The sequence below is a fragment of the Dipodomys spectabilis genome, unplaced genomic scaffold (assembly GCF_019054845.1).
Source record: "Dipodomys spectabilis isolate Male_0828 unplaced genomic scaffold, ASM1905484v1 ptg000032l, whole genome shotgun sequence".
NCBI lineage: Eukaryota > Metazoa > Chordata > Mammalia > Rodentia > Heteromyidae > Dipodomys > Dipodomys spectabilis.
The window spans coordinates 612147-684235 of record NW_024870709.1 but is presented as its reverse complement, the minus strand read 5'-3'; the positions used below and the strand labels follow the sequence as shown (position 1 = coordinate 684235).

General features: G+C 37.5%; 5 protein-coding genes across 6 annotated transcripts; 3 read left to right on the top strand and 2 right to left on the bottom strand.

Moving 5' to 3' along the window:
• Positions 1-23686: 23686 nt before the first annotated feature.
• On the top strand, positions 23687-24193 carry LOC122105482 (keratin-associated protein 13-1-like). The gene has a single exon (XM_042676734.1). The coding sequence runs from the start codon at positions 23687-23689 to the stop codon at positions 24191-24193; it is 507 nt and encodes a 168-aa protein (XP_042532668.1).
• An 11804-nt stretch (positions 24194-35997) lies between these two features.
• LOC122105639 (keratin-associated protein 13-1-like) lies at positions 35998-36856 on the bottom strand. 2 transcript variants are annotated; one of them, XM_042676962.1, is made up of 2 exons: positions 36399-36856; positions 35998-36332 (listed from the first exon to the last, which is right to left on the bottom strand). In XM_042676962.1, the coding sequence occupies exons 1-2, from the start codon at positions 36854-36856 to the stop codon at positions 36191-36193; spliced, it is 600 nt and encodes a 199-aa protein (XP_042532896.1). In that variant the 3' UTR covers positions 35998-36190. The 2 variants fall into 2 exon arrangements, with proteins under 2 accessions (XP_042532896.1, XP_042532897.1); XM_042676963.1 differs by having other exon boundaries at positions 35998-36579; positions 36670-36856.
• A 6532-nt stretch (positions 36857-43388) lies between these two features.
• On the top strand, positions 43389-44081 carry LOC122105481 (keratin-associated protein 13-1-like). Its single transcript, XM_042676733.1, has one exon. The coding sequence runs from the start codon at positions 43389-43391 to the stop codon at positions 44079-44081; it is 693 nt and encodes a 230-aa protein (XP_042532667.1).
• Positions 44082-50104: 6023 nt separating this feature from the next.
• Positions 50105-50602, bottom strand: LOC122105702 (keratin-associated protein 14-like). The gene has a single exon (XM_042677032.1). It carries the CDS (start codon positions 50600-50602, stop codon positions 50105-50107), a length of 498 nt encoding a protein of 165 aa, XP_042532966.1.
• A 3227-nt stretch (positions 50603-53829) lies between these two features.
• Positions 53830-54300, top strand: LOC122105479 (keratin-associated protein 15-1-like). Its single transcript, XM_042676732.1, has one exon. It carries the CDS (start codon positions 53830-53832, stop codon positions 54298-54300), a length of 471 nt encoding a protein of 156 aa, XP_042532666.1.
• Positions 54301-72089: the final 17789 nt, after the last annotated feature.

Here is a 72089-nt window from a genome sequence, read left to right as displayed (position 1 = left end):
GTTAAAATGCAGATATATTTTGTGAAAATTATCATAATTAAAACCCAGTAAAGCTAGAAGCTGGGACTAGGTCTGCCTCTCTACAAATATTTTATTCTCTACCCTTATCTTTTTGTTGTTGTTGTTTGAGTCCTGGGTCACAGCTATGTAGCATTGCACTGGGCTACCATTTCTAAATTTTAAAACAAACAAATAGGGCTGGGAAGGTGGCTCAGTGGTAGAGCGCTTGCCTTGCATGCATGAGGCCCTGGGTTCGATTCCTCAGTACCACATAAGCAAAAAGAAAAAAGCCAGAAGTGGCGCTGTGGCTCAAGGGGTAGAGCGCTAGCCTTGAGCTGAAGAGCTGAGGGACAGTGCCCAGGCCCAGAGTTCAGGCCCCACGACCGGACCCCCCAAAAAAATAAAAAAAATTTAAAAAAATAAAACAAACAAATAAAGCTAACTGAAACTGAGAACCAAATGCATGCTGCTGAAGTTTTCCTATTACATTCCTTAACATTAAACACTTTTCAGAAAATAGGATTGAAATGAAGGGGATAAGCATATTCTAAGCATAGTACTACACCAATTGATGAATGGTGAGTGGTAGAAAATATTGTAAGCTATTTTGGAATTCTGGCCCTGACTATATTCTGGCCCTGTCAATGATTTGAAAATGAAAAACAAAAAAGAAAAAGAAAAAGTTGCTGAGTAGAATTCCATCTCCTGATTTCAGTGGAAGTAGGCTGTGCAAATCATTCTCCCTGGGTTGACAATCAATTAAGAGACCTTTTTACATCATTCTCCCAGAGGATGGACTCAATCTGTTTTGATTGTTTTCCCTGTCCTCCTCAGTACAGTAATAGCCTATAGAAAAATCACCCTAAAATGGTTGAAGTGGATTTCTTTTCAAATCTGCTTTATAAGCTAGAGAATATGAACAACGCACAAAACCTTTTCACCTTGCAATATCCATTAGGACCCAGAAAGTGAAGTCCTTAGATCAATTTTATAATCAAGATATTAACCTCTGTGTTCATTTGCCCTGCAGGAAAAGGAAGTTGTTAAAAGCACAGAATCAAACACTTGTCATTTCTTTTTATGATTATGAGTATGATAACAACTTCCCTTCAATTACATGGTTAGAGTTATTTTTCTGATAAAGCACCAAAGAGCAAGTGTACATCATGAGACAATCTTAGATGTTGTTCCTTTGCAGGGATTTCCAGAAATGAGGGCAACAACTCATTTTTTTGAATATGGATTTTAACTGTAATGGTTTTTGGCTAAAAATGACAACACTGTCTGGCTCAAAGGAACTTGAGAAAATTGACTTTAAGTCTCCACCACAGGGTCTGTGGGACAGAGGAGAAAAAAGCTTTTAAAGGGAAAGAAAACAAACCAGATTAACTCATTTGGTCAATATTAATCACATGAAAATTTGTATCTAATCTGTATCATAAAAGCCAGTGCTCCAACATTCTGTGTGGCTTTTTATCAACTGAGGCCCGTATCTCCTTTCTTTCTGTGGCTGGAACTTTCCAATGTCTTGACAGTAGGAACAAGTTCAGGTATTTTTTTTTGAAACACATACTATCATTCTGAGAGTTAAATCTAATAACATCATAAATCCTTTGTGTCTGTTGATGCACAGAATTAATGACTAAGGAAATCTTGCACTTATTCTGATACTATCAGGTCACCAGACATTCTACAAACTGTTATTCTAAATAATCATTTAGTAATTAATGGGCGTCTAAAGCAAAGGAGAGGGAAATCTGTGCAAAAGGCATTGGAAGAGAAAGCAAAGGTAATACCTAAACATGCACCCTCTGGTATGTTAAGTAATTGGGGCACCAGCTGGAGACCCAGCCACTCCCAATCTCATGACTGTTCTGATGGAAAGCATCTCTTCTGCCAGGCCGTTCTTAGCTGGTATGCCTTTGAAAAGTGAGGTCAGCATTGGCACTCAATGTACAGATCTATTTCTGGACCTATTAGATTGGGCAATTATACTTTTGATTATATCTGTCTGTCAAGAATTTCATAGTTTAATGAAAAATCACAATATTCTTTCCTCATATAATATTTCTCCAAGCAATTGGTGCCCATAACTTCTACAGTTACAGCATCCAGAAGCTCTCTTTTAAAACCACCCTTTACATGAGGATAATAGGGGGATATTCTCTCTCTCACTACGTGTGATCTAAGTCTGCAAAGTCAAATGCCTCATATCATTTGCTGTATTGTGTGCACAAGGACTGAAATAAGTATGAATGAGTTAAATGAACTTGACGTTAAGTTCCTCTTTTCACTTGTAACATTTTCTTTGCCAACCATTGTTCCCTGAGCCTTCCATTCTATCCCTCATCATCACCCAACCTAGTCATTGACCTAAATTTGCTGCTATACAAATTCAATTGAGGAGGAAGGGGAGGAGAGGGAAGGGGGTAAGGGAGGGGGAAGAAAAGAGAGAGAGATCTTGTAAAAAAAGAGAAGGTAACAAATAAAGGACAGTCATTGGGCATTAGTGGCTCATGCCTGTAATCCTAAGTACTCAGAAGGCTGAGATCTGAGGATCATGGTTCAAAGCCAACCCGGGCAGGAAAGTCAGTGAGACTCTTATCTCCAATAAACCACGAGAAAACCAGAAGTGGTGCTGTGGCTCAAGTGGTAGAGCACTAGCCTTGAGCTGAAGAGCTGAGAGACAGCACCCAGGCCCAGAGTTCAATGTCAGCCACATTTGTCCATAAGCCACTTAACGATCTGCAAAGCATAAATATTCTAATCACTCTAGTATTTGTATTTCTTCTACTTTTTGCCTGTTGGTTTTAGTGTTTGACCTTTCACTTCAAAACTTCCACTAAAATAGTGGTTATTCTCTTAAATTGTATAGTACCATTATAAAGGGGGCCATTAACAGATTAAAAACTCCAGTTGAACTTTGGTAATCTTTTGTACAGCAACAAAGACCTAGGAAGAAAATTTATGTTCACAGAAAAGACATATTTCTTTAAAACCTAGATTATCCAAAATATGCATAATGCCATGTGCACTATTAAAAAACTAATCACAGAAGACAATTCTGGTGATAAGTAGGGTAATCTTTTATTACACTCTTAGAACAAGATCCTTTGTCATTGGACACTTTGCCTTTTTTTGGGGGGGGTGGGGGTTGAACTCTGGACCTGGGCAGTGTTCCTGAGCTCCTCAGCTCAAGGTGAGCAGTCTACCACTTGAGCCACAGCGCCACTTCTGGTTTTTTGGTGATTTATTGAAGATAAGAGTCTCAGGGACTTTCCTGCCCAGGCTGGCTTTGAACCATGATCCTCAGATCTCAGCTTTCTGAGTAGCTAGGATTACAGGCTTGAGCCACCAGTGACTGGCCACATTGTCTTTTTATCTTGGGCTTGTTTTGTTGTTTTGTTATTTTGTTTTTGTTTTAGCTTTGTTCTTATTTTTGTTTTTGTTTTTTGGCCTGCCCTGAGGCTCAAAGTCTGGGCCTGGGCATTGTCCTTGCGCTTGTTTTTGTTCAAAGCACAGCTCCACTTCTGGATTTTTTTGTGTGTATGAGGTTAATTGGAGATAAAAGTCTCATGGACTTTCCTGCCCAGGATGACTTCAAAATTCAATCCTCAAATCTCAGCCTCCTAAGTAGCTAGGATTACAGGTATGACCCTGGTTCCTATCTGTTCTGTTTTCTGAATATTTTATTGGGCTTTTCACTACTCTAGGGTGCAATTCTTCCTTGATTTTTATCAGAAGCTTTTAGTTTCTAGTGCTTTCTCACTGTTACAATGGTAACATCTCCAAAACTGATTTCCCAGAAGGTTATGTGGTTTGTATTTTGCCACTCTGGATTTTCAGAAGAATTAGTAGTCCATCCTCACTGCAATAATTCAGACTCCACAGATTTTTTTGTCTTCCTAATAAAACTTTTTAACTGCCTATTCTCAGCAAAGGCAATGAGTAACACTGTCCCTGATGACACATCGTTATTAATTATAGCTTTTTGGTTGTGAGTGACAGAAATCATATTTTATTTTAATTATTAAAATTACTTTAAACCAAAGGAAGAGTTTATTGGCCCATATAATGAAGGCATATGAAATATATATTAAGTAAAGGTAATTTAAGGGATTCTGGGAGCCAGAGACCACTACATCAGCATGAGCTTTGTTTTGGTTTTCTTCTATTCATCTTCTGAATCTGAGCAGGATTCTGTGCACACAGAATCTGGGGCCAGATCTCCATGGGGCAGTTATTGTTTAAGTATAACAAACATATCCTCTTTTCTCAAATCCAATTAGAAAAATTTTAAAGAAAAGATGTTAAGGAAGTTAAATAAATAAACACTCCTGGCACATGACTGGAGTGAATGATCTTTGACAATTATTCTCCCACTCATGAAGAAGCATTATTACCAAGTCTGGGATGGAAACCTCTTAACTAAAATTTCATGCTACGTTTAGCTTCTGAAACGAGTTCTTCTCATCAAAATGAACACATAGAATGCACCACTCAGATCTGACTGGCATCCTGTAATGATTTCTTTTAATCTTGCTATTTTGGCTAAGTAATGGATCCTAAGGATCTTTGTAAAATTCAGAATGTTCAAAGCAGTCCACTCTTACTTCTTATTCAATGCAAAAGCCACTAATTTGTAAAAGACTCAAGAACTTGATGAAAACAGACAAGTCTTGATTCTGCAAATTGATAGTGTATAAACAAAGCCACCCACTACATCTTGGTTCCATAGACAGACAGACAGACAGACAGACAGACAGACAGACAGACAGACAGACAGACAGACAGATAGATAGATAGATAGATAGATAGATAGATAGATAGATAGATAGATAGATTACATTCAAACAGGTACATCTCTATTGAACTTTATGGGCATGTTTTCCTAGTCTTTACTCCCTTCACAATACAGTCTAAAAACTATTTCATAATATTAGGTATTGTGAGTAATATAGAGATGATTTACAAATACAAAAGGATGTGTATAAGTTATATGCACAATATGATAGCATTTTTAAGAGATGCAATCATCCAAGATTTTGGTATCCATGGAAGTTTCTGTCACTCATTCGTTTCAGGTCCTCAGAGACAACAACTGCATATATTTCTTTCTCTCTCCCCCTCTCCCTCCTCCCTTTCTTTCATTTCCCCTCTTCCTCCATGTTTTACTTATGTATTTATTTATTATTTTTGCTGGCAGTAGAGGTTGAACTCAGGACTTCACCACTCACTTGGCTTGCTTACGCAGCTAGCTAGTGCCCTGTCTCCTGAACCACACCTACTGCTTGCTTTTTTTGTTTTGTTTTGTTTTTTACTGTTTTGGCGATCGATCCTCATAGATCCATTTTTGTGATAACTGACTTTAAACCATGCTCCTCTACACAGCCTCCAGAGTAGCTAGAATCACAGACATATTCCACCAGTGCCCAGAATACATATATTTCTTTATAACAAACCAAAATATGGCCCCTCAAAACTCCCTTACTCAGGTTTAATTTCTGATCGCTCTCTCCTCTTTCTTTTTATCCCTCAGTACTGACACTCCATGCTAATATATTAATTCAGCTATTTTATATGATTTTTTTTACAAATACTTCATCACTGAATTGACATCTTTTGGAGACATTGAGTGTTGTTCTGAACGTGGAAACCTCAAAATCAAATATGATGGCAGCATGAGATTTTATCATTGGAAACATGAGGGTGTGCTCTGCTTGCTCAGTCGAGGGAGGCCATGTGCAATTTCCTAAAGAAATAGATTTTCTTTCTTTCTTTTTTGCCAGTCCTGGGGCTTGAACTCAGGGCCTGGGCACTGACCCTGAGCTTCCTTTGTTCAAGGCTAGTGCTCTACCTCTTGAGCCATAGTGCCACTTCTGGCTTTTTCTGTTTATGTGGTACTGCGGAATCAAACCCAGGGCTTCATGCATGCCAGGCAAACACTCTACCACCTTTCCAGCCAGGAAATCGATTTTTCTATGAAAGGTACTCTAAGAACCTGGAGTCCCCAAGGCCAATCACAGCTCAAACTCTGACAACCAACAAAGAACACTGAGAGCATATTGCATGCAAGAGTGAACAAATTTATTGTGTCGAGCCTTGCTCAACTTCACACTTTGTAAGGAGAATCCACATACATATGAAGGAATTGCGGTTTTCACAAGGACAGATATTTGGCTCCATTATTCACTATTGTGACCATGTGAAAGGGTTGGTCTGTCAGCCAGCGCTGCGTTCCAGAGAAATGGAGCAGAGAAGGGTGAACTAACATTGCAGAGGCATCGGACATCAGCAGCTCTGAGCCAAGAACCATGGAGAGATTTCCCTGAAAGGTAGGTAGGTAGTACGGGCCTTCAGCAAGCCGATCTCCGGGAACCAGATCCACAGAGTGGTCTGCAACAAGCAGCGTGACATCTCGTAGAAGCCAGGGATGTGGGGCAGCTGAATCCAGATTTACAGCCAACGGAAGGAAAGCCACGGACTCTGCAACCCAGGGATCTGCAGCCACCATATTCATAGCTCGAGGAGTAGCTGCTTCTTGACCTGGAGCCCAAGGAGCAGGAACGTTTGGATCCACAGCTCAGGATCTGACAGCTCCTGGACCCAGCATAAGTGGAGAGGCAGGGACTGCAGAGCGTGGAGGCCTTCAGGCAGTGGGCAGGCCTAGGACCTGGGCTGGACACCAAGTGGGATGTCCGACATGTACTTGGCTGGAAGGAGGACCCTTTGCAGCCACTTCGGAGCGAGCATCCTGGCGGGGAGGCCCTGGGAGAGCAGAAGCGAGTGCTGTGGACCAGGTTCCTGGAGAAAGAATTGCTGCAGGAGATGCCCGGGTAGCGCACACAGCCCCCAAGGGACCGGGAGGAGAGGTTTCTACAACATCTGTAGGACATCTTGAGAGCAAGAGAGATCAGCTGAGCCGAACAGAGAAGATGCTCTGACTTTCCATGTCCAGCTCTGGACTGCACGTTATATATATAGTCCTACACTGGGTGTGGCCGAGTTCCAGGTGCGCCATTCTCCTCCCTCACTTTTTATAGGAGAACGTTTCTCCAGACCACTGTTCAATTATGATTTACCTTTCGTTCATATACTTAATTGCACTTTAAGGACTTTTAGCAGGAAGGCGTTCATAGTACCCTACACACACACCGAGAATTTCCTGACCTTGCGTGTTATATTCACGGCTCTGAATAACTCCTCTTTGTTATCCACATATAAATGGAGTACTTTCCCTACCAGCACAGAATTGCTTCAACTCTTTCTCTCCTCCTAATAAGCTGCCAAAAGCTTTAGTGGTTACTACTCAGAGTATGCATTTTTCATCCTAAACACATCATAAGGCATTTTTTCAAATGCTAACTACCTTCAGTACTGTCAGCAATCTTTCATTTAAACATTTTTTTCTCACTATCTTGATCTCAAGATTAGAATGAGGAAATATATCTTGTCCTGTGGTGTTGCTATCAATGAACATCATTATAAATGAGTTCCCTTAGGCTATTTTATTAGAGAACAGTCAATATCATCTCAGTGTTGGTTATCCAGGTTCTTGTCTCTGACTTGGGCCTAAACAACATGCGCTGCTTCAAATATGTAAAGAGGTGATAAATGCTATTCCCTTTTAGGAAAGCTTTCATAGAATTTTTAAATATATTTTTCCTGATGCTTCAGTTTTAAGCTTATGCTTAAAACACAGACACAGATACATGCACACAAATGTGTATATACATACACACACACACACATATATATATATATACTTTCTTGATTTTAATTTTATTTTTTGATAGAAGGATAGATTCTTAACTGAACTTATTAGTGTGTGTATTCAAATAAGAGTGCAGTGTAAATGTTTTCTGAAAACAGCTGACTTGAATATTAGAGCAATGTTGGCATTTAGTCAACCCACACATAGAAGAAAACATTTGGGTCAAAGAAATCCAATGACCTCCCTCTTGTATTTCATCAGGATCGAAGATGAAGGCTGTAGTCAGTGTTTCCCTACACAGAGTCAAACATCAAATTCTCCGCCAAGTTAAATGCAAATTCAACATTTAATTTGTTCTAGAAAAGAACCTATTGAGCGTATTTAAACTAAGATATAAAGTCTAATAAGCCTTTATTTACTTCTCCTAATAATATTTACATTGAATCAGGGACAACAGGGGAATTCCATCCATCACTGCTCTGTATACATTTCAAGCAGAGGGTGGTTCCTAGCTCACAACAGAGAAGAGGACCTGGATAATTCATACTGAGATTAATGCAGGACAAATGTTTCTTATCTGCTTTGCACCCATTCTTCCTCAATGGGATCTGACATTTGATTTGATTTATCTGAGAGAAATGACATTCAAAATTGTCACTGGAGAAAAAAAAAAGAGCCCCTTAAAAACTACCTGAGAACTCACTCGCTTTCTTCCCAAGCCTGCATGGTGCTTCCAAGCTCTTAGTTTCTTTGTTTTATGATTATCTCTCCCATGCAGGATCCAAATTGTGGCATGCATCACTTGAAGTGCCCTTGTGCAATACTTAAACCATCACTCTGATTCACAGAGGCAGAGTAAGCGATGCTTCAGGAATGAACACCTATTAAACTTCCGAAAGAAGTGTGTGCCATCCCCAGTATGCCCACCCGCCTTCTCATGCCAGCCCTGAACTCATTTAGCATGGGAAATATTTCTCTCTTCCTATTAAAAGTTGATACTGAAAAATAAATAAATAAAAAAGCAGACTTACTGATAGCTGAAAGTTCTATTTTGTCAGGCAGATATATGAGGAAATAAACATTAAAATTACTTGCATATAAGTCAATTCAATTAACATTCCTCCACCCATTCCTAATTATGTTAATAGTTTTCATTAAAGTTATTTGTGTACTTGGCATAGATGCTAATGAACAACTCATAAAAGCTAATATCTTTGTCCCTCTGAATGCAAGGAAAAGCAAAACCGAAGTAGAAAATCTTTAGACGTAGTTAAGAAGCAGATGATGGAGCTGGTACATTACTCTGTGTGTCCTGTCTGCCATTGAAATACTCAGAGATGTGTTTTCTTCACTGACCAGATATGTCAAAGGACAAATACAGTACTGAAAAGCTTCCTTCCTTCCATCATTCCTTCATTTGTTCACTCCTCCTTTCCTTCCTTCCTCCCTCTCTCCTTCTTTTTCTTCTTCCCTTCCTTCCTTCCTTCCTTCCATTTTTATTCTTATTTTCTTTTTTCTCAGAAATTAATGCCAAAACTAAATAGACATATCAATAAGTATTAAGCAGCCACAAGTTGTTTATGCTCTGAATTGTTTTAAAATACTTGGTTTTTTTTCCCCCAGTGAACCTATCAAAGTATATCAAGACAATGTCTTATTACAATAGTTTCAGAGATTTACAAAACCACCCCAAATGAAGAAGCCATTTGCAAGAGCAAAAGTGTTCAGTCTCCATGCTGCTTCGCTTAGTAGTTCTTGCATGTCTCTTTTCCTCTTCTTTGGAACTCTAGCGAAGCCTTTTCTTGCCTAATCCATAGGCGTTCTTCTCATGGCTGTGGCTCTTTCTCAGATTTGGATTTCTGAATGTTCAGAAATGTTTTCCTTGGATGGCGGGGTCACCCTGATGAACCCCAATGCTGAGGGTGTGCTGGAGGACGCAGGGTGAGAAAGGGACTTGGAGAGTCACTGGGCTTCTTTATTCTTGGCCTCTTCTTCAAACACCATGAAAGCCTGACCTTATCTGTGGCTTACATTCTCTCAGCACCCTCGCTCTTAGCTTTTCTGCTTCCAGTGGACCACTTTCTATCACCCATAATTGTGGGATGCAGTCAGCATGGCTGTGTCTTAACAGCTCTGCTTACTGCCCTCTGCTGTCCTTATTCCAAGAACTTCAGTTTTGCATGTGTCCAAATCACTGGAAAACATGGTCAGATCTTGGTAGACTTTTGAGAAATATTTATACAGCTTTACACAGTTTATTTTTTTATTATTGTTTTAGCTTACAACAAGGCTATTTATTGCATGTATAACTTTCTTTTAATTTCATAAACACCTGCAGAATACATCCCTGTTGATGCTTCTTTGTTTAAATAGTGATATATTTGTCATCATTGTGCAGTGTTTTGAAGTATAAAAAGGAGCTCATAATGTTTTTATTACAAATATTAGCCTATATGATCTTTGTAATATTCCTACATGATCCACACTGTGTTTTTTCCCCTCTTTTATAGGTGAGGAAGCTGAGCCACAACAGGTTGAGTGACTTTCCAAAGTTCACCCATGTAGTTACATGGGATTTGAACTCAAAGACACCATTGCAGAATTTTGTGATGAACTGTTTTACTGTAAAGCAGCGATCTATGTTCCTCCTGGTTATTCTTCCATAGGTCTACTATAAGAAAAGTCTATGATTTACATATTTATTGCTCTACTGCTTTTGACTTTGAAGAATCATAAACCATGTCCCAAGGAGCGTACGGTTGCTTTGTCCCACCTGCTTCTCAAAGATATGCACTGTGGAGATAAGTGGCCCTCTCTTTGCAATATCCATTGTGTCAATTACTGGTGGAATTTTTTTTCTTCTAAAGATCTTCCATACATTCTTCCATAAACTCATGTGTTCCTTACATTTATTTCTAGTTATTTGTGCATGTGTTGTGTCTTGGTCTGTCATATATAAACTTCTGCAGTGAGCCATCTTAGTTATTTTAGTCAGCTTCAGTACTGATATAATTTTCACATACTGACATCTACCTTCTTATGTGTACCATTTACTGTTTTGTCTTTTGAGATGGAATATTTTCATTATGAACTGGTATCATGTTCCTTTGTGAGAAATATCTTATATATGAATTCATGACCCTTTTGTGCAAAGGAAATTCACACAGCTTGGTTTGTTACTTTGCTTCAAAGACTCCACTCTCTGATGTGTTTCAGCCGTTCATTTACCAATTGGTAGATCATTATGCTTACATTATATAATTTGGTTGTATAGACACCATAAGCTATTCAGATGATCTCTAGTTCTGGATTTTTACAGATAAAATCACCATAGATGTCACTGTGCTGGTGTTTTTCTGTAGAGGTAGGTTTTCTATTCTGTTAGGTAAGTAGGAGTGAAATTGCTGGCTCACATGACCTCTGGATAGTTGACACCATATGGAAGTGGCAAACGATTTCCCATAGTGCCCCTAACATTTTGCATTCCCAATAGCACTGTTTGACATTCCAGTTGTCCCACCATCAACAGCACTGTCTACACCGCTATATAATTATTATAACCAGACTAATTGTTCTATCTATTCCAAGATGGTGGGCAAGTTTCTCCTTTACTCTCTGCTTAGCTCTTGACTGGTTTTTGATTAGAATTCTCCTCTGCCATTAGGTTAAAATGTAACTAATGTAATATAATAAAACAAATGGTAATATGATATAATATATTATATTGATATGATAGATAACTATAATATGTCTCCTAAATCACCTAACATGGATGTCTATGATATTTTCTTCCATCTGTAGCTCTTCAAAGACTATGAAATCTTTGAAAAAATAGATGTAGTCTCAATTTAGCCCCAAATCTCTGAGTATACCATACAATGCAGAATTAGAGTCAGGCCTCTTTTCTTTATTAGAATATCTAACCAACCTAGTACCATTTATTGAAAAGACTACTGGTTCCCACTGAATCACCATGACACATTTGTTAAAAGTCAATTAAGCATATTTACATAGGTGTATTTTCAGAGTCACGCTCCCAAACCATTGATGTATATGTCTATCCTTATGCCAGTACTACAGGCTCTTAATTACTAAAGCTTTGTAGTAAGCCTTAAATCAGTCTGCGAAACTTCAAACATTTTATTTTATTTTCAGAATTGTTAATCAATTCTACTTCCTTGGTACTTCTATATAAACTGTAGGCAGTGTTGGCAATTTCCACTTATAAAACTATTTTGATTAGATTCGAGGTTGGAATTACCTAAAGTCTACAGTGAATTGAGGCACAATTTCTATATTAAGATTAGTCCATTTTCCAACCTATGGCCCTGCTCTACTTCATGCTTAAGTATTCTTTACTCACCTATTCATTGTAATGGATATTTGTAAGTTATTGTATATTTGGTATCATTTCATCTGCACATGGTAGAAGGAAGTATTCTTCTAACGTATTATGAAAAGATATCTTCCTCTAAAATACATATGAACTTTAAGAAAATTTTATTTTATTGTCAAGGTAACATACAGGGGGGTTACAGTTACATACATAAAGTAATGAGGACATTTCTTGTCAAACATTGTTACCCTCTCCCTCATTTTTCTCCTACTTTCCCTACTCCCCCCACCCCCTCCCACCAGGTTGTAAAGTTCATTTCCATCATATTGTCTTGTGAGTATCGCTGTTACATTGGTTCAGCCTTGGTCTTTTGTCTCACCATTTTGTTGTTCCCATTCCCTTCCCACTTCAGATAAATGTATATAAAAGACACAGGGTACTAAAATCAAATACAGTGACAACAGGGGATGAGCCAAAGGAAAAAAGTAAAAGAAAAAAAAAGGTAACTTCAACAGTACATTAAAAACAACAACAACAACAAAGTAAAACCTTGTTTCCATATCTTGGAATTCATTTCACTTAGAATCATCTTACATGGTCATATGTACATATGAACTTTCTGAGTGTCAGTATACTAAGTCAAATTTCCAAGAATAGCAAAAGTAAAAGCAGATATTCATGCCTTGCCTTCATCCTTCTGAGGAAGTTCTCTCTTACAACTCATTTTTAAGCATTTGATCACATTACATTTTATTTTTCAAAATGACTTATTATAGATTTATTGAGGTGATTGTATAGTATTTTTTATCTTGCACTGGTGAATATAGTGACTCATTTTGAATGTCAAACCAACTTGGCCCTCTTAGGGCAAAACTACTTGGTAATAAGGTAGTATATTTTGAGCACATGCTGCTTTAGATTTCTGTGTTTTTTTTTTTCTGAAGAATTTATGACTATGTTTATAATGGGTATTGGTCTGGAACCTTGTTTAACATGGACATTATTGTCCATGGGAAGTTTTCATACTTCTTTTCCCAAAAGTTTTTCTGGAGAATAGATTTTTCTTCTCAAATATTTTAAATAATATGCTGGTGTATGCAAGTTGGCTTAGGATTTTCTTCATTAAAAGGTTTATAACTGTCAGCTTAATTTTTGCCTTTTATAGGTTTAAGACCACTCAGGCCTGTAAATATGAGTGTTTGAGTCTACTGAGGAGCTCCCTCATTGGAATGGTGATATCCCTGTAAGTGACCTTAGAGTTCAGCAGTAACATGTCAATCTGCTGTGTCGGCAGATGTGACACAAGCATGGCCGCATGTTTGTCAAGCACAGGATGAAGATAAACCGTCACTTGGTAGACCAACTCCAGAAAGCAGGGCAGGTTCAGATCTTTTGGTTACTGCCTACACTGAATCCAGTGAGACAGAAACCAACACCTTCACAAACCCCAGACTTCAACCATAACAAAAATGTTCTCAATTCCCTTAAAGAGGGGACGCTTTACTTGTTTAAACATTCTTAAATCTCCCTCTTCCTGTGATTCAACTGAGTTTGAGTTGAACGTGAAAATTCACCCCCAAATAATGACTTTGCAGTGATGCTTTTCTAAGCTCTCCTCTGGCCAAATTCCCATGGCTTGAATATACTCATTAATTCCACATTTTCTCAGAATTGATCCTAACAAGAACTTCATTTTATATATATCATTACCATTTATGCTTTCCAGATGTAGAAGAAGAGATGGGCAACATTTACTAATATATCTGAGGTTCTCTCCCATAAGTGATAGAATTAAGATTCAAGTTCAAGTTTGCCTTACTCACAATTCCCTCTTTTCACTCCCTTCATTCACTCATTTACAATTTGTCATCATACATAGTTGTAGTTTTTGTTGGCAGTGGTAGTTGTGAGGCTTGAACTCAGGGCCTGGACACTGAGTTTCTTTGTATTCAAGGCAAGTGCTCTACCACTTGAGCCACTGCACCACTTCCAGTTTTTGAGTGGTTAATTGGAGATAAGAGTTTCATGTGAGCTTTTCTGCCTGGGATTAGTTTGAGCCATGATCCTCAGATCTCAGCCTCCTGAGTAGCTAGGATTAGAGGTGTGAGCCACTGATGCCTGGCTACATAGTTGTCTTTTATCTAGAAGAAATGTTAATAAATTTTGAACAGATGGGTTGATGGAAAGTCACATAAATGTGTGAATAAATGTATATGGTCTAAGAGGTTACTGAAGTCTGAATTATAAAGACCAAATCTTTTCCAATTCTGACTCTTTGAAGAGCCTGAAATATATTTCCAGATGACAAGAATTGTATTTTGACCTTTTGTTGCATATGGGATCTGCTTCTTTGAGATAACTCTTTATGTCTGAAGTAGAACAGATGGCACAGAAGAAAGATAGTTTCCAGCACATTTCTTAGTTCTGCCTTTCACTTTATCTCACAAGGGATGAAGAGAAAATAATAATCATTTTAGCTTTTTAACCAATATCTGCCTTGTGGCTTCAAGTTTGGACAGGGGCCAAGAGAAAAAGGTGAGCTAATTAAGAATCTAACTATAACATTGGTTTCAGTATCTGGGGCACCTGGTTTAAATGGTCTCCAGAACTCTATAATTTGCAGTTCAGTGATGTTTCTTTAGGGAAAGTAGAGGCAATGCATTTTCGGTCCAAGGGAGCTGACTAGTAGCACAAAGGAAAAAAAATCACTAGAAATGAGAATATGATTTCTATGAAAGTGAGATAAATTACTTTTAAAACAAGCCGAAATCTTTCTATTCCATTGGGTCACACTGGAAAGAGAGAATGCAGAAAGCAGAAAAGCTAACGTTTTATACAAAAGGGGGAGGGAGAGAAAGATTATTTTGGAGAGCATTTCAGCTTGCAACAGGTGAAGAACAATCAAGTAAAAGCAGGAGAATAGATGTTGTTGAACTTTGACTAAGTACTATTTCCTACCTTCAGTTCTCCTTTGATCTAATGATGACTTAGGGTGAATTTTGTCCTCAAGAACTTTGTAAACCTTTCCTACTCCACGTGGATGGATAATCGTGCTGCTGCTCATAGAGTCCCTTGGGATTTCACTAATCACTTACGTAATTGAAATGAAATTGATTTTTCTCTGTGCAGACTAGGTTTTATTCATTAACTCAAGAGACACAGATCACTTCTTTCTCCCTGATTGCATGAAGGTGGCCATTTTCATGGTAAATCATCCAGTCACCAAGACAGAGCAGCATAGCCTTCTGACACTTTCCATTCCACACCATCCCACTTTCATCTCTGCCAAGGTGACCAGATGCCTGTCTTTAATCTCTAATTCATGAAGTTATAATCACGTTTTCCATTGCTGACCAGTAAAAAGACTATAGTCAGTGGTGAAGATGATTGTATATATACAGTATCAATACAGGCTTCTATGCATGCTTGTCTACAGTGAACGTTACTGTAAGTTCCCTGAGAGGCAGCAGCTAAGGAACAGACATCATCTTTGACTCCCAAATCTTTCAGCCTTTATAGGTGGAGATGTGGTATTTCCCAAAATTCAGAAAGAATTGCCGAAGAACAACCAATTAAGTGCTGTGGAGTCTGCATATCTATTATTGTAGGCAAAATTTCAACAGGGCCATTGTTGCAAGTCATTTTGGAATTGTTTGCCTTTTGAATAAATTCTATTAAGAAAGCATTGTGAGGGGATTTCAAAATTTGAAATGGTGTTTTAAAAACGTGTTAGTGATTTCTAATCTAAAATGAAATAAAATAGCAGTAAGAAACTAATTAAATTTAGAGCATTTAAAGACAAATGAGTGTCAATGCTAGACAGCTCTTGGAATTAACTGTCGAATGGAATCCACTTTATTCTACCAATGAAATAATTAGGGAAGTGATATGTCTTAAGCTTGTTTGTGATGCTGTGACAGAATACTACAGACTGAGTAATTTCTAAAGAACAGAAATTAATTCTCTGAGTTGTAGATACTGAGAGTGTCAAGATAAAGACAGAAGCATCTAGTGAGTTTTCATTTGCTGCATTGTAAAATGGCAGAAAGAGAGTGAGGGCCACAGGGAGATAAATTCATCTCTTTTTAAATGAACCCGCTCCCAAGAAAATAATAAGCCTCATCCTACTACAGTGGCACTAATCCATACACAAAGGTGACATCTCAGTGGGTCCCACCTCAATCTGTTATCAATGATTTCGATTTCATGATATAGATACTCAGAAGATCCCGAGAATTCACAAATTATACTGATGGATGTGCTACTTGTCCTGATTTATGATCACACATTTATGCATCTATGAAATCACACCACCATAGATGCATGCAAATATGATGTTTCAATTAAGAAGTAGTAAATCATATATATTAAGTGAAGCAAGCCAGGCCCAAAGAAATATAGGTTTCATTTGTAATAACTAGAATATATCTATGATATTCTTAGCAGGGAATCACAATAGCCCAATCGCTAAGTGAATAGGATCATATATAATAAAGCGTATCAACATGAACTCCAAAGAATTGGAAACAATGCAGTTATTTCTATTTTTCCTCTCTGTTTTAGTTTTCTTTATCCTTTGTCTTGTATATAATCCTATCTGATCCATGGACAGGAAAGGGAATCACAGAACCAACAGAACAAAGGATAAACTAGCGCAACAATGATATTCACTAGACACTATGTTGGAAATGAACTATACAACTTTAGGGGTTGGGGATTGGGGAGGGATAAGCTGGAGAAAATGAGGGAAGGGGTATCAGTGTTTAAAAAGAAATGTACTCATTGCCTTACTTATGTAACTTCAACCGCCGCCCCCCCGCCCCCATTCATCACCTTTACAATACATTTTTAAAAATAAATTTTAAAAGTAGTAAAAGTTAAAGATGTGAATGAAGAAGGCAAACCTCTGCTTGTTGGAGCTCTGTTGGAAAGCTATCACCTCTTTCTGATCACCATCCACCATGGAGCTTGGGAGATGGTGAGAACTCAACATCTCGAAGGACCAGACCCCCTCAAGGTGGCAGAAGAAGAAAGGTACTCACACATGTATATTCTACCATAGGCATTATTATTGTTGTTGTTGTTATTGCTATTATTACTATTATTTTACTAGTAGAGTTTGAACTAAGGGCCTTTCACTTCCTACATTGGTACTGTACCACATGATCCAACACCCCAGACCAATTTTGCTTTAGTTATTTTTCATAGAGAGTCTTGGTAGTATTACCTGGGATAAAACTCAGATTTCTATTCTCCTACCTATGGCCTTCCACATAGCTGGAATCAAAGGACTGTGACAGCCAGCCTAGTTGATCAATTAAGATGAAGTTCCGCCAACCATTTCTCCCAGGCTAGCCCTGAACACCTACCTTCTTCATCCCTACTCTGGAGTCTGTGCTACTGCCAGCATGCCCCAGCCAACCCATCATTCAACAGAACCACGTGTAGGCTTCCTATATTCTGAGCAGAAAAGCTTAAATGTAGCCAAGGTTCACACAGTTGCCCAAAGTATGAACAGATGCAAAAGGTTGGGCATTTACGTTTCATTTAAGACATCTGAACCTCTGTTTTACTTTTGCATCCTATCATTATGAGTCTGTGGAGTGTGACTCCTTGTCAGCGATTGTGTCTCTGACAGTCATACCATTCATCTGACTTCAAACTCCAAAGCTCTTTCATTCTGCTTCCTATTTGGAGCCATCCTTGTCTGTCAGAATCACTATTGCTCTCTCTCTGGTGTTTATGGCGAAAGACTTCATCACTAGTCATCAGAAGGCCAGCTGTACATGGTCACTGTATGGTGATTAACTCTAGGATGCTGCATCTTCAGGATGGATATGAATGCCACTAAACTTACCTTCCACATTCCTCAACTGTAACACCTGTAATATAATCATATCTATACAGAAGCATGGAGAAATCACATCTAGCACCACCACAGAATAAATGTAATATTACCAACAGAAGATAGATTATTTTATTTTATTGTTGGCCATGGGGCTTGAACTCAGGGCCTGGCTGTCCCTTGGCTCTTCAGCTCAAGACAACTGCTCTACCAATTGAGCCACAGCGCCACTTCTGGTTTTCTGGTAGTTTATTGGAGGTAAGAGTCTAACGGAGTTTCCTGCCCAGGCTGGCTTTGAACCGTGACCCTCAGATCTCAGCCTCCTGAGTAGCTAGGATTACAGGTGTGAGCCTCCGGCGCCCAGTTTAGAGCATCTTTTCTGTATTGTTTTTTGACATTTTACTTTATGTGATTGTGCAGACAAGTCCTATAAGGAAGTGGTAACCATGGTCAGTGGGTCAGTGGTGTGATGTGATTTCATGTGACCACAAGAATCTTCTGCAGGCCACGGAGTAGAGGTAAACCTTTCAGTTTAAGGAAGTGATTCCCACCAACGGTAGAAAATCCAGTTCACACATGGAGCAGCATTAGAAGGAAAGCAACCTATTTCTTTCTGTTTTTTTTGTTTTTGTTTTTGCTTTTCATTGTTTATTTATTTATTTATTATTGTGAAAATACCATACAGAGGGGTTACAATTACATGGGCAAGGTAATGAGTGCATTTCTTATTAAGCATTGTTGCCTCCTCCTTTGTTTCCCCTTCCCATCCCTTCCTATTTCAACCCCCCCTCCCCCTCCCAAGCCAAAGTTGTAAAGTTCATTTTCGACATAACATCTTGTACATCTCATTGTTGCAATGGGTCCACCTGTATTCCTATTTGTAAACTGATCATTTTAACACTTTGCTTGTTTGTATATATGTCCTAAAATGACCCATGCTTAATTCTGTTACATATTCTGTAGTAAAAGCACCAGAGATTCTTGCATTTAAATCTGGCATACAAATCCATTTCAAGTTCTGCTGATTTATGAAGCATTGTAACTAAAAGGCTCAAACTTCAAATCATCCCATGGTCCAAGAGGATCACAAGATAAAGATGGCCAAATAATTGGTTCTGTGGTTGACGTTTTATATGCAAACCCACCAACACAAATACACTGAACTTTTCAATTGCATATGGAAAAATACCCTTTCAGTGTTCATTGGAGTATTTATTTTATTTCCATGAATTTTCTTAAAACCCAAAGTTCCTTAATTTGTCTACATTCTCCCACTAGAGCTAGACATTAATGAACATAACAAAATAATAGAACGAGTTGGGTGAGTAATGGTGCTTCAGCTTTGGCTTTGGAGCTGGGAGGCTTGAACTGGTTGAGAGTTATGGGACACACCCATGTGAGCTGAGCAGTTTGTGCTCAGTTCCAGGCAAATGTGAGCTTGAGAAGACATTCAGAATGTTTTAAGTGACTGAAAGTGTCAATTCTTTTTTACAAAGAAGATATTGGCAACTCATTTGCGGTTGGATAGAAAGTCTCTGTGACCTGCACATGAGATTGAGCAACCTAGTGTGGGCTGAATTAGATAAAGGATAATTAGATAGATTAGAGAGTTGGTAGGACATGATTTTACTTTTTCACACTGACTAGAGGTGGGCTGGGCATGTAATGGGCAGGAAAGGGCACCATTTCCTGCCTGGGAAACCAGCCAGAACATGGTTTAATGGAACACACACTTGCTGACTTTATTACTTTGGTTAACACTGGGCTTGCCTCCAGTGGACAAAGATGCTACCCTTTGCTGTGATTGGAAGCTATTGTCAAAATTCCTCAACAAATGGACATCTGAGAAAGGATCACCTTGGTTGTCATTTATATGAGAGATCTACACCCACAGTGGGAAATCTAGAAATTCAGAAGATCAGAAGTTTGCAAGTTAGACTTTTAAAAAGAAGCAGATTGATCTGTGTGCAATGATTATATCATTCCTTTTGTTTATTCAAATACTGTGATCTGTTAGGTCAGGAGGTTTTAGCTGGTATACAGGGTAGGAAAGATTTCACCAAGAGTCAGAGTGGCAAACAAGGAAGTAGCAGGTCATGCTCCAAGAGAGCAAAAGGGCAGACACCAAAGCAGTGTTGGTTCTGAGCAGGGCTAGGATTGAGGTTTACATGGACTTAAAGGAAATTTCCTGCTGACATTTTATTCAGCTGGTTGTTCTAGGAAGCTATTGGGGGAGGTCTGTTTCTGGATTTGTTGTTGTTGTTGTTTGTTTGGTTTTCCCAAGGTGGTTGTTTGGCAGCTTGTACAATCCTTTCTAGAACTAAGTTGACAAAACAGATACAAGTAGGGTCCTGCCTGAGTGCAGAAGAACAGTTTTTGTAAAAACAACAACAACAAAACCAGCTTTCCTGACAGGCAAAATGCAATTTTTTACAAAATGGAGCAGGTTAGTAATTCCAGTTGGGGACCTAATATGCAGGGGATGCTTATTTAAAAGAAATACCAATTAAAGATGCTTTTAACTAAAGAAACATTCAAAATGTGAGCATCTCCACACACTTTATTGAGTAGAGTTGTAATTAAGCAGTGTAACCTTGACATTATTTTTGGGAGTCCCTAATATCACATATTTATAGTCCAACCACAAATTTGTCTTGAATTTTTAGAAAAATAAGGTTTTATTTGTAGTATGACTTTCAAGTTGGAATCAAAGAGACACAAAGACAAGCAACAGAAAGGACTGCAAACTTTTACAGTGAGGAAATTACTAAAAGTAAAGTAAAATTACTAAAGTAAAGTAAATAAGACATTTCCAAGAAAGGTAACCTAACAAAGATCTTAGACCTAAGGGCCCTTGATGGGGTGGGGAGACCATCATGAGTGCACGGCAGACATATTAGGAGGCTAGGTATCTTAGCAACAGAATTAAGTGAGTGAAGTAAGGGTAAGGGACCATCTCCTACCTGATAGGGCAGCGGTATCATTACTTAACACCTATATTCCCTGGCATCAACCTAGAAACATTAGCACCACGACAGTGTTTACCTCCTTACCTGTAAGGCGATATTGTCAATGTAAATAACAGTCAGAATTATTCTCCAAAGAAGGATAATATTTATTTGGGAATAATGGGGAAGGAAACTATGTGCATAGTCAAAGAAGTAGACTATGGGACAAAATGTACATGGACTACTTGGATTAAAAAGACATTGACACAAGCTACCCCTACATGGTGTGGGAGACCCAAGGAGAAAGGAGGGAGGGTGTCAGCTCAGTAGTGGAGGCGGTGTTGCTGGGCAGGTATTCTACCCAAAACATCCTAAATGGCTGCACTGTTTCAGCCTTAAAGAATGCTAAAGTGCTGGTTTACTGGTGGAGCGCTTGTCTTGCGTGTGTGAAGCCCTGGGTTCGATTCCTCAGCACCACATACACAGAAATAAATGAGAAATAAAATTAAAAGAGAAAAATAATTTTAAAAAGATAAACTTACAGAAATCCGTTTGCATGAACACCATAGTATGTACATAAAAGAAGGAATGTCTCCTGGGGTTTTAGACACTCTTTGAAACAGCATTTATCTCCTATGGGCAGATATGAGCACTTTTTCCATTCTGCTTTTGCTAGAGTCTGACAAAACTTTTTTGTTGGTATCAGCAACTTCCATACTACATCCACCAAATCCAGGGCCAACAGCGATTTACATATGATTCCCTCACAAACGGCCCTTGCAGCTCACACCTCGGTGAGGTAAGTGGCAAATAGGACACATCTGGCTGAGGTGTACATAAGCTCAGGGTTGAAGAAATGAATGGAGTCCCAACAGATGTGACAAAACTACCAACAAATGGTGAAACTGAAAGGAATTTTCTGTGGCATCAAACACAATTTGTTCATTTTTAATATAGAAGTTCTAGGGGAAGCCAGGCACCAGTGGCTCATGCCTGTAAACCTAGCTTCTTAAGAGGGTGAGATCTGAGGATCACAGTTCAAAGCCAACCCAGGCAGGAAAGTCCCTGAGACTCTTATTTCTAATTAACCACCAGAAATCGGGAGTGGTGCTGTGGCTCAAGTGGTAGAGTACGCATCTTGAGCTGAAGAGAACTCTGCCCAGGCCCAGAGTTCAAGCCCCATGTCTGACCGATAACAAAAAGCTGAAGTAAGCACACAGGTTGACCCAATTGTAACAATGAAATGTACAAGACAGTATGTTGAAAAGGAACTTTACAACTTTTGTGGGAGAAGGAGGTGTTGGAAAGGTGGGGAGGGGAGGGATGATAGGGGAAAAACAAAGGAGAGGGTAAAAATGCTTGATAGGAAATGTACTTATTACCTTCCTTACTCATGTAACCGTAACCCAGTATCTTTACAATAAAAATTTTTTTTTTAAAAGAAAAGGAAAAAAGGAGACATTTTTGAGGGGAATAAATGCTATTTTGAGAAAATAATTGCTATAATAATATTTTGTTGACAAAATAATTGTCACAAAATGATCAGATACACTGAAATAAAATACTGGGAAAATTGATAGATGATGACATCTTATTACTTGGTAATATTTGTGGACTTTTCAAACTTTGGAACTTTTAATTTTTTTGTCATTTTAAATAAAATAAGATGGATTTCTTTTACTATGATGTAAACATTATTACGTTTACCAAATAAAGTGTAATTTATATCCTGTGATGTATTTACTATTATATATGATGTTTTGTTACTTGTCCTAAAACAAATTCCCAGAATCTTCATGATTCACAACATCTGGATCTATTCTCTCACAAGAAAGCTGGATTTATGTACCTTAAGAAGATGCTAAAACAACAACAAAAATTCCATCGACAGAGGCTGGAATAACAACCACTTTCTCTGAAGGCAGCCAAAATGTTGAAACAAACATTAAAGATATCTGAGGGATATAGAAGATCCCAGGACAATGATATGAGAGCCATGAACTGAGTCAGTGTTTAAACAATCCCAGTGATTGAAATAAAACAATAGCATCCATTCATACATTGTTGGTATAAGAAAAATCCCAACAACCCTTTCTTTCTGTTGCTGTTCCCACTGGATCCCACATCATGCCAATCAATCATGGTAACCGAGCATGGCTCCACCGTGGTCTCTTATTATTTTTGTGTTGATTTTGTTTTTATAAATATCCTTTATTTCCCTACATATGCCCATTTCTGTCATCTCTTGATTCCTTTGACTTGTTTTTATATGGTTCCTGTTCATTGAACATGAAAGGCATAATTACAAAGCCAAATGACAGAAAATGGTATTTGAAAGGGTGAAATGATGGTTTGGGCGATAGCCTAACATGATTTCTAACCAGCACTAGATTTCTGCCACGCAGCTACAGACTAAAAAGGAAGAGAATGGCTTTGCCATTCCCACGCTAAGAAGAAACACTTCTCTGCCGAACCAGGAACAAATAGGCAAGTCACAGCCAGAGAAAATGAGGGGGCTTTCCTGGCCACGATGGGCTAGGCATTAATTAAATACAGTCATAGCATTTGCGAGATACATGTATTTCATTGACTCGGCCATAAAAACAAAACGAGTTCGACCAATAACTAGAAGATGAAAGGACCGGTTAACTGCAATTACAAAGAAGACAGAAGACGGCTGAATTGCACAGAAGCGAATGAGGAAGTCCAAATATGGAAAAGGTGCCCTGCTCAGTTGCCACGCCCATTCCTGAGAGTATATATACCGTGGCCCTGTCCAGGTAAGATATTCAAATCCAGAAGCTTCTCGGTTATTCTCAGCTGCACTCACAGATCCTATCAACATGTCTTACAGCTGCTGCCCTGGGACCTTCTCCTCCAGCAATGTTGGGGACCACCTGCAGTATTCAGGAGGCTCCTATGGATCCTCCCTCCAAAGCAACCTGTTCCACAGCACTAGTGTCTGCTCTCCCCGGCCCTGCCTCCAGGCCTCCTCTCTCCAAGGAGCCTGTCAGGAGACCTTCCACCAGCCCACCAGATGCCAGACGTCCTACGTGGCATCCAGGCCTTGCCACACATCCTGCCACCGCCCAAGCGTCTCCACCTGCTATAGCCCGGGCCAGTCGACTTTTACTGGCTCTCTGGGCTTTGGGTCCAGCAGCTGCCACTCTCAGGGCTACGCATCTGGAAGTTCTCAGGTCCTGAGCTGTGGATCCAGTGGCATCAGACCTCAGATCATCGCTTCCCAGGGCTATGGGTCTGGATTCTGCCGCCCAGCCTACCTGCCTGCCAGGCCCTGCCAGCCCTCATGTTACAGACCATCCTGCGGATCCGGGTCTGGCTTCTGTTGAGCATCTGAGGAGATGTCTACACTTCCTAGCGATACCATCAGTGCCTCTATTTCCAATCTTCTCGTGTTCATCAAGTACAGGAAGAATAACCCTCTCATTTTTCTCTCTACCAATTTCTTGTCTCCCCTATTTCAAATACTGAGTGACAGACTATTTGAAGACCTCTGTAATTGGTGTACTAATTCAAAATAAAGTCTTACCTGTGTGTTGGAAATGGAACTTGTATTGTCATAATTTCTTCCCAATTCTAGGGGTAAAAAATCTTAGCTTTTAGTTTTTTTTTATATTCCAGTAGTTGTCTGAAGGGGGCGCCATGGAACAAAGGAATTCGTTAATACAATGCCTCTTGATCAGTGCCATCTCCTTCAACATTCTCAACCCCTTCTGACTCACCCTATTTTCCTTGTGTGGCATATAGCATGAATTTTTGACTGCATTCATCCCTGTCACCTCTTCATTACTCTGCCCCTTTCCTTTCCTCTCCTCTCCCTTCCATGTACCCATTTCCTTGTACTGATTTTGTTGGGTTTTCTAGAAGGTTATAATATTTGAGCTCTTCATAGAGTCTATTATACTTCAGTTAATTCACTTCTAACCTCTTGCATACTACCCACTGTGTTTTCTTATGGATTTATAGTACTATCTATGACTACCACAAATGAGGGAAAACATGTAGACTTTGTTTCTTTAAGTCTGGCTTCAAATAATATAATTTTTCCAGGTCTTTCCATTTCCTACCAAGTAGTACAGAGTCATGCTTTCTAATAGATGATTAAAATTCCATTGTGTATATATACCACATTTTCTGGATCCATTCGTCCATGGAGGGGCATCTGGGCTGATTCCATATCTTGGCTATGAGTGAATAGTGCTACAATGAACATGGTTATGCTGATGACTTTACTGTATTCTTGCTTGTGTTAAAAATTCAAATTTTATTCTAATGAATTTATTAGTTTGAAATCCAGGGGTTTTTGTTTATTGACAGGGGAGTAAGATATAGAATATTAAAAGGAGTATTATTAAAGGGTAGCCAGACATTCAAACAGAGGTACTGATATCCGGTGAGGATGGTAAATTAACCAACTCTCAGGACCCTCCAGTGTTTTTCTTCTCAAATTACAGGTAGTACAATATATTATGTGAATATGTATACTTGTATTAATTAAATCTCAAGTACTGTAATTAAATTTGTTCCTCATGAAACCTGGATCTGTAAATCTGTATCAACAAGTCTATTGGGTGGGTGGTTCAGTTAGACATGTAGAGAATGAGATAAGTAAATGTGTTAATTTGGTCATGATTATACATGAAAGAAAAGATAAATGGGAATGCATGAATTTAAAGAAACTTTCCTTAAGTTTCCCTAATGTTTACTAGTATAATAAAACAATACTCTGCTTATTGGTGAATATTCATTACGATCCACTTACTGTTCTCTATATGTTGACAAGAACCAGGAAACCAGGAAAAGATCAACATTAGAGGGTTTATTTAGCTTTGCTTTGTTTGTTTTTATTATTATTTGCTTTGTTTATTTTGCTTTGTTTATTTGCTTTTAAGACAAACAATCATATGGCTAGTTATGAGTGCAATGATAGGTTCTGATGTATGTAGACACTGAAGAAAGATTCAGTGAACCTAATGATCAAGCCCATTATATCACTGTACTAGACTGCCTTTCAAAAAGAGATGCTCAGCCCCACTAGTTGTCAGGGAATTGCAAATGCAGGCTACCATGAGATAGTATCACCCAGGCAAGCAGCTCCCTGATCACCATGACTGCAGAGAAGTCACATGCTGCTGGGAATGGCAACTAGTACAGACAGCTTGGAAAATAACATGCAGGTTCCCAAAATGTGTGTGTGTGTGTGTGTGTGTGTGTGTGTGTGTGTGTGTGTGTGTGTCTGTGTGTGTAAAATCTCTTCTAGACTGAGAATAGTGTCTTGAATCCCTTCCTTAAGTAGACTTCACTCTACTGTGTTATACCTCTTCTTGGTACTTGTTAGTTGCTTGCTATGCATCTGCAGATCTTCACTCTTAAACTTTATTCATGCAAAATTCCAGTTTGTGTTCATGAGTTTCCATAGAATGAAGTTTTCCTCTGGTGGTAACCATTTTGCTAGGGATCTACATTGGTGTCTTCTCTTTCTTGTATATATTTGATGTTTGATGTTACTCGAGTTCACCTGGTATCTGTTTCCTCTTTATTGGTGACCTTCCCTGTCCTTTCCAAACTCCACTTGTAGCCACATACTTGGGTTTGGTTTCTGATTCACAGGGATACAGAAATATACTGGGTATCTCTAATCGACCGCCTTACTGATTCCCCTCTCATTTACTTAAATGAGAAGTGATAGCAGCAGCATTGCAATTTTTGGTGAGATAGTTAGAAAATACATTATTATGGGAGTTTTCATGCAATAAAACTACATAGCACTCATTATTACCCACTAGTTTTCTGGAGGAATCACTTTCCCACTTGTAGTGGTGTCTTAGCCCTTATGCTGTTGTTATAACTCAAAACTACAGACTGGGTAAGTTACAGTGAGATCTATTTTGCCTCATGAATCCAGTCCAGAATCAACTAGACCCTTCTGATGACATCCTTCTGCCTGGCAGAGTTTTCCATCTGTGCTAGTCATCCCCTGGAGTAGACGGCAAGCATACTTGTACACACTTTCTTCTTCTTTCATTTTTTATCTTTAAGTAGTTGTGAAAAGGAGTTTTCAGTTCAACATGTCAGTTTCTACGTGCAATACATCTGGATCCATGGATCATATTTCTCCCTTATTTCTTCCAACCCCATCCATCCCTTCAAGTCTACACCCATTTCTCTGCCCTCTGTTTTCTACCTTTTTATGAAGTCACAAGGTAGTCACATGTAATCTAACATTCTCCAATCATAGTAAAACTGAGAGCTTCTTGAATTCAAATGACTGCTCTTACAATATTGTGCTTTCCAGATGTTTCAATTCTATGCATACTTTAAAACCAAAGATCATTTCAGACATTACCCTGTCTATTAGTTATTCTTAGATTTCCATGTCTCTAAAATATATTTTTGTTATTGTTATTCATTTTGATTATTCTGAAATTCAACAGACATATTCATTCAGAAAATACCAAGAAAGTAACACAGGAAGAAATAAAGTCACTTACTCTGCACTCACTTTAGTAGGATCACAATCTTTCACCCATTGCTTGAGCTCCAGTCGGACTTCATTAGTAACAGGGAAACAATCCATTCTTCTTCCCTCTTGTTTCCAGGGTTTCCTCCTTTCCTTCCTAACCTTTCATTCAGTTTATGATACTGCTGAGCAGTCTCCATCAGACATAGACACATTGTGTTCATATTTAGTATTCTGATTTGTGGGAGGAGATTGAGAAAAAGTTGATCTGTCCAGAACTTATTTTGTCTGTAGATGAGAAAGATTAATATTTAACATGGGTAAAATTACTAAAGAAAGTATATTTGAATTAAAATTTTTGTCTTCGTATTTTTGCCTGTTTTATATAAATAAAAATATCAAACATTGCGTATAGCTAGTCCTTTAAGTTTTGCCGTTCTTTGTAATTCCTTCACACAGAGAGAAAGCATAAACACTGGTTGGAATGAATAGAATTCAGATGAAGGACTACATTCAGATAAACTACTAGGCTTTTACAGAAATTAACTGAATTAAGTCAAATATGTGACAGTATTATTTTTCAGGAAATAAGAAATATAACATTTGGATTTATTTTATGAATTCATCCAAAATTCGTTAATAAACCAACTGACTAATTTCCCATGTGCCTATTTCTTTAGAATATATAAGAAAATAAAAATTAGTCTTTGTATCAAAATTTTGGTACTAGATAAGTGGGCTTTTATATCTACTTTTGTTCAATGCCTCAAGCTACATATATCTCCATGTCAATTTGAACAAAAATACAAATAATCTATTTATTTTATTTGTTTGTTTATATTTGGAGATACTAGAGTTTGAGCTCAGATCCTGTGCATGCTAGGACAAACATTGTTTCACTTGAACTATAGCTCTAGGCCGTATTTGTTTCTCCAGATCAGGCTTAGCACTTCTGCCTGAGCCAACCTTGAACCATGAGTCTCCTATCTCAGCCTCTCAAGAAACTGGGATTACAGGCTTTAACTTCGATAATGAACAGATTTTATGAGAAAATATTACACTATTTTTCCCACAGTGCTAACTTTGCTTTTTCTGCTGTCACTCTACCACTGAGCCATATCTCCAATCCTAGTGTCTTGACCTTAAATTTAATAGGACCTCCCCCAAAACCCTTTAAATAATGACAAAAATTATAGGAAATTTAATCTGGCTGTCCCTGGCAGAAATTTAAATGACAATGTCAGATGTATGAATTCAAACTTTATTTCAATTCTAACTTCCACTAAAATTTTTATAATCCAAACTATCTTAACATAGAAAAATCATAATCTATGGGTCATGGTCATCCAATTGATGAAAAAATAGACAAAAGTAATATCTACAGAATGAAATACAATTGAACTTAGCTGGAGCCATGTCTGATGATTAAAATTATCTACATATTTCAGATGGGCAAGTGGTTCTCTAGCCTCTGAAAATAGAAAAGAAAATTCCTCTTAAAGACTAATTAAGGTTAGAATCAATAACAATTATGCAATAATATAATGAAACCTTTACTCACATTTCATGATTTCAGTGTTGTAGACAGTAAATGTGTGAATGCTACAATGGATACTGAAGTTAAATATAACAATATCACGCTTCAGGATGCAAATATCCAAATATCGTTTCTATCATTATACAAAAAACTACCTCAATTCATATAAAAGATGCTTTATAAACAGCTGGCCACAACCCCCAAGTCCCTTGCAATATCCTATGTTTTCCAGAATTAAGATCTAATATCTAAGAATTTAGCATCCCTTACTGGCTCCTCAATGTCAAGCAGAAACCTCGCTCTCTTCCAGACTCCTTCAGCTCTCAGATGCTGCCTCTACTAGACCTCCCTCCTTCTCCCTTCTGCTATTCTATCATACTCAGTCCTGTAAATCTGGAATTTAAGGTCTCTAGCTCCTTCAACAAAGGCACTGTTGTTTCAAGGACCTGGCAATCATCTTGATCACAGCCAACATGCAGTGCTAACTTCTGGAGATTAATGGCTTCAGTTTCCTAAGAAACCTATTATCAGCCATTTCTATGCATTATATTTCACCAACTTCTATTTATGCATTCTTGTCACATTAGTGATTACAGATAACGGCTTTGTTGCCCCAACCTTAGCTCTCATATTTCGTATTAGTCACACATCAGGAGCACAGTGTCAAATATCTCAGTACCAGTCAGCTCTCAACATAATATTCATTTTAGGAACACATCATAATCAAATGACTTATTATAATTTTTTCCAGGAGAATGCATTCATTATGCTACTCAAAAACGACAACATTTGAAATGAGCATTTTTAAATGTGGGTAACTGTTTCTCTATAGTTACTGGTTTCTGGGGTAACCAAACTCTTCTAGTACAACAATCATTACACAGTTCTTTAACACACAAGAAGTTTTTACATGGAGAGCTCATGTATCTTGGAAGTCAGCAAAACTTCTAAAAGGAAAATAAATGCAAAAGAAGTGAAAAATGGCCCAATCAGGGTGAGAAACTGAAGTGGGCTATGCAAATGCATGGCTTTTTATATTGATTAGGTAGATAAGTAGATCCTGATTCTTTGCACCTAATGTTCAGAATATTTATAACTATGCTTCTATGTGACTACTATATTACCTCTTTCCTAATTTCTATATAAACTTTTCTTTGCTGTAAACCAACTGAAGTAATTTTCTAAACATAAATTGTGCATTTCTTCTCTGCTTTGCTCAACTGATTTTTTCTTCTCATGTTTCTCAGGTCCTGTGACTTTGATGCTCAAGACTATCCAGTTTTTAGCTGTTATCACCAAATGGGGGTGCCTTCAGTCTTATAAAATTGGATTTCAGTTAAATTAAAGTGAAATTTAAAGAATGAAATTTAAAGAATGGCAGTCTTGAATTAGAGAATTCCAACTCATGAATGGCTTTATGTTAAGAACCATCCTTTGAGCAAATGGAGCTCTAAGCTTATGGGAAATGACAAGCAGGCATGCTGTTACAGATGTCTTGAGTTTCTTAGATCAATAATAATAATTATCTTTTGTCTGCCTCCCTAGGCTTGTATAGTATGAACTATAAATGATGCTTAACATTAAAACAAAAGGAACTTTAAATTTAAAATGTGCATGTCTATAACACATCACATGTGTATTGTATGCACACAAACACACATGCACTAATATACCCATACAAAACTAACCACATAGTATATTCCTAAAATATTCTAGTCAATATGGGATTTTTGATTTTAGAGTAATATGTCAAGAATAAACAAATGAATTAGTCAGAGAAGATATGATTATTGGCATAAGAAATCCAAAGACTTATGCCACAAAGAAGTGATAAGTAATAAACCATCCAAGAAAATAGAAAAGCATATCATAGATTAGGGGGTGTTGATTATCCCTAAATGAATGAGCAGCCATATTGTGAAAAAATGCAAAAGATTTTGGCAATTGAAAATCTTTCTAAAATTTGTTTAATGAGAGGGAACATGAAAGTATCATGGTTTTGAAAATGGAGAAATGTATTTGGAAGATATATGTTACGATGGTAGAACAGAAGTTATAGAATGGGCACACACACCTGTTTTCAAGACCTATTTATTTATATTGACGAAGGTGTCAATTAGCTTCAGTGGGAAAAATACCTTGATAATGTATTTGAATTACTAAATAAGTACAAAGAAGAGGTACTAAACTGAGATATGTTATGATGTATCTTCTACCTTAATATATGTGCTATGTAAAAGCTGTATGTGAAAGTTGAAATTATCAAATTGCCAGGAAAAAATGAGATAGCAGATTAGTCTGATAACAGATTAAGCTCTCATAAAATATGAAAATATCCATGAAAATAACTGCCAACATTGTTTTTTATAAAATATGACAACTTTTGCTCAAGAAAAGTCAGTATTTGAGAAATGAGAAAGTAAAGAAAATGTAGGAAATTATTAACAGTACATACATCTGACAATGGACCTACTTACAGAGTATATAAAGCATTTCAATATTTATATCAATAACAACTCTTTAAGTAAGAGTAGAATAATAAAAATATTATACAAGAGAATGTGTGAGCCTGCCAATAAGCACAAGGAAAGGATTGAAAATCACTATTGGGAAAATATATCAAATTAAGACCACAGGGGCTTAGCATCTACTACATATATAAAAATGGCGATGTTAAATGTCCATGCAAATGTGGAGCTCCTGCAGTCCTAGGGCACAGCGAGTGGAGAATCCAATTACGAAACAAGCTTTAGGGCCAGCCATCAGTGGTTCATAGCTATATTCTTACCCATGTAGGAGGCAGAGAGCAGAAGGATCGGGCTTCAAAGCTATCGGGGCAAAAGTTTATGAAGTCTCTTCTGAACATACAAAGAAGCATGCCCATGGCATGGCACATAACTGCCATTCTACCTCTGGTGGGAAGTGAACAATTTTAATCCAGTCCAGTTTAGGGTACATAAAAGAGTCGACCTCAAAAATAAATAGAGAAAAAGAGCTAAAAGCTCGGCTTAAGCAGTAGTGTACCTGTCTTGACAGCAGAAAGCTCCAAGTTCAAATCAAAACAACAAATAATAACAGAACCTAACTTTGCAACTCTAAATCCAGTATTAGACAAAGCTTTTTGACAATTTCCGAAGACATTCAACATGCACAAATTCAGTAGTTCAAAAATATCATTCTTACTATTTTCCCCTCAAAATTGAAATGCCTAAATTCACAAGACTAGAACAATCAATATTTTCTGGGGCTTTATTGATACATTTAAATTTTTGAGGCACATTAGCCCGTCAATAGATGGAAGAACAAACACAATCTGATATATTGGCAGAAGGGAATCAGAGACAGCAAGAAAATGAATCAATTGCATACAACAATAGCAAACGTTTCAATAATATCTCGAAGAAACTTGATGCAAAAGGGAAACACTACATTATTTCACTTTTATAAAGTTCTAGAAAATCAGATTATTCTATGGTGATAAAAATTACTATAGGAAAAAGATTTATTGAAAAATAAAAGAGCAAAAGGAATGAATGGTTAAGGGTGGGGAACTGTTACATATTTGGATGTGTGGATAACTGTCCAAATTCTGAAACTGTAGCTTTTAAAACACATCCACTTCACAATATATAAGTAGCAACTGATTTTTTAAATATTCAGAAAAATTAACAAATCAGCCAACTCTTATACCACTGCATTAAATCACTAATTGTCTCCTTTAGCTTTTAAAAGAAAGTCTGCAACCACAAATTATACCTCTTAAGCCTTGCAGAGAATAGCAGTCTAATACTTTTCTGTCCTAATTTCAAATCACTTTTTTCTTTTTTACTCAATGACTAACCAAAATGACTTTCAATTTCATAATGCACATCTCAAGACTTCTATGCTAGGTATAGTCTTCTAAGCTCCTATTACAATTCTGCTACTTTACTTCTATCTCAAATGCAACACCTGTGGGTACGTCTCTGCTTTCAGGAATAAGTGAGATTCAGTGGGTGTATGTTATTTTAGTATCACAGACCTTTTAATCTACAGATCATCATTGCAAATATCTACTAATTAATATTGGCTTTCTCAATTAGACTCTCAAAGCTATTAGACTAGAGAAATGAAATACAGTCTCACACTTGAAAATACATTTAACAATGTATCCTACAGTTCACATTCTGGTTTGTAGTCAAAGTTCCTAACTATGTATTGGAAAAGGTGAATGCAAGTTGTATGAGTACCACTTCTCAAAATTTTTGGACTAAAAGTATTTTCGAATTTTTCAGACTTTGGAATACATATATATATATATATATATATATATATATATAATTACAATATAATGGAAAAATGATCTAGATCTACACATGACATTTATTTTTGTTTCATACAAATCCCATTCACATCCTAATACAGTTTTATGCAATAATTTTGATTCACCTGTGTCTCAACTGACTCACTATATTAGTTCAGGTGTGGAATTTTCCACATGTGGTTGTGGGTTAGCATTCAGAACATTTCAGATCTAGGATATTCAGAATCGGTAACAAAGAATATATTTTAAATGTCTTTGGAGAAAGATCTACTGGCAACAACCAAAAAATTAAAGTTGGAACAAGAGAATGGGAAGGACCAGGCTGCTCTCTCTATGTAGTATTGAGTCTTAAGAAGTAGAAATATTGAAATCAAATGACTACTAATGATTCATTGAAGAAATTCTTGGAAAACATATTACTAGGATTCTTGGAAACCCCACGTGAAAAGCAGTTGGCAAGTGGTTAATTGGGCACTGGGGGTTGGGGTGGGGGAGAGTTATAGGATTATAATTGTGTGGAAATAAGGTGGGACTGACTTCAAAATTGAAAGGTCCCAAAGTACTAAACTGTACCTAACTGTCAGAATAGAGAGAGGACAAAATCTATATGTTAGGATATTTACATATTTACATTGGTAGAACTATTAACATAAAGGTGTTGCTGAAGTCACTTAGTTTGATCTGATTTATTAGGGCAGTTATAGGAAGCTAAGCCATTGTGAATGTTCTCCGAGTTACAATGGAGTTACATCCTTACAAATACACGGTATGCTTAAAAGTATCATCTTTTTTAAAAAAATAAGACAGGTAACACATCTAATCTATTATATATCAGAGTATTCCAGCTTGACAAAGGACCAAAATTTTAAAATTATTATCCACATATACAAACATCATAATGAAACCTCTTAGTATGTGTAAGCAGCAAATGCTGGTAGGAAATTTTGCATTGGAAGAAGAGTTTCTATGACATGTGTATCCCCTTCCTAAAAGGAATCACTTCCACATTGAACCAGCTAAGATTGGGAACAAGGCAAAGGGTTTTTCTGAACCCCTAAAATATTCCCCTGTATCTGAAATCTGGAGACAGCACCAAACAAAATTCCACTTGTCCACACAACTGTAGCTGTTCCTTATGGAAGTCCTGTGTTTACTTATGATTTGGCCATTGTGTTAGGACACAGGATATCAGCACAGGAATAACTTGGACCATTAGGATTTTAAAGATCAATGAAATTATACCAATAAGGAAATTACTGTTTTCTAATGTCATTTTGTAGTGAAATCACTGAATATGTTCCCCAATTTCTTTTGATTGTTCTTTTGCTTTTTCTTGTATAACAGTTCTTCCGAACTGCTTAAATATGATGGGTAAAAACAGAGGGAGAGGACAGAGGACAGGAAGAGATGAGGGAAGAAATGACATGAGAGAATGTCCCAGCTGAATAGAAACAATAAAAGTGTTAAACTGGTTTTAAACAGAGCACCGTAGTAACTTGCTCTGTAGTATTTTAAAATGCTGTTAAAGTCTTCCGTTTCAATTTCTGCTACTGCAGAAGTAATTCCATGAAATTCAATGAGCTCTCTGGGTTCTTTTATAGTTCATATTTTATTACTTAATAGACAAAGAGGAAGCCAACATGATGAGATGACTATGATATTCTTATAAGATTAGCTTTTATCCAATGTCTAATATTTTATGTCCAATTTGAGAGAAAGCTTGAAGATCTTATAAAGAATAGAAAATATATAAGCTGGGCACCAGTGGCTCATGCCTATAATCCAAGCTATTTAGGAAGCTGAGGATTTCAGTTCAAAGCCAGCTCAGGCAGAAAAGTCTGTGGGACTCATATTTCCAATTAATCACAAAATGGAGCTTTGGCTCAAGTGGTAGAGCACTATCCTTGAGACAAAATATGCGCGGAGACAGTATCCAGGCCTTGAGTTCAAGCCCCAGGTCCGGGACACACACACACAAGAATAGGAAGTATATTTGAATATCATTTGTCGTATCTAAATATTATATTGCCATTTCAGACTATCTTTTCCTACGAAATACTGTTGTTTTGACCTGATGATACCTTTCTCTAATACTTGACTGTAAAATAGATACATAGTATAATAAATACCATCTATTCATTCTTATTTCAAGATAAAAGTGCAAAATTTACTTTTCATGGTAAGTAAGGGTTTTGATTATTTCAGGTAGGTTTAGTTCTTTGGTGGTCCTAGAAGCCAGGCATGGCTTTGAACTTCTTAGCCTTATTTTTTCCAGTCTAAAAATATGGTTTTTTCCTATACATATAATCTGTATAAACTGGCAACATAAACTGGAGAATTCATATGAAACAAATTACTACTGTACAGTGAGTTCCTAAACCATATAAAGACTCATTTCTGAAAAATCATACCAACCCATTAGTCTTCTATTTTAATATCCCTATGCTTTGACCTCATTATATATTTGCATATACATTTATTTTCATATTACCAAAATTGCTGATACAGTCTATACTCGAGAAGCATGACATTCATTAACTGATCAAAGCTATTACATTTTCTTTGATATTTGATTAAGAAGAAAAATTATACCTAAACACTATGAGCACTTAGGAAACTCCCACTTAGAAAAGCAAAAATACTCAAAGACGAACCAAAGTTTGTGCCTATACTCGACACTCTGACTATTCCAAAGTTCATAATCCAAATCAATAACATAGCAATCCTAATGGATAGTCAATAGGTTACCAGTAAAAATAAAATAAAAGCAAAAGCACAGGTAAGCTTCAGAATAAGTTTATTAAAGAACATTATTTTTCATTACAATTTGGAGAAGAAATGCCAAAAGTATCTTTTATGTCAGCAAGACAATTTACAGTTACTTAATTTTGTAATTTGAATTATCAAATTTGAAAGACAGAAAGGAAATAGGGTTCATAGGAATATTAGAACACTTCTCAATTCATAGGTAATCTTACTGTTGAATCTTGGTTTCTCTAACTATGTTAAGCCAATCCACAGATCATTCAGTAGAAACCAGATCTATAGAAAGGCTGGAAACAAGAAGAATGGAAAGATCTAGAAGGAAAAGCAGTAGGGTAACAGAATCTAGACCCATAACTCAGGGAAGGGAAGCCATAGACTCCATAACCCAGGGATCCGAAGCCTCTGGAACCACAGCCCTGTGGGTAGCAGCTTCCAGATGTATAGAATGGGGCATAGGAGCGTCTCCACCCATACCCCAGTGAGCAGGAGCTTCTAGATCCATACCCTAGCGGGTGGCAAGCATTGGACCCAAAGCCCAGAGATCCAGAGTAAGTTGTGAGGCAGGGACTGCAGAACGTAGACACTCTGGGGCTGTAGCAGGTCCTCTGGCAGGGACTGGACTCCACACAGGAACTCTGGCAGGGATTGGATTCCACACAGGAACTCTGGCAGGGACTGGACTCCACACAGGAACTCTGGCAGGGACTGGACACCACACAGGAACTCTGGCAGCGCATGGGTTCGCCACAGGTGTCCTGACAGCCACCGTGGAGAGAAGAGGCCAGCTGGCAGGAGCCCGGAGCGCAGAGGTCAGTGCTGTAGACCAGGTTGCTGGGGAAGGCAGAGCCACAGGAGGACCTGGACCGTGACAGGCAGCCCTGAACGGAGCTGGAGGAGAAGTTTCCAGAGCAGCGGCTGTAGGACATGTTGAGAGGTGAGGTGAGTTCTGCTGTGAGTTCAGCTGAGTCCTAGGAGTGTGTGTTTGAGTGTCCTGCTCTGGACAGGAGCCTTTATATTGTCCCCGCTGTAGGTGTGGTGGCCATTCAGGGTCATCCCTGGCATGCTAGTGCCTCCTTATTTACAATGCATAACTCTGTAATCTGTCTGTAATTTTATTTGAATAGTTTTCCTATATATTTATGGGTGCTATAATTTGGTGGTTACAGACAAAGCCAATAAATGACTCCTACGTCTGAAATGCTGTGACTGTTTTATACTAATGGTATTCCATCCAAAGAATCCCCTTCCTCTTCCTCTTGACAAACCAATTTTATTTTATGTCATGGGAAAATCCTTAGTTCCAAATGACACTGAATGAAGTAAAGTTATCTTTCTTCTTTTCAATGAATTAGAAAGCCCATTATGTCTTTCATGAGAAACCTACTAAAGTGAAGTTCTCATCACCAACCTCTCTAATTTTCCAAAATGATCATACATGGAATACATGCCCTTATTCATTTTGTCTTGCATCCAATATGGAGAGGTAAGTATAAGCCAAGACAAACTGAATGATATTGGTATCTAAACACCTTACTTGGTGCAGTGTTGACAGTGATGGACAGAACTGGGATAGTCTTAGGGATGATTAATTTGGGCACTGGTAAAGATGCTCACACAGGACATAAGAAAAAGAATGGATTTCAGATTCAGCGTGGGGCCACTGGCCCTACTGGATAGCCAAACATGAGGCAACCCCGAGAATTCACTTCTCACGCCTTAAGCCACAGGAAGCCTCATTGACTTAAAGCCTACAGCTGTGGTCTCAAACCCAGCTCTGCACTTTAGCAGGAAGCTTGCTTTTATGGATTGCTCCCAGTAATCACTGAACACCAGGCAAACACATTGATTCCTCGAATCCTCTAAAGGCCAACTTGGACTTGAATTTCCCTATTGGACTTAAGATATTTTTAGTCCATATAGTTGTTGCACACTCTCCTCTCTCTTCTTATTATTCATTGTAAGCAGAGATGGTAGTGGGAGAAGGGTGGATGAATGAAAAAAGGAACAGAGAACAAATTCAGTGTAAAGGAAGTAGGGGGGTGGAGTCTAAGGGAAGTGAACAAATACAATAGGGAGAATAATGGAAGACTTTACCGTGATCAGGTGAACTGTGTTTACCCAACACAGAGTTGGAATATTTTCAACCTTTTGAAGTTCAGAAATTTCATTTCGTTTTAAAAAAGAATTCAGTAGGTCTTAGATATATTGAATCTTTTATAGACATTTTGTATAAATCAACTATTTAGTTGATGCTCACAGAAAGAGAAAATTTATTGTGTATTATTGGGTAGATAGCAAAGAATTCAGTATGATAGTGTGTCATTTGAGAATGGGCATTTAATAATAATTTCTCACATTCTCAGAAACCTGTTGGTAGGCAATTGCCTACCAACAGTCATTGTTTACATGTAGTAATATGTTCTTGACTAAAATGGTTTTGTCATGTCTAAGGAAGATAATGTAGTGAGACCACCATCATACATAATTATTGGCTAAAACATCATTATGAAGAACATCATTATGATGATTATCTAAGTCTAGCTTTGTGATGTGCATCATATTCATCCTATAATTCAGATTCTATTTTCTTATGCTTGCTTATATTTGAATGTTACTTTCCTTCTGTATTTTAATACCATAATATATACTTCATATGTAAAAAGTTAGAATTTCTCTTGGTTCTGTGAGGCTAGTTAAATAAAGATCATTTTAATGCAACCATGACTTGATATAATTTAAACCTGGGCTTCAGCCTTATAAGAGTCTATTAGAATTGAATTTCACTGCTGGGAATTGTTTCTTTAAGGTCCAGAATATTTCCCAGGGCCCCAACTCTTTCGTAGGCTCTGAATATTAATTTTGTTCCTCTAGTCCTACTAGTTTGTGAAATTTCTGTAAAGTCCCTTAATCAAAATTCAAAAGCAGCATCTAAATTTAAAGGGACCGCCCACCACCCTAGGGGAAAACACATTGCTTTTGACTTTGTGGCTCTTGTAAGAGCTCTGTGATTATACAAGGCTCTGATATTTCTCTGAAGGATGGGTGTGCATGTGTGTGCATGTTTATAGATACAAATATAAACATAAAATTATCTATATATGCATACACACATCACATGCAGAGATAAACATAAATAATGTACATAGATAGTTGATTCATATAAAAATATGTGTTTATATATAAACACACATTGCAAGTATTTTCTCCTGCATTTCACTTTTCAGAAGGGAAATGTTTCAATATTTTAAGCAATTTGCAATAGGTAGTTTTTTTATAGGTTTGAAAGATTTGTATCTTTTCAAAATAAATAGAGTGACAAAGATGAAGGGTTCCATTAAAAACTAGTTATATTAACTTAACCTGTATCTGCTGATAAGAAATCTCAGCAAACTCACATGGAGGCACAAACAGGTGTCCAGGCTGTGTCTCCAACCCTGTCCATCGTTTCGCACCACATACATCTGCTTCCTACAGTATTACAACTTGCTTTAGACTCACCACGTCTTTTCATTCAATTTTATCCTTCCAGTTCCTACCTCATTTCCTCCCCTCTGTACTATATCTACACTGTTCAAAGGAACATCCTGCCCCTGGGTCAATGGCAACTGTCACCACCCAGCTGGTATCTCCTTGGTAATCATCTGCATAGCCTGATAAGTAGAACATTCTACCTAAGGATGTTTTAGCTTCTCCTAAACATGATATACCCCTGTAAGGAATTCTCCTGTAATTGAGCCCTAGTTACATGGTGAGGCCTTTCTTAATAACACACTGTCTCTTGAACATCTTCATTTCCTGGCATGTTTTCCTTCTCCCTCTACATATTCATCGGGATTACTTCCTAAATAAACAGCTCTTTATTCAACCCAGGTTTTCAACTTTTTTTTGACAAAAGACACAGATGCCTCATTAGCATGTTTCTTCGGGAATCTCAATGTTTCTTTACCTCCTATAATTTTACTAAAGTAATTCTTAGGGGAAAATAACAAAGATATCTAACTGGGAGAAATGAAGGGCGTTAATGTTGGAGAAAGTACATGAAACTCAAACAAAAAACAAACACAAGTGTAGCCATGACACTTTTGCAGGAAGAATGTTTTTGTTTGTACTTTTTAAAAATATAGGTTTTTAGTTATTATTAAGATGTTGTATCAGAATGGTTGTTATTTATGGCAGACAATAAGTACATTTCTCTTTGGACAATATCACCCCTTCCTTTGCTTTCCCCTAGTTTCCTCACTCTCATCTCTGACTGCAGGTTGCATGGTTCATTATCCACATAGTCTATACTGAATACCATGACCATGACCCTGTCTGTTCACCCCTCCTCCTCCCTTCCTCTGGTCCCCTTTTGTTCCCCCAAAAGACAACAAATCAAAACAAAACAAAAAAAAACACACTACAACCACCACCAAAAACAATTTTAAAAACACACTCTTCCTTTCTTGGAATTCATTTTATTAAATAGTATTTTAAATATTCATTGGAGTTGTGCCTTTGTGTTCCTCCCCTTGGAGTACCTCCTTTTAGTCTGATTGCTTGTGTGTGTGTGTGTGCCTAGAGTCCCGTAAAGGTTACCATGCCAACTGGTATTTTAGATCAGGCTTCCATAAATGAAAGTAAACATGTGCCATCTATATATATATTTTTTACTTTAAAAAAATTAAGTAGTTTTACAAAGGGGTTGTAATTCAAGTCACATTGTGTATATAGTGAATCTGGATCAAGGTCACCCCTTCCCAGCATTCTCCCCTGTCTTTTCCAATCCCATCCATACCCTCAAGTTACATAATTTTTGACAAGATGGAGGTCAGATATTTTTAATATTGGCTACTAAAAGAATATATTTTCTAGCTAATAAATATAATACAGTCAATTAAGGGAAGTAGTCAATTAAGATAGGAAGTACTGGCTTTTGTTTGTTGAGGTGCTATCCTAAATGAATGATAAAAAAGCAAGATCCCCAACTTGTAAATGACAAGTTGGTAATTTGGGCAAGTGGGTGATTACCCAAAGCTGTAATTTTCAACCACAGATGAGGTTCTGTCAGAAACAAAGCTCACAAATCAAAAGAAAAATTGTCTACAGCCTACTAGTGGAAAATACAATGGAATTATCAGAAGTCTCTGCATGAACAGCCTCGAGTCATAAATTTCATGTGAAATATCTCGATTTTTCATTGATGAATAATTCAGCTAAAAATAATGATAGAGATCAGTTTTATCCTGAACAAATAATATAGCCTCTGAGATGAATTTTAGAGCCTTTACAGATTCTTCTAAAACAGATCACCCCTTGATGCGGGCAGGATTGTAGGAGTTTAGAGGCAAGGCAAGGGGAGAATATTTCTTTTCCTATTAACTGGCTCAGAGAAAGGGCAATCCTGTGAGGAAGCAGAGTGCCTGAAGAAAAAGTCACACAATTCTTTAGCTGTGCCTTGCAAACTCATGTTCCCTATTTAAATCTTCAGTATTTGTTTTCAGGATTACCTTACAATTATGTTTGAAATAACAAACAAAACCAAAATGTGAAAGGGATCATATCTAGAGGACTGATCCTCATATTTTACCTCATTGGAGAGATACAACAGAGTAGAACATAGAGTCTGCTCTCTGGAGAACAGAAAATAAAGGACCCATAGAATAGTTATTTGAATTGTGTGCATTTATTTCTTCCCTCACTTTCTTCCTTTTAGAAAGTCTACATCTCAAAAGGTCATGGGCATTTGTAGCATTACTATTATAAGTTGATTAGATTTTAGTAGAAAACAAAATTAAAACCGTGAGTATATACATCATTTAAGAACAGAATCTAACTAAAGAAACAAGTGGTTATCCTCAGAAAATAAGGTAATCCTAACAAAATTATTTTTCCATTTGAACCTAAAGTTTTTTTGCCAAAGACACACCAACAAACCAACCAACAGTAAAAGGTTATAAACTGAAGAAGAAAAGCCTACAGTAGAAGAGAGAACAGGAGAGAGAGGAACTTCATATTTGGGCAGGAAAATGTTGGGTGGTACCTGGCAAAAGAAGTGGCCAAAGGTCAATGAAAGCATCAAAGTATCAAAAGCTTCACACACTTGGAGTGGATACAATTCCTATGTTGTTATTTAGGTAGATTATAAAGGAACAATATAATAAAGTTCCCAAATATGCTAATTTTGAAGAGTTTTGCTTATAAACACATTGGAAGAAAACAAATCATCATTTAAGAATGGAATGCATAGTATGTTGAATTGAATTCCTCTTGAGATTTATTTAAAGATAACTTTAAAATGTTTTCAGAGCTGAGGAAGTGGCTCAGGCCTATAATCCTAGCTATTCAGGAAGCTGAGATCTGAGGATTAAGAATTGAAGCCAGCTTGGACTGGAAAGTTTATGAAACTCTTATACCAATTAATCATCAAAAAGTCAGAAATGGAGCTATAGCTCATGTAGTAGAGCATTAGCCTTGAGCACAAAAGCTCAGGGACAAAGCCCAGGCCCTGAGTTCAAGCCCTGAGACTGGCATCAAGTAAATAAATAAATACATAAATGGAGGGAAGGAAGGAAGAAAGTAAGGAAGGAACGAAGGAACAAAGGCAGGGAAGGTAGAGGGAGGGAGGGAGGGAGAGAGAAAGCAGGGCAGGTCAATCAAAAACAAATACGAGTTTTGCCTTTATTAAATATTTGGCTCTTGCTTGTCTCTGGATTTGTCTAGGTTTGTTTTCTGTGGTAGGTGTGTTCCAAATGAGTCCTTATGCTGCTACCTTGTCTTTTAAGTACATCTCATGGTCTCTTTCAGTTTCTAGTAATCTCCATCTTAGCCTCTGTGTTTTATCTCTTTTTGGTCTTTCTTCATTGAACATGAGACACACTGTGTAATTGTGGTACTTGATATAATAGTTTTCTGTGAGTACCATCATCAATCACCTCGTAGTAATTGAGGAGAAGGAGAATGGATGGTGATAGCAACTGGGTGGATGATGTTTATACAGGCCCCCATCCAGGTGGAAACCCATCCAGTATGCCAGAAGAAAATTAATGTGTTCTGATTCTCCAGTTCTAGGAGAAAAATCACTTGTGAACGAAGCCTGATGTAAATACAAAAGAGAAGCAGGCAGGAAATATCAGAGGGATTGGAAGGGCTTCTATAGCGTGATGGGATAGGCATTAATATTAAATCCCCATGGCATTTCTAACATAGGAGTAGTCCACTGGATTTTGCTGCAACAACAAAATCATAGCACTCATAAATAGATTACTCAGGAAACTATTAACATGCAACTTCAGCTCTGGCAAGATGACTGAGTTATGCATTGTAAATAAGGAGGCACTAGCATGCCAGGGATGACCCTGAATGGCCACCACACCTACAGCGGGGACAATATAAAGGCTCCTGTCCAGAGCAGGACACTCAAACTCACACTCCTAGGACTCAGCTGAACTCACAGCAGAACTCACCTCACCTCTCAACATGTCCTACAGCCGCTGCTCTGGAAACTTCTCCTCCAGCTCCGTTCAGGGCTGCCTGTCACGGTCCAGGTCCTCCTGTGGCTCTGCCTTCCCCAGCAACCTGGTCTACAGCACTGACCTCTGCGCTCCGGGCTCCTGCCAGCTGGCCTCTTCTCTCCACGGTGGCTGTCAGGACACCTGTGGCGAGCCCATGCGCTGCCAGAGTTCCTGTGTGGTGTCCAGTCCCTGCCAGAGTTCCTGTGTGGAGTCCAGTCCCTGCCAGAGTTCCTGTGTGGAGTCCAGGCCCTGCCAGAGCTCCTGTGTGGTGTCCAGGCCCTGCCAGAGCTCCTGTGTGGAGTTCAGGCCCTTCCAGAGGACCTGCTACAGCCCCAGAGTGTCTACGCTCTGCAGTCCCTGCCGCACAACTTACTCTGGATCTCTGGGCTTTGGGTCCAATGCTTGCCACCTGCTAGGGTATGGATCTAGAAGCTCCTGCTCACTGGGGTATGGGTGGAGACGCTCCTATGCCCCATTCTATACATCTGGAAGCTGCTACCCACAGGGCTGTGGTTCCAGCGGCTATGGAGTCTATGGTTTCCCTTCCCTGAGTTATGGGTCTAGATTCTGCCACCCACCCTATTTGGCCTCTAGAATGTACCAGGGTTATAGTTACAGACCTACCTGTGGCTCTGGCTTCTATGAATTTACTTGTTAAATATCTCTGTGCTTATGATTGCTGACCTACCCCGTGCCGCCATTATTTTCTTTGGCACTTCTGGGCCACTATGCTCTCATTCTTCCATGGAAAGCTTCTTTCCTCAGCTTCTAGCTAACTTTGAAATTAATGAGTAACCCTACATTGCACCTTAATCTCTGTACTGTATACACCTTAATTTTCATCCAAGAGCTGTTGAAATGAGAATTTAATCTAATAAATTTATGCAATCTAGTACCTGAATATGATGTTCATATTATTGTTTCGTGCATGTAGATTTTGCCTTCAAGGACTAGAGAAATTTTAGTAAACCTCTCTAATGGGCATTGACCATAATCTGACATTGGGTATAGTCTTTATTGGAAGTAGTAAGTTCTTCCCAGAGCATCCTTTGGTCTGCCACTTCAGTACAACAATGCTAAGAGTTGCATAGAACTGAGGACACAGTGATTTTCTTCATGGAATATAAGAAATTAAGATATAAACTAGAAAAGGCACTCAGTAATATGATGAGATCTACACTCACACAAAACCTTTTCTCAGTTTCCTATTTCACCAAGAGCAAAATGAGCCCAAGGAACTCTGAGGACACTTTGCCTTTTGTGGGTTGGTACAAATGCCAGATCTCTAAGGTATTCCAATACCTCTTCTGCCAAGGTGTAAGGAAAATCCAAGCAATCTTAAGTGAGCCTAATTGGTTTCAATGGATTTGTGTAACCTCTAGATGCTTCTCTAAGGCTTAATGTCAATTAAGCTAGCAGCAGCATCTGAGAAAGAATATACAAACTTTTTTGTATTAGTCCCAGTCTGCATCTCAAAGGATTTTACAATGAGTAACTGGGACTCAACCTTTCCAGGATGTTTTAGGAACACAGAATGACTTGGAGTTATTCTCCTCAAGATCTGGGCAAAGGGAAAAGTGGTAAGTTTGTTTCTGTGTTCCAGTGTTTAAACAATTCTAAATATATGTTTTCTCAAAATCTAGTAGAAAGCACTAACAGTACAAGGGAAGAATGATAGTGAACGCTTTCAGTTTTCCAAGTGTGAACCTTTGAGATGGCCAGAAACAAAGAAGTTCTGCCTATTCATAGGAAAGATGCTGTTTGTGATACAAACAAGTTCTGCCTATTCATAGGAAAGATGCTGTTTGTGCAATGCTGTTTGAAGCGTGCATGCACGTGTTTTCTACAGCTACACCTAGGATGCTCATCAAGACTATGGGATACATTAATACAAGATATAAACTCTAAGACTATGGGATACAGATGCAAGCTCTTCATTACACACTTGAAAATCCCTGGAAGATGCCAAAGACTATATGCTATAAATCTTTTCATATATGAGATAAAGCTAGTCTCTCTTCTTTCTCTGACACCTCCATTTGTAGATAAAGACCTACCAGAAAATAAGTTTAAATGAATGTTTAAATATGAAGACTTTGTGAATAGCCACAAAGTCTTTAGTCTTTCTACTCTTGTGGAAATTACTTAATCTGAGTATATTTAATATTCTACTAGATCAATTTCTTTAGTCACATGAGTAATACTAAACAAACTTGTTCAATAGTTATGCTGTTACACAAATAATTGATTGAAGAATATTTGGTGGCAGCTCAGGAGGAAATTATTAGAAACTTTTAGTGCTGTGCTAAAGTTGATGTCATTAATTGTGTGTGTGTGTGTGTGTGTGTGTGTGTGTGTGTGTGTGTGCCAGTACTGTGGCTTAAACTCAGAGCCTCTTATTCTTGACATTTTACACAGCTAGTGCTCTACCATTTGAACATACCTTCAATCCAGCATTTTGTTGGTTCATTGAACATAGAGGCTTACAGAAGTCTCTGCCTGTAATTGATTTAACCTTAAATCCAAGTAGCTAGGATTCCTTTGAATTATTAATTTTAATGATCCTTTTTAATATAATTTAGTTTATACAGATGTAGGAGTCAAGATGGTTGATATCACATTCCCCTTTCAATAATATTTAACAATATCAACAAAAGAGTAAAAGTGCGAATCGCTTGTGACATCTCATTAATATTCTAAACTGGAAGAGAGATTGAAGGAGACCAGTGAATCAAAGTGAACTCATCAAAGAGCAGTCTTTTTATACTACTAATATAATAAGAAGTAATTTTTTTAAAAATTGAGATATTGGCATGAAAGAATATATAATTCAAAAAAGAAAATGTATTGCATAGGCTTGGTTAGATAAAATAATGGCAACAATGAATCAGAAATAACAAATTCCAGAATTCAGAGATAATACAACAGTGATGGACAAAGACAAAGCAAGTATTTCTAATATAAGTGTGAATATAGATGATCATTGTTTCCATTTTAAAATTTCCACTTTATAGCTTAATTGGAAATAGTACTCACTCATGTTATTAGCACAATCACAAATACATTTTTATAAGATTCTTAATTATTGTCCTTACCATGATGCTATTCATAACCAAAATCTGTGACTTTTATGATTCCTGAGACAGCAAATAACTATCATCAAAGATGAACTCTTAATGAATATATATTGGCAATATCAAAGGGATGATGTGAAGCCAGGTTCAGGTGGCTTAGGTCTGTAATGTTAGCAGAGATCTGTAGGACTGGATTTTAAAAAATACAGCAGGCAGAATCTTGGCCATGTAATTGTAACCCCTCTGTACAGTATTTTCACAATAAAAAAATAAAAAAAAGAAAAGTCCACATGATTCCACTTCCACAATAGCCAGCCAAAAGCAAGGCTGGAGGTGTAACATAAATGTAGAGCACCAGCCTAGCAAGCCTGAAGCCCCATGTTCAAACTCAAGCACAACCAAAGGAGGTTGGGAGGAAAGATGTGAACCTACCATAGATGAGGAAATGAGATCATTGAAGTTCATTTTATTTTATTTTATTTTACCCTTAGTGATTTTTATTCCTCAGCTAGTAGAAAGGATACGGTCTTTATACTTTCACAAGAAAACAGTATGTAGCATGAGTCAAACCATTTCAGAGTCAAACTAGTGTACAGAAACATAATTTGCAAGTCCGATTGTTCAGTAATCACCTTTATAAGTAGTCTTTTTTAATTGTTTACCATCACTTGAAGACTTAAGTAATATCATGTTCTTAACTTTTTGCGTGAGGAACTATGTCACATATCTTCATGTTGGATAATAAATATCATCAGTTATGCACTCACAATGAATTTGCTTTAGTACTATAAAGTAAGTATACAACTGTGGGCATTAAAAGTAAAAGTTTTGTGCCTCTTAAAAATGTTTTACATAGGGTGTTATAATAAATCAACCAAATAAATAGTTGTGATTTTTAAAAGTACAATATATCCAAAACCACTATAGTAAGAGAATTTAGATTATTTCTACGCTCCAAGACCATATGATTAATTTAATGCACTTAACTTCAAGTACCGCTAACCAGCAATTTTCAAAAATTCCCACTACCACCACCTACTGGTGGCTCATGAATATTGACTCAGGGGTAAAGCAATACAGAACTACAACAAATGATCTACTCTCAACTTGAGTCTTTATTTAAATGTGTCGATTTTTGTGTAAATTGTATTTTAATGCAATTTATCTTCCCAGTGACCCCTCTGCATGCTGTTTTTGAATAAAAAAAGACAGCTCAATTTTGTTTAGAAAGGGTGATCTTTTTAATATTCTTTCCAATTTAACAATAGATTTAAACTGTTCATTATATATTTATCTTGTGCTCAACTAGATTAATCTGTGATTTAAATAAAGTGAAGGTCTCCAAAAATCAATCATTTATGGCAGTTAATGTTTTACATTATTAATAAAGTTTTTAATAATTATTCATTAAAATTATTCTAAAATTCTGTTTCCATTTACAAATAGCAGTGGGGGTTGAGATGAAAAAGAAACCAAAATATACAGTGACCCTGTTGCTAAGCAACTAAATCATCTGTACCTTTTATAGTATTATCCTTGTCATAAAGATAAAAATTTGGAAAATACTTGATGATTCAAGAGTAACCAACTGTTGATATTTAGCTGAAATCTACAAGAGAATATTCATATTGTTTGAGAAGATATTTTCTTTCAAATAAGTGCTATTAACCAAACAACCAGGAAAACAGAAAAAAAATTGAAACTCGATTATGTGGAAAATACATGGGCTACTTGTTAATAAATGTTGGCATGTGTTAGTAATTTTACTTAGAAATCTACATTAAGGAAAGTAAAGCTATGGGAACAGAACACCTCACTGCATATAAAACACTAATACCTTCTTTCTGGTTGGATACCCTCAGTCATATTTGTCATAAAACTTATATATATATACATATATATATGTATATATATATAGAACTTATATATATATACATATATATATATGTATATATATATAGTTTTTTTTGAAATTTTGACCAGGGCTTGAACTTAGGGTCTGGGCATTGTCCCTAAGCTTTCGTGCTCAAGGCTAGTGCTCTACCACTTTGAATGAAAGGTGCACTTCTGGCTTCTTTACTGTGTATATGGTTAATTATAGATAAGAATATCACGGACATTCCTGCCGAGACTGGGTTTGAACCATGCTCCTCAGATCTCAGCCTCCTGAATAACTATGATTAAAGGCATGAGCCACCTGTGCCTGGCTTATAATAATAAATTTGTTCCTAAATTATATAAATAGTTTAATAATCCATGCAAATTGTTACCATTTCAAAAAATATTAAATATTGTAACTACATATAACACAAATCACAGTCATGAGTTTGTGGTTTTAAAAAGTGTGTAACCTCAATGGAATTCTATGCCTCCATCAGAAAGAATGCCATTGCCCCATTTGTTAGGAAATGGAAAGGCTTGGAAAAAATTATATTAAGTGAAGTAAGCCAAGCCCAAAGAAACATAGGTCCCATGGTTTCCCTTATTTGCAATATCTAGTATATGTATGAGTCAAGCGGAAAAGGTCAGATAATGTGATGTTAGGAAAATGAACCCTTAGATATGTATTTTAATGTTTTTTTCTTTCATACATTTGTTTCTAATGCATTTATAAGATTATTTCTTTGTTGATTTGTACGTCCCTCCCCCACAGTATAACCCCTGCTTTCACTGTATTTGATGTCGGTATAATTTGTGGAGGAGATGGGAAAAACAAGTCGTTTAAGGATACAGGTGGACCTGTTGCAACAATGAGAAGTACAAGTTGTCATGTCGAAAAGGAACTTTATAACTTTGGTGGGGGGGGGGGAGGATTGGGGGGAGGATGGGGGGGAAGCTGGGAAGGGAGGTGAAGGGTAAACAAAGGAGGAGGCTGCAATGCTTGATAAGGAATGTACTCATTATCTTGTCCATGTAATTGTAACCCCTCTGTACAGTATGTTCACAAAAAATAAAAATAAAAATTTTAAAAAAAGTGTGTAACCTTTATTCTATCATATGATAAATCAGGCAAGCAAATTGTATATGTAAATGTGGAAGTTGAAAACATGTTTCAACTATTTAAAGTTGAAAGGACTTTTTGTCATTCTTGTTGTTTTGAGAGGGTGTTGTGCATGTCCTGGGGCTTGAACTTAAGTTCTAGGCTGCTTCAAACTTCAATCTTCAGATTTCATCCCCTCCCCCACCTCCAGTAGCTAGGAATACAGACATGAGCCACCAGCACCTTACTGGAATATTTTAGGTATAAATACAGAAAAGATAAGCGCAGCCTGATATTTAGAATTCATTTTGAAGAGAAAAATTAAAAGTAAATGAATAAATGATATTAAAGAAATATTAAAGTGGAAAGTCATATAAATATTTTATTTAAACGTATAACATTTTCACTTTGCAAAACTTAAGACAGACCAGAAGAGACATTAGGAATTAATGAGGCTTCAATAATTGCATGTCCATATCATGAGCAGAAAACAGTTTGGCCTCTTTTTCAGTTACCGTAATTCAATAGGGTTCCAATGTCTAGACTAAGAACAGAAGAGCTCAAACGTAAGTTAGATCTTAAGATAAAAGCTGCCACGTAGACAGATCGGATTTCTCCAGTACAGGATTAGTAGAAGCCAGATCCACAGGCTGGTTGGTAAGACACGGACTGGCAGCTTTTAGTAGAGAAGTAGGTGGGGCGGTAGAAGTTAGGTCTGCAATAGAGGGATGAGAAAGATTGGGGACCACAGCCCACGGTTTGGAAACCACGGTTCCCAAAGCCCAGAGAGGGAGAGCCAAGGCCAAAAGTCTGACGCCCCTTGGTGTCAAAGCCCAGGGACCCTGTGCAAGCTGTCTGGTAGGGTCTGTAGCATGTGGAGATCTTGGGGCGCCACCAGTTCCTCTGAAAGGGCCCGGAGGGCACGCAGGTAGACTGGAAGCCGGTGGGCTCCTGGAAGGTCTCCTGACAATCGCTGTAGCTCAGCTGGTTGGTGAAGGGCGATTGGAGGTCAGTGCTGTAAAGCCAGTTTTGGGGATGGGAAGATCCGCAGGAGGAGACTGGGTACTGCAGGTAACCTCCAAAGGAGCAAGATGAGAAGTTTCCGGAGCAGCCGTTGTAGGCCATGCTGAGAGGAGACCGGACCTGCGAGGAAGATGTTCTGAGCTCGAATGTCGCCCGTGACACTGCGTGGAGCGTTTATATACCTTTATCACTGTGGGCTGTGTCATCCCTGAGCTCAGGAAAACGCGTTGCTGCTTGTAACTGCACGGAAAGGGCCTTCGTCGTCATCATGCAATGCTAATTTTTGTGGTTTTTCCAGCTGGAAAGCACAGGAGTGCATGTGGCCTGGGGATTCAGAGGTTGCTGTGGTCTCTTCAAAGCTATTATTCATCTTCCCTCTGCAAAGGTCACCCTGGAAGTCGCTTCCGAGGTCGTCAGTGTCTGGGCTGCGAGAAGCCGTCTTAATTAAAAATAATTGATTCCCTCTTTCACAATCTGCCATCTGGCTAGCAAAGTTGTTCACTGATGTCTTTATAGTCATTTCTTTTCAACAAAAGCAAGCATTGATAATTACCGCGAAGGGGCAAGCTTGCTTTTGATGATGCGCCATCCCAAAGCCGCAGAACTGATCTGCAAGGAACCTAGGGTATTGCTCTCGAATTGGACCTCAATTTGAATGGCTTTAGGGAAATATGAACTGAGAGATTCCCATATGCCCTGTCTTCCTGCTCAAAGCTGAATGCAGACCACTGAGATTGAGTCTTAGCTTTTCTTTGGCCCCATGTGTGTTTAAACACTCTGTGAACTAAATCCCATAAATGGCCAAATACCATTTGGACATGATCACTTATCCAGCTAAGATGCAGAAGAAGCACTAAAAGTAAGAACAAAGCATGTGGAAAATATGTTTAATATATTTCCATTTGTCAGCAGAGTCCATATTCCCCACTGAAAGAATTCCTCAGGATCTAGGAATTGTTCTTTCCTAAAGAAAGCCTTCAAATGGAATGTTCTCGAAATGTTGAGCTGAAGAAGCTGTCACCCCAGAAAGCAACATATGTGGCTTTGATTTAACTTGTGTTTGGGTGTTTCTGAAAAGTATTACAAAATTTCTAAAGCAGGGGTCATACTATTTTTTGTCCTGTGATTTGTGCTTCACTCAGGGTAAGACCTTGTATAATGAAGAATGATAGGTTGAGATTTTTCTTCCTGTGCTCACCTACTCTTCACTATGTTCATTTCACTGAAAAAAAAATGTTTCCTTTCCATTTCTGAACCAAAATGTTTAGATGAGAGAACATTATTTGTTGAAAGGGACAATACTGATCAAGATGCATTATATTCATAAACAGCTTTGTTAAATGCCAACTCCTTTGTGCAAGTACTTGAAGACAATAAAATTTAAAGAAAAGGAGGAATGCTATTATTTTTTGAGAAAAGAATGTTCAAAATTGTTTTGATGTCTGAGTTCAAGGAATATCTTTTTCCAATAAAATGGCTAATATGGTAAAGGAAGAGATGAAAACAATCTAACAAATTCAATTTTGTTGAGTTAAATATTTATGCAGATATTTTCTTGTTCAATATTTTATTAAAAAATAAAACACATACTAGGAACTGCTAGAAAGAGCTTAAGGAATAACAATTGTTTATTTTGGAAATAGAGGGCAATATATGAAATGTAAAGAAGAAAACGTGATTGGAAGTTGATTTGTCAACTCCCAAGTTCAGATTCATAAAGTCTCCCTTGAGACTTTATGGTTCCCCAATCTTCCATAAGATTAGAATCCCAGTTGCAAAAATCCTGATTGGATGACCCTAGAACGTTCTGCTTGAAAGTCTCACTATCCACAAAAGAGAATTTTTTAGACTTTTCCCTACTACTTCCACTTAGTAATAGTCATAATGTTCATAGAATGAATCTCAACATATATTCATTGTATTATTTTACTAGTTGTGAAGATGGATATTTAAGTTTTTACCCATCCCTTCCTCTCAGCCATTTCTTGTGTTGTATTTCAAGTTAGCCCAGCAGCATGGGAATGCTACTTCTTCTAGGAGGAATTTATTTATCACCTGATGGCTATACTGCATTGTTCTTGTCTCTTTTGATACCTGTCCTAATCTGTATTTCAGTGGAGCTGTGGATTCTTTGACTCTCTGATCCTCCTGTGAAGTCTGTATGATAAATGCCTTCCACATTTCTTGCTTTTCTTAATCCTGTGTTGTAAAAGGCCCACTTTCTAAGAGGACATAAAGCGATGGAATAAAGTCACTCATGTTATCTATAGTGCTTGCTATTTTATTCTCGTTAGTATCAATGTAATAAAATGACTTCAACTTTGTAAGAATGAAAAAGTTTTGATAATCAAATGTATTATTCATTAATGACTTCAATCAAGAAGCAAGTCAAGAGGCAAGTTGAAAGGCTCAATGGTAGAATATGTTTCTTCTTATTGTGCATAATGCCCTGAAATCAATCACCAGCATCTCCAAAAGTAGAGAATGGAAGAGAAAGAAAGAGAGAGAGATTGAGAGAAAAGAAAGAAGCAAGAAAAAAAGAAAGAAAGCATAAAAGAAAGACAAAAAGAAAAAAGAAAGGTCAAGAAAATTCAGAAGTGATTCCCTGGCTTAATTTTATAATATACTCTTCTTAGCATGACTACAAATCGTGAACCTTCATATTCAAGAACTTTACATACTCTTATCCACAACAACATGACAACTTGAACCACAAGAACATTTATGTTCCATAGTAAAATTTTTATTTTATATAAAATTTATTTCCATAATTGTGCTATACTCAAATTAATTGATTTCTTATTTATTGTTCTTACCAAGGAAGGCTCATTACAGACTTTCTTCTCTCATAAGGTCCTCAAGATTTAGAAGAAGTTATGTATTATGGGGATCTCTTTTTTCTCCTCTCTCTCAATTGTATTCTTTTACTTAGAACATTATCATTGTTTTCCAATGTTGTTCATTTGACCTATTATCCTGAAGGTCAGCATGAATGAAGCACCCATCTTAGTGACATAATGACGCTGATTTTCATTCTATTCAAGGTACATGAATGAGAAATTTGCATTTTTGTTTCATGAACAATTGCTTTACAAAAAAAAAAAAAAGCCTAATGAAATTCCTTCACTTAGAAGTCTTCATTCATAAAGAAGAGCTTTGAAGGTTAAATTATCTCATTTTTACTGGAGCCTAATTAGGCATTCTTATTAAAATGGTCACATGCTACTTACTACAGCCACATCTGGGCTATATAAGAAGCCAGAGCAGACAGCAGCATTCAAACTCCAGCTTCTCACTGCAACTTGACTGGAAACCCAACTCCTGACAACATGTCTTACGCCTGCAACTCCGGAAACTTCTCCTCCCAGTCCGCTGGCGCTTACCTGAGATACCCAGGGTCCAACTGTAATTCCTTCTACCCCAGCAATATAATCTACGCCCAGAGACCCCAGCAGCTGTGCTCCTCCTTCTTTGGTGGCCAACAAGAGAGCTTCTCCGACCCCACTGACTTCGAGACCTCAGGGGTGGACGCCACCTCCTGCTTCCGCCCCAAGAACTTCATCTTCTCCAGGCCCTGCCATACACCTTACGCTGGATCTTTCGGATGCGGCAACTCTGGCTTTGGATCTTCTGGATATTACAACTCCGGCTTTGGATCTTTTGGCTATGGAAACGCTGGATTCCAGTCTCTTGGATGTGGTTCCAGCTACTCCCGCCCCACATTCTTCTCTTCGAAGAGCTACCAGTCGTCTTACTACCAGCCAACCTGTGGCTCTCGCTTTTTCGGATCAACTTACTAGACGTACCCATCCTCTCATGATTTCTTTGGCGCCTTCAGAAACTTGAACCTTCTGTGATAAGTTGGCCATATGCGGATCACAGTTCTAGAAGTAAATGATGGTCTTCGAGGGACTAAGAAATTGGCCTATGATCTTTCCTCCTTCTGATGTGAGATTTAGCTTCAATTTCCATTCTTATTCTCCTGCTTAGAGTCATTTCTAGTGCCTTCTTTTTAAAACTTCTCTCATTATGTTCCTAGAATTCTTTTACTAGTGTTTCAAATAAACTTTTCTCTCCAGCATGAATTCTGGTATTCTGCTTGTTTTTTTTAAAATACAGTGTATGTATCGCATACAATCCAGGACAGGTTGTCTTCAGGTTGTCTCTTCCTATTTCATATATGCCATAAATTAATTTTGTTAGACAAAAAAATAAGGACTTCAAAAAATTCAAATATATGACATAAATACATGACATATCTCTAAGAGATTTATTTGCCTTCGTGAGTACATTGGTTCATAATATCACTCCAGAAATTTTGTTATTAGGAGAATAGTCACCAAAAAAGTATTTATTGGGCTCTTATTCTATGGAGGATTTGTACTGAACAAAGACACAAATTCTCTGCCTTTAAAAACCAAATTGTACTTACTAGCATTGAAGTCAATATTGAGGATAAGAACATGAGATTCAGAGGAAACAAAAGGAGGGGCTGCAGAAAGAATCTGAGAAAATGGTAGATAACTCATTATCACAATGAGGAAGAAGTGCAATAATAATAATAAATAATAAAATAAATAAATCGTACCGACATGTTGTCATTTGGAATTTTTAGAAAGAAGGCTGTACCTGGGATTAGCAAGGAGGGCATGTGTTTGGGAAAATAGCAGTGGGGAGAAAGGGAAGGTAGTAGGAGGGATTATTTAACTAGAGGTCATCCATTTGCTGTGATGTGTGCTTGATCTTTCCTCTGTGAAGAGGAAAGAAAGTTGTATTAACATTTTTTTTTCAGTTCTGCCACTAAGTTACAGACTCAGCCTTCTTTTTCTTTTCTTATTTTGAGACAGAGTCCCATTGTTTCCTAGGTTGGCTTTGATCTTGATATCATTCTGCTTTAGCTTCTCCAGTAGCTGGAATTTGAAGCCAGTTCCAGCATGCCTGGCTTGTTAGAAGAGAACCTGTATTTACTTTTTGTGTGTATGGGCTTGAACTCAGAGCCTAGGTTCTATCCCTGAACTTCTTTTGCTCAAGGCTAACACTCTACCACTTGAGCCACAGCTCTACTTCCATATTTTCCTGAGTAGTTTGTTGGAGATAGGAGTTACACAGACATTGCTGACCCAGCTGGCTCTAACCTTGAGCCTTAGATCTCAGCCTCCTGAGTAGTGAGGATTACAGGAATGAGCCACCAATGCCCAGCTGAAGAAGAAACTTCTAAAATGTTTTGCAAGTCCCCTGTAAAGTAGTCCCATGCCATTTAAAAAATAGGCAGTAGTGTTCTACCAAGCTCATTAGCTAACCAAGAACAAACTTTCACCTTGGCACAAACAGGATGGGCAATGGAAAAACTGGTTGTTAGAGCAGTCAATCAATCAAATGTTCTCTACAGCAGGGGAAATGACAAAACATTGCTCTCACATTCACAATACTAATGCTTCTGAGTAAGACACATCACTTATAAGTGATGGTGACATAATAAATAACAACAAGGGATTATATAAGAATCAAATTAAGTGTAATCTATTGTCTCTTCATTGATCAAGTTCAAGTACTTGTCTGATCCTATACTGGACTAATTAAATGAACATCTAACATCATAACTGAAAATTAATGAGAATGTAGACTTATTAAAGAGTTATAACTGATTTTACCTGATGGCACAATTAAGCAGGATAATGTCAGTAGAGCAAACTTAGAAAACGCCTTTATTTTCTTATATCACTGAACTTTATACTTGATACCAAAGCTCTTTCTATACTGTGAATCCCTGAATAATGCAAAGGGAAGATTTATTATAACCTTAAGATAATAAGAATGATTTTTATTTTATAAACAGTAGCTAACTCTGATCCAGTAAGAGGTGAAATGCGATCTTAACCACCATATCAACCACCCCCCTAGTTCTGGCCTGTCAGGAGCTTCCACAGTCTAGAGACAGGTGGGAGGAACTTGATTTGGGTTTTCCTTTTTAAAGTTTCCTCACTTTGCTTGCCTTCCACCTATGGATCCCCCTTTTCTTCTGTTCTAAGCAAAGAGCGGGAGGAAAGCAAGGGACAAGCCAGGTTATCTGTCTCCACATGATGCTTTAGACCACCAGTGTCAATATGTCTTGGTTGTTCATGGCAGAGAACTTATGCTTACAAAGGTAAGATTAAGCCCCCCAAAAGTCCCTTTACCAGGAAATTCCTATAGATTGGTTTCTTGACAATGTGGATTAAACAACTTCCTAATGAACTAAAAGTTTATGTATCAAAATCTTTGTCAGTATCAGCTCTTTGCTATCCATACCAGTTCTAAATTATTCTATAGTGACTCCAATCCCCAATTAGTTCTCTGTCTGGAAAGACCCGTTTTAAAGTATTTGAGGTCAGAATCTCACTTCTAACACCCCTCATCACAGACACCACAAGCAAAAACCTTGTTCTGGGAATGTGCATTCTTACATCAGAATACTTGAACACTTTGTTCTGCCTTATTAACACCTTATTGTGTGGTGGCATTAGAATCTGCTCAATTAGCTCTTCCTGTTTGGTTATTACCCTCGATTTGGTATGGGATACTCTGTTATCACATCCTCTGAATGAGATGTTTGTGTCCCGTTACTTATTTTTTCAAATACTAATGCCCATTGAGAACATTTGAAAATGGGATCCTTGAGATATCATTTGTTTATGAAGATGGAGCAACCCTGTTCAGATTGGTATTCCATTGAGAGAGTTGCTTACTTCTTCCTAGCCTTTGCCAGGAAAGATGTTCCTCCTGAATTTTCTAGTACCTTGAGCCTGAAATAAGTACCTGTGGTTTGAACTACCTAGTCTATAATATGTTGTTTTAGAAGTGAAACTAATATATGACATAAACCCAAATCAGGGCTATTTTCTTAGGAAAAAGATTTCAGCGGGGATATTTCACTCTCTATTTGTGTGTGTGTGTGTGTGTGTGTGTGTGTGTGTGTGTGTGTGTGTGTGTGTTTATCAGTCTGCCTAGAATTTTTGTGCATCAGAGGTTTTTTTTTAAGTAATTAGTGTGATTAGAGGGTGCTGAAAGGCTGGAGACCCAGGCAGGGTTTCTGCAGCCATTAAGAGGCAGAAATTTTTCTTACCTGAGAATTTGTTTTGCTCTCAGAGCCTTTGTCTGTCCGGTTGAGTCATACCCCCATTATCAAGACAATCTCCTTTACTCAAAGTCCACTGAGTGGAAATGTGAATCACATCCACAAAGTGCTCTCACAGCGATGTCAAGACTAGTGTTTAAACAAATAACCAGGCCGCACAGTCCAGTGGAGTTGACAAAACGAACTAGCACCGTCTGCATTTTCTAGAACATCTAGGCTGATAGACTATTTCATAAAACCAATCTATATGACTGCACAATCTTGAACCTGCAATTAATTTTCCTATCAATCTGTCAAATTGCGTTCTGTTTTTTTAGGCACTTTGCTTAGATTCGTATGTACAATTTATGTGCTTGACTATTAGCATCATTTCACTCTTGCTCACTGGAGTAAGTAAACGTTTCAACAAAATGTCCATGCACATTGTAAAAGTCATCAATTTTCCCATGATCCCCTGCCCCTCCAGTGAAATTCTGCAATGACACAGCTGTGCAACTGTGCAGCCAGTGCCGCTCATACAAAGCTCAAACCAGGACAAAAAAAAAAAAAAAACAGGATTTCAACCGATTCATTTATTTGGTGCTTTTTTGTGGCCATCTAATTTCTCATGTTTATTTTATTCCTCCATCATCTTTCTTCTTATATCCTTCTTTTATCACTCTTCGTTGTCTCTTGTATTTTAGCCAGACATGCATGTCTTAGCAATTTGTATAGATTTGGGCACTGCTGACACGTGGCGTGCAAACTTCTTCATTAGGATAGGGCTGTTCTCTGTGTTGAAAGATGCTTATCAGTAACCTCTGAATCCTTAACAATCCCTAACATAATCCTCAGAACCCACAATAACCCCAACTGTGGCAACCCAAACCATTTCCAGATATTGCCATATAGACAGCTCTTCTATTCAGCCAAAATTACTTTCTGTATTAGATGGAATTAAATGTGCAGGGGAGTTCTTAACTGGGAACACTGGCTTAAGCCCCTTTGGAAGGGGAGTAAGGCTTAAGCCCCTTTGGAAGGGGAGTAAGAGCAGTGATTCAATGACATATTATAGTGTATGCATTCTGTACTATTACCCCATTGATGAATGAAATATGGCGGATGACTTTAAATATCTCTATACTTCATAAATAAGAAATAATGATATCAAGCTACTTACTCAGCAAATATTCCAGTATTGTACATGGATATGGAAGTTGTATTCATGTATAAATTACAATGATCTATTCAGTTACAATCAGAGAAAAGTAATGACTGCTGATAAAATGTTGAATAATAAAAATAATAAATAATGAAGTAATGAATGTTTGCAACTTGCTTCTTAGTTCCAAAACATCATAATCCATCATCCTCATACTCCTAAGAAGTGAGGTAAGACTTCTTCTTCTCAATGTATTGCAAAGAATCAATTAAGACTAATTGTTAATTAGAGACTGTTTACCATATCCTGGACCTTCTTGGAACTCTCCTCCAGTGATCTGATTCATGCTAGTTAGTGGGCAACAGAGATGTTTAGTATTGGCTGATGAAACTATGGTTTCTCATTCTGCAGTTCTGCAGCTGTGAACGCAAGATGTACCTACTTTCTGTATACCTCAATTCAGCTCATCAGCTGATTCGATGAACTATGCCATGCTAGCAAGCACCTACCCAAAGGATTTACATTTAAATTCCAGAAATCAAATTTACCTAAGCAAATATATGAACCAGTGTTTCTGCTAGCATATAATTTTAATGAAGGACTAATATGATGTAGTTGACACACAGATAACACAATTGTCAACTATCTCCATCTTTCATTACAATAATTGCAGTGGTTTGCTATGTCAGCTCAACCAGATTAGGAAGTGCTCACATATCTAGTAGAACATCGTGTCCGGGTATAGCTGTGAGTGTGTCTGCATGAGAGATTAGCTGTAAAGCACAGAGCCTTTCCTCAATGTGATAATTCCTCCAACCATTGCAGGCCTATGAAGAGCAAACATGGATTAGGGAGGAATTCACTAGTCTTCCTGTTTTCTTGCTTAGTCTCCCACCATTTACTGAGAGATTTGCCTAATTGGCACTCTCTCTTAGTTCTTAGCCTTCTATACTCAGATTGTAAATTTACTACTAGCTTTCCTGAGTATCCAGATTACAGAGAGCAATGTGGAGTGCCTCACCTCTATAATAGCATGAGGTAATTCCCAATTCCTCTCTCTCCTCCCCTTTCTCTATCTCTTTCTCTTTCCCTCTCTTTATCTCCATTGATATTAATATAGATGATAACAATATACAGATACATATGATATAGTTAGAAGTAGAGGTAGAGATAGATGTAGAAATACAGATGATGTGGAGATACATAGATACACACATATACACATGTAGGTATTGGACAGGAGACATACAGAAAAGAGTTGAAAGTCTTGATAAGTGGCATATATATATAATTGTAAAGATACTGTACAGAGGGGTTACAGTTACATGAGTAAGGTAATGAGTACATTTCCTATTGAGTATTGTTACCTCCTCCTTTGTTTTTCCCCTACCATCCCTTTCCTCCCTTTCTCCCCAACTTTTCCCTCTCCCCCGCAAGTTGTAAAATTCATTTTCAATATAGTGTCTTGTACATCTCATTGTTACAATGGGTCAACCTGCATTCTTGTTTCAACATTTTGTTATTTCCCTTCCCCTCCCCAAATTAGAAAAATGTGTATACAAGAGGCAGGGCACTGGAATCAAATACAGTGAAAACAAGGGTTATACTGTGGGAGAAGAACATACAAAAGAAACAAAAAAAATCACACAGTACATTAAAATCAATAGCGACAAAGACAAAACCTCTCTTGTCCATATCTTGGGGTTTATTTCACTTAACATCATCTTATATGGTCATATGTACATAGCTTTTGACCTTTTCTGCTTGACTGGTAAGATTGTCCTAGACATATACTAGTTATTGCAAATAAGGGAAACCATGGGACCTATGTTTCTTTGGGTCTGGCTTACTTCACTTAATATAATTTTTTCCAAGTCTTTCCATTTCCTAACAAATGAGGCAGTGTCATTCTTTCTAACGGAGGCATAGAATTCATATATATATATATATATATATGTATATATATGAAAATGTGATATATATGTACATATATATCACATTTTCTTGATCCATCCATCTACTGAGAGGCATCTGGGTTGGTTTGATATCTTAGCTATGGTAAATAATGTTGTGATAAACATAGATGTGCTGGAAGCCTTAGTATGGTCTTGTTTGTGATCGTTTGGGTACATGCCCAAAAGTGGGATTGCTGGGTCATAGGGAAGCTCTACGTGGAATCATTCTTTTTTTTATTGTAAAAATGTTGTACAGAGGGGTTACAGTTACATGACTAGGGTACTGAGTACACTTCATAGCGAGCATTGTTACCTACTCCATTTTCCTCCTACCAACTTCTCTCCCCAACTCCTCCCACTCCCCCCCTACCCCGACATTCTAAAGTTCGTTTTCAGTATACTGTCCTGTACATCTCCTCATCACAATGGGTCAGCCTGCATCCTCATTTAAGCATTCTGCAATATCCCTCCCCAAATTACAAGTATTTTTATATATTCAAGATGCAGAGCAGCAGCATCAAATCCAGTGCAAACAGAGGTTATACCATGGGGGAAGAATATACAATAGAAACAAAAGAATCACATAGTGTATTGTAAGTATATTAAAAACACTAGCAAGAAAGAATAAGAAGAAAAAAACAAAAACACCTCTTGTGTCCTTGTCTTGGGGTACATTTTGCTTAACATGATCTCATCTGGTCGCATGTTCATAGCCTTTGACCTACTCTGCTCCATACTGCTTACCCAAAGTGGTTGAACAAGTTTACACTCCCACCAACAATGCTTGATGTGTGGCACCTTTGTTTAAAAAAAAAAACCCACTTGCATAAACTATTCTGCTTTGTTTCTCCTTTAATATGTGGTGGAGATTTTATAATCTTTTTTTTTTTTTTTTGGTCGATCTGGGGGCTTAAACACTGGGCCTGAGCGCTAGCACTGTCCCTCAGCTCTTCAGCTAAAGGTGAGCACTCTACTACTTGAGCTACAGCACCACTTCCGGTTTTTTGGTGGTTTGTATTGGAGATAAAGAGTTTCATGGACTTTCCTATCGCGGCTGGCTTTGAACCATCATCCTCAGATCTCAGCCTCCAGAATAGCTAGGATTACAGGCCTGAGCTACCAGCTTCGGGCTGTCTAATCTTATCTAATGATCACCACTCTTTTGTGGTTGTCAGATAACAGAAAAGACAAGGGTATATCCAGTGATATACAGTCCAGCCGATAATTCTGGAAGCTAGAGGTCAGACTTAGTGCTATCTTAACCTAAAGCCTGGCATTCTAGGATTTGGTCTAAGCTACTCTTGCCAGATCATCCCTCATTTCACTTGAAATTGTTCATTGCTTTCCTCTTACTCTTTTTATATACTGTTATTTTTATATACTGTTTATATACTTTCTATATACTGTTATTTCTACTATTGCTATAAATTTTTACATGTTGCAATGGTACATTCTCTGTCTCTGAAAAGTAGTTTCTTTTAATATTGAGAGTAATAATAAGATATAGTCATGTTTCTCCTTGAATTATGGGTACTTGAGTCTGTTTGTTTCCCAGAATTGAGCATGGGCTTCATTAAATCAGAAAGTCTCTTTGTGACATATATTTAAAATGTTTAATACAGAAACAGCTCATCAATATTATAATTTCTCTTACTATTATCAGTGGTTTATTGTTATTATTGTTATTATTATTTAACAGGTAATCATTAAAGTTTGCTGAATTGCACTTAATATGATTAAATTGAACAAAATTTGAAATAATAATTCCTACAATAATGATTTCATTTAGAACTTTACAAACATTAACATGAATACAAATGTTAGGATTCAGTTACCAATTATAACCTAGTTCTTTAATAAATGAAGGATGATGTTTGAAGACATGTTACAGTTAGGGTGCATACTTAGTTTTTGAAAGCTCTTCAGTGAAATAAAAAGATTGCAAGAAAAAAATCAATATTTGCACTTACAGGTTAACATTCCTAGTTTAGCCTCAATGGAAGGGTCAAAAAGTATTTGAACTGTGTTGCTAACTCTTCTTGAACTAAAGGAATGAGGGTATTGAATAGTGTGGTGACTTTCTGAGAAGTTCTACAATGATTGGCTGTTTCTTAGGAGACCCATGTTGCTAAGCAGCGCTGTGCCTTGGCATATTTCTTCCATAAACCTTGCAACATGAGAACAGTCTAGAATTCTTTTTGCTTGTAATTATTAGAGTCTCTTGAGAAATAAACCACAACACAGCCACTGAGCATCACTTTGTAGTTTGCGTTGACTTTAATAGAGGATGAGTATTCCACTTGACCCCCAGAGACAGAGGTGACTGTCCATTGGGACACTTCTGATGTGCAAATGGGATATGATGTACGACACCCCTCTGAGATGACATCCTTTGCTGTTCTTCACTAGATTGTCTGACTTGAACCCAGGCTGCCAGGTACACATGACAAAGTGTGTTCTCATTGATGGAAGCACAGCTTCTGCTTAGTTCAAGTTCAAAAACAAAAAAAGGAAACAAAAAATCTAGCTTAAAAACAAGCCTTTCTCTAGGATATTAGTGGCCTCACACACTAAAACTCTGACATGAACCTTCGAGAAAGAATATGAATAGATTTTGCATTCACTTTTTATCTGTCATCTGTCTTGAAATGGTTGGATATAGGTATTTCCATTTCTTTGTCTTTTTATCAATGAAAGTTGTTCCTTCTCTACACCAAAGGATGTGTGCTAAAAATTACATGCTTTTTCAAAAAAAGTAAGAGAAAATCTCTTTTTGCTAGTGACTACTTCCGTTGCAGCCACTGAGTAATAGTACTCTTTCTCATTTGCTTTCAGTTATTTCTGATCTGCCACTCGTTTTAATGGGAATGGTTCTTATAAGATCTAAAAGGGGAGCTGAACCACACAAAAAATGTAAGACCAAAAAGGAAGCCATGCTTATTTTAATCTGCAGCAGTGTGTACCACAACAGAAATGCCAGTCTTCATAGAACAAAAAGCATAAGCTTGGAAATTATGAATAAGGAGTTCGAAGAATTTTATCCTCAGTTTTAAAAATGGCTTGCAGTGGCTATAAATGATAGAAAGTATGAACTCCCAAGTCACTTCAAGCTTGTGGGACCCCAGAATAAGAGAGACCAGGAGAAATGTTGAAAACCAGACATAAAGTCTGTGGACCCATAAAAAAGACAGAATGAACAGAAAGATGCTGGTTAATTCTATTAGGAAATTCCACAAGTGAATAGCCATGTGCCCCCTGGTGTACAGAAAGATCCACTGCAGCCTTTATGTCAGTCATCCCAAATTGACACCTGTAAACACATCTGTAGGAGGCATTCTGGAAGCTCTTGGAAAGAAATGATGCAAATTTCTTCACAATTGTGATGTTCTTGCATTCTATATTTTGACTCTGAAAATTTAGTAAGTTACTTATATCGCTCCAACATTCTACATGTTTCTAATACCCACTTATTTTAGTGAACATTAGGCAGTATTGTATGTGTTAGGCAGCATTGTAATTTATAAAAGGTCCACAATGAAAGGGATATTTTGACATCCAAAATTTACCCTCCTTTCAGATTGTCTTCTTTCTAATACCTAATCTACCTTATCTCCTAGGTGACATTGCGGCAAAAGTTTCCTCCCTCAGAAGTTAGCTGGTAGTATTTGAGACGTGATATTTCCAGGGATGAAAGAGAGAAAGAGTAAAGTACAATGAGAAAACGTTATAGCTGCTTGATTATCTCTCTTCCGTGATCATATTTTACTACCGAGGTCTCATTATTGGAATTTTAAAACTTCCCACTACTATGCAACTTTTTCTGCTAATTTTCACCTTAGAATTATGACTCTTGTTTTAACAGCTACATGCAGAGAGTTGCTGATATCTACTCCATCTAAAATTAGACATATTGGAGCATTTTTTCTCATTTGGCTTATATTAGAATGCTAAAAGGGTTGACATTGATCAAGATGCACTATACCCATAAACTGCTTCAGCAAATGGCAACTCCTTTGTAGAACTACTTAAAGCTAATAAAAATACGTTTTTTGAGAAAGAAACTTCTTGATTTTTTTTCTAGTCTGTGCCAATCTAATCATACTAGAGGGCATTAGCAAGACAATTTTCTTCCTTTTCTTCTGTCTTCTAGAACTCTATTCTGTTTTCCTAGCAGGTATTCAATCTTTATCAGATAATGAAGACTAGTAACCCAATCTGCCATCTCTCAGCACACTCTGCATCTCAAATGTCACTCTTGGTGCCTACTTTCTGACTACATCAGGATATATTAAAAAAAAAACACAGGGATATTCAATCCATAATCAAGTCCTGGTTTTACTATAAATTCAAAATATCACCCTGGGAAACTTACTTAACCTTCTGATTGATGCCTTATTCCTACTGATCTCAGAGACTATGCAAGATATTTAAACAGATAATGAATAAATGATGATGATGTTATTTTAACAGATGACACTTTGGTTATGGCACTGAACAATGTTAAGGTTCTTGATACCCTTACAGCAATGTATTTTCACTTTTTGCGGAACTATATTCTCTATGTTATTTTTTAAGGGACAATGCTTTATAAATCTACCCACAGAATTTTCAGTATTTTTCACTCAAAATAGAAGCCTTAGAGCAGAAAAGAATTACACTAAATGAGAACTGACAGTAATGTAAAAATTTATGTCTGTATAGAAATATTTACAAATTTTCAAGTCCTTGTCATGGCTCTCTGAAGTTTGATAAGAACTTTGCCTGAATAAGCAGGAGTTTATTAAATTTTCCAGTGATTTTAAACAGTCGACTGAAAGATGAATGCTGTAGGTAATTCCCAGTTAGAGACTGTATGTGAGAAGCTACAAGTTCATTCCTACTAGCTCTTGCTGCCTAATCTTTGTCTGTCAAGAAATAAAGCATTTTAACAAGGTATTTCTTCTGTTTTCTCTGTGTTTCTCATTTTGACTTCTAATACTCTGATTGGAGAATAAAAGAAAACTTAGAATAGAAGGTGCCTAAAAAGAACCATCAAGCTTCCATAGATATTACCCAATGAACACTCAAGTTGAAATGACCAATTTTAATTCTTTGTCAATTCTGATAAAAATAGAACAATTCCTCTCTTTTTCATGCTTTAAGTTAGCATCTCAAAAGTCTTTCCCATTATTCTCTTCTAATAGGGAACATTGTGCTCATAATATCAATTTAGTAGAGGGAAAGGTTACCACACATCTTTTAAGCAGCCTGAAAAACTGGTCCTTATAAGCAAGAAAGCAAGTTCTAAATTCAAATTTAAATGCACATACACACAGCAACATACTAGTTCTTTTTCAAAAAAGGAGAGTATTTTTGACACTTGTAACTACTGTTAATCTATTTAAGAATACTTCGTAGATTCTGTGCTTACTATCATTTGCTTGAAGTTAGGAGACATTGTAGGAAAATGTTTAGGGAAGCATACATGTTTGAAAGAAAATGCTGTTTGTTTCAATAAAAGCAGGTCTAAGTGGAAATTTTGGTGATAATATTGGGAAATTTGAGTAAAGGAGATAGGATAAAGTGGCTTAAGTCATGAATAATGAAGAAAAAATCAAAGAAGTTGAATTCAAAGGTTTCCATGACATTTATCACCTTCTGATGAAAGTGACAAAAAAATGTAATAAGTTTCATGAAATGGAGAGGTCTTTGCTTCCCCTTCATATATATGTAAATATATATACATATTTATGTATGCATATATACATCCGTATACCACTACATGTAGATATATATATGAAATGAAAGTGGCGTGTTGAATATGGATGCTTGTGTTTTAATACTGATATTTTAATTATTTTTGAAGTAAATTCATCACAAATTATTAAATTTGAAGCTAGCTAATCTACTTGTCAACATCACAACTCAAAAACTCATCCAAAGTATTATGTTCACTGGTTTTATTTTCAGCAATAAATATAAATTCATAAAAGAAGTCTTAAAAGTAAAACTAACACAATTGATTTCCGGTTATGACCTTACCACCCACTCAACTCAATTAAATATAAATAGCTGAATACTGCTCTACATGGTACAAAATCAGTCTATGGCATAGTTTTCTTGGATTGGTTCATCTGGATGCATAGGAACATTGTGGAAAAAGCCTTACATACTGGTCTTGAGCACTAACTATGTACATGAAATATTTTAGTCTTAAATACTATGCTGTTTTTATATTTTCAATGATTGGACATAAAGAAAAAATTGTCCATAGCAACCAAATGCCCTTATTATTTATGGGTGGTACTATACCCACAAGCAAAAATAAAATCAACCACAATAGTTCAAGAAAGTGTTACATATTAAAGATCATGTCTACAAATGAGTAACACAGGTGATCAAGAAAAGAGGATGTTCTGTCATCATCTTGCTGGTGGATGTGGCGTTGATTATTGAGAATACATTCGCTTCTGAACAGAGAGCCTTCAAGCATGAGTTTTACCTGGTCTTACCATCTCCATAGACAAAATGAGAATGGATGTTTAGAGTCCCAAGCTTAAAAGTATTTATTGAAAAGCATTTGGAGAAGCCCAGATTCCCCATGTCTGCAGTTTATTCTGTTAGAGGCTGGGCAGTAAAAACTGACTTACATAGCCTTAAATGTCACTCTGTGTACAGTGAATTTATAAACCCTCAGAAGTAGCGTTGGTAAATCTCCCAGCCCTCACATCTCAAAGGCACTTGAGCCCACCAAGCCCTTTAATATTCTCAGACCCAGTGAGGAGGGCCTCTCGAGTGTCTAGCATGTTTTAATTTAGTGAACCTTTAATCACCTTTGTGCCTATTAGAGGTAATTTTTCCATCCTCAAAGCCTTGGCTTTTATCTGATCCTGGTTGAAATTCTCATAAATTCACCCCGTGACATGAGGTAATACTCCAACCGTATTTCAAAAGATTGCTTTGGCTCACTAATTACACATGATTGCTTCTGACATTCCCTGGAAGAAGATATTTGATGTAAACATTTTGGTCTGTTCACCCTTCCTCAAAACCAACAACCATTAAATGGTTAACCACTTCAACTGAGTCCCTGAGATAGACATATCCCTCAATCTGGCCATAATAAGAGGAAGAACAGTAGATGTGTATTAAAACTTACGATGGACAGACAGTAACTTTGGATATATGGATTCACTGAACACAATCGCTTTATAAGGTAGACACTATCAATACCTTCATTTTCTAGGGGGAATGGAGAGCTTAAGTAATGAGTTCCTCAAAGGCCCAGTGACCATTAAGTGCACAAGTTGGATTTTAGCTAACCAAGCTGACTCCAGAACCTGTGGTGTTCCACTTAACCACACAGCTGATCTACTGAGCTCTCCACAAAGAGAATATGGTAGACACCTTTGGCAGCCTTTGCTGCAATGTCCACTTAAACACTGGGAGCACAGTTTGTGTGGTGGTATTTTATCTGCCATGTCATGACATCCTGCTCACAGAGACGCTGGTTTTGCTTCCTCTTGGCTTCTTCCTGTCACCTCTGTCACAGCTCATCTTCAAGAGGCCACCACCAACTGCCATCTCTTGGGCAGTATTCACCCTGTGTACTCTGAGTGAACTTGGATTTTTACCCCGAGATCTCTGCTTCCAGAGATGTCCCTCCACTTTATTTCTTGCCCTGTTTCCTTGTTGGCAGTGATGTGCCTGATGGTGCAGGGGTAGAAGGGTAATAATGTACAGGGCAGAGTCCTCTTGGCAAATCTTCAGAAAATGCATGCAGAATTCTAACCAGGGCTGTAGGTCTTAACCCAAAGTGTCAGTGAAGATTCGTTAGATTCTGAGTTACCCCAGAATACAAGAGGAATGACTGGAAAGCTATAGTGCATAAAGGCATTAAGTTTCAGAAGTACTTTTGTCACATGGATAACCAGATCTCTACATATTTATATTCTGTGCTGAATCTGGTGTAGAAAAATAATTTCAGGCTTACTCTTAATTCTGTGTCATTAGTATAGTTTTCCACAGGGCTCTTTCATTCCTCTGAAGAGTTGTGACTTAGACATTGCTAATAAGATTGCTACCAGGGGCTTGGGCAAAGTGATGCTGGTATAGGAAGATGACTGGGAACCCGGCAGCGGTGACTCACACCCGTAATCATAGCTACTCAGGAGGCTGAGATCTGAGGATCACAGGTTGAAGCCTGTCTAAGTAGGAAAGTCTGTGACACTCTTACCTCCAATTAGCCACCACAAAGCCAGAAGTGGAACTGTGCAGGTGACAAAAAAAAACAAACTCAGAGACAGCACCCAGGCCCTGCCTTCAAGCCCCCAAACTGTCATACACAAGAACAGATGACTGAGTAGTGGTCTTCAGAAGCAGAGGAGATGGTGCCAATGACAGCCGTTGACTACAGCCTAGTTTAGTGGTAGCTAAACCCAAGTGGAGCAATAAAGACAAGTCAGATCCTAAGGTGATTTTTTGCTTTGCTCCTAGTCTGGCTTGTGTAGCAGGTGTCTTGACAACTCTGAAACCTGAATAGTTCATCATCTCACTTCTCAGCTTTGGCAAAGGTTCTTTCAGCTACTTGTATGTGATGTAATTTCCTGTGTGTGTGTGTGTGTGTGTGTGTGTGTGTGTGTTGTGTGTGCCAGTGATTTTCACTTCTTTAAATCAGCAATCTTACCTGACACAACCCATATCTTCTCACAGTCTTCTAGAATATGTGAACTATATGATATATGTGTGTGTGTGTGTGTGTGTGTGTGTGTATACATATATATATATGAAGTGAAATTTTGCTCATCCAGTAGAAAGTATGATATGGTACCATTTGAAAAGAAATGGAAAGGGTTTGTGGGAAAAATATTCAGTGAAGTAATCCAGACCCAGAGAAACAAAAGTTGCATGCTTTCCCTCGTTTGTAGTAGACAGAATGTGCCTATAAATCTAGAAATAAAAATGTTGGGTAATATGTAGGTGGTTACAAATGAATTATTGGGAGTATAATAGATTCTACAGAGAGCTCAAATAGTATAATTTTTTAGAAAGTGAGGTCAAAACCCAATAAAACAAGCATCAGGAAATGAGTATTGCAAGAGAGGATTGGAACCAAAGGGAGAGAGGTAGATGAATGAGAAGGGAAAGCGGGAGAGAATCCAGGCAAGAATTCATTGTATGTACCACAAAATTAAGAGAAGGATAGGTCGAAAGGGGTGAGAATGTTAAAGGGGCGACAATGACCAGGATGCATTGTGTTCATAAACTCCTTTGCTCTATGGCAATTTCTTTGGATAACTTATTAAGGGTAATAAAGCATTTTTAAAGGAAGAGATACATGTTGGCTTGGTAAACGTTCCTTTGGCTGTTTTTTTCCTTATTAAACATTTTTTTTCCTAAGATCTTTGGGTGGAATCCAAGAAAAGGAGACAACAAGCCATCACATGGAGGGATCTCAGGTGTGAGCCTCTTCGTGTGGAGCATAACAGCTGTTGGGAGAGGAGTTCTAGGAACTCATCAGGATTTCCTTATGCATTCACAATCTGCCTTAGAAGTAATTGAGCTGTTCCAGAAAACTGTAAAAGTCTCATTGCCCAACTATTTCAGTTAACATTTTCACAGGAACATACTGTATAAAAGAAATGTTTTTGAAGGTGGAAATGCATCCAGTTTGACACCCATGTCATGTTACAAACAGGAGAGGAATAACAAGGAAGGATATTTAACTCTGTGAGCTTCGATAATGAATTTTAACTAGATGCATTAACGTTAAGGATATCTAGCCTTCATAAGTAAGCAGGGGAGAAATTCATGGATCACATTATGTAATAAAACTGGTTGTAAGGAAAAGAAAACATGTAGCAAGAACAGAGCTGCAAATGACCTCAGTGAACTGTTCTGTGTTCATTTGCTTATGTGGACCATGGAAGAGAACCGGTTTTCGTGTGTTGTTTAGTTGAATAAGGAAGCTTTTCTATGGGATGAGATAACAGAGATCTAAAGCATTTTATGGAAATAATAATAACAATAATGATGATAATGATAATTATCATCATATCTACTGCCTACTGATTCTGGATATTCTTTTTGCTTTGAAAACACCTTAGTATTTAATCCTCAGAAACCTATATTGACATTATTTTCAATCTGCAGAGAAGAAGATTTATTGGGGATAAAAATAAATTCCCTGAGGTCATAGAGTGAGTGAATCAAGTTGATAGGAATCCAAGCAGTCTGCCTCCAACTGTGAGCTTGTTATCAGCTGGAAAGGTAGCTAAGATATCAATGGAGTGAAGATCTAGTTAGAGCAGCCCTTAGTAGAGAATATCCTGAGGGAAAGATGAAAAGATCTGGAACAAGAGAACGTTGATGATATAACAAATGAGACCTCTTTGAGGAATGTACAAGTGCCAGAATGAAAGGGAATAAATAGCCAGTTAATGAGGAAAGGTAAATAAACAGGTAATTATTTTTACAACTTGGTATTTTGGTTGAAGCACTAGGTTGGATAGAAGTTCTTGAAAGGTCAGGAGGTAAGTTGGTCAAAAGGCCACATACATGGAAAGAATAATCTGTTGATTAATATATGCTATTTGCCTGTGGATACAGATACATATGCAGAATCATTCTTCAGATAGATAAACAGAAGATGTGAAATGGTGGTAGGGCTCACGTGATAAAATTCTTGCCCAGCATGTATAAGACCCTAAGCTCTAACTTCAGTTCCACCAATAGGTAACATATACTGGAAGGCCAAACTCAGAGAGACTCAAGAGTTCGTAAGAGTCATTGTGCATCTAATTACCTTTGAGTTTTAGATAAACCACCACATTTTTAGCACAAGCAGTGTTCTTCTGCCATCTCAGACATAGTCACACGAAAATATTTTGTTGTTTATCAGAAATGCTAATTATACAGGATATTCTTTTTTAATATATATTTTTATTGTAAAGACACTATACAGAGGGGTTACTCCCCGCTCCAAAGTTGTAAAATTCATTTTCAACATAGTGTCTTGTACATCTCATTGTTACAAGAAGTCTACCTGTATCCTTATTTCAGCTTTATTCGTATTTTATAACATGGATGTGCAGAGTGAGGAACATGGCCAATTTGACATGGAGAAGAGATAAGAATACTTGAAAAGAAAAGTTTTCAGAAGAAAAGTCTGGACAGCAGAGATGTGGTAGAATTCCACGTTTCACTCCTTCCATCATCTTCTCTTTGGTCTCATGAGTAACTGGTCATTCTTTTAAATTTGGGGCTTACATAATATGATGCAGCCAGTAGGAAAGCAAAAATTGATGATGGTCCAGTGCTAAGTACAGATACACTCATACAGTCTACTCTGCTTCTATAAAGAACACAACTGGTCTGGGTTAGTTAGTTAGTTAGTTGTTA

Coding starts and splice junctions, on each gene's coding strand:
- LOC122105702 (XM_042677032.1), bottom strand. CDS start 50,602: ATGGCCTACAACGGCTGCTCCGGAAACTTCTCATCTTGCTCCTTTGGA.
- LOC122105479 (XM_042676732.1), top strand. CDS start 53,830: ATGTCTTACGCCTGCAACTCCGGAAACTTCTCCTCCCAGTCCGCTGGC.
- LOC122105481 (XM_042676733.1), top strand. CDS start 43,389: ATGTCCTACAGCCGCTGCTCTGGAAACTTCTCCTCCAGCTCCGTTCAG.
- LOC122105639 (XM_042676962.1), bottom strand. CDS start 36,856: ATGTCCTACAGCCGCTGCTCTGGAAACTTCTCCTCCAGCTCCGTTCAG. Junction 36,333..36,398: donor TCCTGCTCACTGGGGTATGG/GTGGAGACGCTC, acceptor CTGTGGTTCCAG/AGGCTTCGGATCCCTGGGTT.
- LOC122105482 (XM_042676734.1), top strand. CDS start 23,687: ATGTCTTACAGCTGCTGCCCTGGGACCTTCTCCTCCAGCAATGTTGGG.